The 72,089-nt window shown below is 40.9% G+C and overlaps 2 long non-coding RNA genes and 1 pseudogene across 2 annotated transcripts in view; 2 read left to right on the forward strand and 1 right to left on the reverse strand.

The window, feature by feature from the left end:
• Positions 1-939: 939 nt before the first annotated feature.
• LOC141577186 (large ribosomal subunit protein uL16-like) lies at positions 940-30,300 on the reverse strand (annotated as a pseudogene).
• A 434-nt stretch (positions 30,301-30,734) lies between these two features.
• Positions 30,735-39,048, forward strand: LOC141577190 (uncharacterized). The gene is made up of 3 exons (XR_012505892.1): positions 30,735-30,922; positions 37,305-37,849; positions 38,581-39,048. It is a non-coding gene; the product is annotated as an uncharacterized LOC141577190 (long non-coding RNA).
• Positions 39,049-49,501: 10,453 nt separating this feature from the next.
• The window catches only part of LOC141577194 (uncharacterized), a 25,371-nt gene continuing 2,783 nt past the window's right edge, over positions 49,502-72,089 (forward strand). Inside the window, exons 1-3 of the long non-coding RNA XR_012505896.1 lie at positions 49,502-49,590; positions 53,352-53,487; positions 66,988-67,045. This is a non-coding gene — a long non-coding RNA (uncharacterized LOC141577194). The remainder of the gene's footprint in view (positions 49,591-53,351; positions 53,488-66,987; positions 67,046-72,089) is intronic.

Below are 72,089 nucleotides of genomic sequence, written 5' to 3' on the forward strand. Positions count from 1 at the left end.
GTTACTGTTGACCCAGACGTTCATGGGGATAATAAAAAAATGACATGTGCTAGGGCAGATATTCAAGTTAAGTAACTTAAACTACCATTGCTTCTTGCTAAAGGAATGAGAAGATAAAGAGAAGCCAAGAAAATCAGAAAAAAATCTTATATAATTTCTGCCAACATTTTAATAATAGTTTTCAACTGGCTGCAGTATTACCCCCTTAATGACAGTTGAAGAGGCTTTGTGAGTCAGTAACTAAACACGACTGTAGCACAATGGCATCACAGTGGGGTAGGGGACCAGAAAAGCACGGGGCTCTCTCATCAATGGGTTGTCTTGTCCAAAACAATTACTAATGGCACCCTGACTGACACACACCCCTAGAGGAAGGTGGAGAAGTTGATCGCGGGCAACAGTGAAGAGTGATTTGTTACCACTGTCCCAGGTCAGTCTGAGAGGCCCAGATCTGCAGAAACTCCTGCTCAGGAAGGGCCAAGGGCTTGTCATCAGTCACACACCCCTGCAGGCAATCAGCTGTGACTTTAAACTGAGCTCTCCTGTGCTCCTTGAAGTACGAGGAGGGAAAATGTAAAGCAGAAGACTTTCCTAGCTACAGCAGGTAAGACACTTTTTCAGCACTCATGGGTGTGTAGCATGTACACCAAGATACTCACTGCAGCATTTTTTATACTAAAAAGCACTGGGAACAAGTTAAACATCCAGTAAGTAGGCTATAACATACCTCACCACTGTGCCAGGAGAGCTGGGGTAGGTTTAGCAGCTCTCTTGTTAGTAAACACTAAGTCACAGGCTGCAGATGTGCTGAATTTCTATCAGAACAAAGAATTTTCATCTCTAAAGGACTCACCTTTCAGATAAGGTTGTATGAGCATATCTGTAGCGCTCAGCTCCTGGAGGTACAGCTCCTGAGTCACAGGGCATCGGCACCTTATTTCAACAGATAATCCAAAAAAGGCTGCATAAATGTACAACTCCCAGCAATGGGGAGAGGGGAGTGAAGGAGCACAGAGAAAGACAGGTCCCTCCTGTCACTGGTCACGCCCAATAAGGGACGAGAGCACAACTACAGCTTTTGTAACTAAAACACATCAGGAAAGCTGTGAGCCTGCCCCAAGTTGGTGTTAAGGAGCAATTACAGAAAATACAAAACTGTGGGAGCACAAACTTGGGTTAACAAACTTTGATATTGTAATGATTGTTTAACGAAATCATATTCTCACCTTTATGTAAACACATAAGAAATGTATAATCAAAACCCATGCTTTCTGTGTTTGTCATTATACTGCTCCTTCAAAGCAAAATGTCCAAAAGCACAAAAGACTGAACTCTCAGTGCCAGTCACCGCCTTAACTGAGGGATTTCGCTCAGCTGCCTTGAAGCTGCTGTGCTAGCAGGGACCCGCTAACTGTCTCCTCGCCGTGAAAAGCAGAGACATGCTTTGCTCACTTTGCTTAGTTCAAGGTCACAGACTCAGGGCTGCTTCTGCTTATGGAAAACCATAGCTCATCCCTCGCCCTAACCGGCAGGACGTGCTTGGCTTACCAGGCGCAGGTGGATAGTGTAGGTCACTCCTGCTCACAGAAAACTGACCTAGCCCTCAGCTGGGGGCAGCTGGGCTGCTTCGCGTGCTTAGATGATTTCTGTTCATAGTATGGAGACTCTGTGGTGGCCTGGGGTTTCATTATCAATTATTCAGAAAACTGCAGCCTTGCTCATGATTGTTTGAGGCTTAAAATAACCATTTGTATTATCAATATTGTAACCTTCTAAGTATAAATTAAGATTATAATGTTTTTGTTTTTCATGAACTGAAACTGCTGACCGGCATCCCTGCACATACACCATATCCCTTACACATTCCTATGATGTATTTCACTGTGATTTATTTTTTGACTATTCTCAATAAATATGAGTTTTGGAACAGCTTGGGAGTTGGTCTCTGGCTCCCTCTCACTCTCTTTACCTGATAAAGTCTTGAGAAAATTCACTCTTCTACAGTGGGACTTTTGCTGGAGAAAACCCATGACAAACAGAACTCACACAAAAATATAGTGATCAAGAAAAAAATGAAATTTTCATGGCTGTACTCACTCAGTTCAGTCTAGTAAGAAATCTAACCTCACAAAGTCCTTTTATATTATCTTTTGTTTAATTTGTAAATTATTTTTATGTAAAGACTGAAGCAATGAACAGGTGTTGTTGTTGTTGTTTTGACAAATTAGAAATTTGTTGCAACGTAAGTCACCAAATCACTGGGGAGGGTACAGCTCAAGTAGTAGAGTGCAACCCCCAGTGCCGCCTCTAAAAATGAGGAAACCTAGTTACCTCTTCCCACCAAAATAAAAAATACTTCTGTAAACCAATAATAAATAAATAAATTTTTAAAAAATCATCATATCATCCATCTTCTCCCTCACCAATCTGAAATGCTGCCTGCGATAAATACCTATGTATATTGGGGTCTCTTTTTCAGCACTTTACTCAATTCATCCTAAAGTGTTGTTGTTGTTGTTGTTGTTGTTGTTGTTGTTGTTGTTTTGACAGGAAAGTAGGATTTATTGGTCGTTGTGTGGAAGGAGGGGACAGCACCAAGTCTCTCATGAGTGCAGGGCCTGCCATTTGTCCAGGGGGCCACGATTTGGGATGTAGTTGACCCCGCAGCCATCCGGGATGAGCCACTTTTCTGCCACCATGTTTTCAAATTCATTTGTGTTAAACTTGGTAAATCCCTACTTCTTTGAGATGTGGATCTTCTGGTGACCAGGGAACTTGAACTTGGCCCTGTGCACGGCCTCAATCACATGCTCCTTGTTCTGCAGCTTGGTGCCAATGGACATGATGACTTGGCCAATGTGGACCCTGGCCACCATGCCCTGGGGCTTTCCAAAGTCACCCCGCATACCTGTCTGGAGCATTCAGAGGAAAGCTGTTCATATTCATCTGACACCATTTGGCCACAGAGTGGAGCTCATCCACTTTTGCCTTCTTCCGCCCCAGGTCAAAGATGCGGATCTTAGCATCAGGGACACCTCGGCAGAAGCATGGCTTTGGGTGTGGCTTGTTCTTACAGCACTGGTAACACCAGGCGGGGTGGCGGCCCATGGTGACACCAGGATCTTCAGTGGCGCACAGAAGGGAAAGAGCTAAAGTGTTTTATTTACTATCATTTCATGATACTTTTTTATATCAGAAATAGTCCTTTTGAAGATTGAAAAGCACACCTAGAGGCTTCAGAATGCAAAGCTTCTTAAAGGGCTAATCCAGAAAATAAAGTCTGGAATTCTATTATTTCTGTTGAAAAAGAAGTTGGCATGATTTCTCTCTCCTTTTTTACATCAAATGCAACATGGATACAGCAGGGAGGCCAGGAGCTTGGAAACACCTAGATTAGCATCAGGACCCTGCTCTGGTTGCATGATCCTGGGCAATTACTTAAATTTTCTTATCTTCCATTGTTTTCACCTATAAACAAAGTCCAAACATCTGCACATTGTTTCCTTTTTCCCATTTATATCCCCTTCTCTCTTTTTCTAAGTATAGGTAATCACATTTCAAGTGGATACACATCTTAGAGAAATTATCCTGCAGGAAAAAAAAATGAGAATGTTCTCAATGTACTATTATGAAAAGATTTCTAAGATATACTGTAATTTTTTAAGTCTATATACTGTGTTCTATTTTTTCATATAATGGGAGAAAAATGCCACTGTACATTTATATCTGTGTGTGTGTATGCAAAAAATAGTCGGGAAATAATTTTTAAGTTTATATAAAAATATTTCCTTTTTAACAATTTCAGACATGTCAAAAGGGGAAAAAGATTGACTCTATCTGGATTTAAAAAAAAAACAAACAGAAAAACTGTGGCCCCAGAAAAAAATAACCGTGCTAACCAGAAAATGAATGGTTTGAATGAGTTCCACATATCAAAGGCTGACTCAAATGAGGTGCTTTTTCACATTATATGAAAATGAATGTCTCTGTTTGACATTATGGTCAAATCCAGAAAAGTTTTTTCTTTGTTTTTCTATAATGTTTCACTTTATTCTTTTCTAATTCTACAGACTAAATATCTACCTTCAATCTACTCTTTGGTTTGTAAATAAAGTCTTTATTCTTAAAAATTTAGATCATTTAAAAATGAATTAAATTGATGAAATTATATATATCATTTACATAATCTATATTCATATGTAGCACATATTTTAGAAATAACAAACTACAACACAATGGAAAAGAAGGGTGGAAAGGAAAGTAGCAAAGACTTTTAATGCGAACTAGGCATCTTCTATTTTGTTGTACAAGCAATAGGGAGCCCCTGAAAGTTTTGACAAGAATGGGACATAATATGAAGAAAGAAATGTTTTTGAAGAATGAATGTAATCACAAAAACTAGATTATTCATAATAGCCAAAAATTGGAGAAAATAAAAATGACCATCAACTGAAGAATGAATAAACAAAATGTGGTATCAGCATACAATGGAATATTACTCAGACCTAAAAGAATGAAGTACTGATACACAATACAACATAGAAGAATCTTGAACATTATGCTAAGTGAAAAAGGCCAAATATAAAAGGCCATATATTGTATGATTCCACTTATATGAAACGTCCAAAATAGGCAAATTCATAGAAATAGGAAGTAGATTTGTGGTTGCCATGGAACTGGGAAGAGGGGCGATGGGAAGGGACTGTTAATGGGCTTGGGGTTTCTTCCTGAGGTGATGAGAATGATAAAGCATTCAATAGTAGTGATGGGTGCAAAACTTCATGGATAAACTAAACCCCACTAAAATGTATACTCTGAAAGGGTAAATTTTCTGGCATGTGAATTATATCTCAACAACACAAAAAAGGTGTGTGCGTGTGTGTGTGTGTGTAAAATACTACAGGTAAGAAAAATAGAAAGCAACCATATTGGTTTAGCAATGAATACGTAAAGGCCATCAGGGCTTCTATTGTTAAGCCCATCTAGGGAGCACCATTCAGATAACCAGACTCCACAGAGGACCTCTCACAGGGTCCCCATGGTGGAATATAGCCTGGGACTCTGAATAAGTGTAAGCAAAGGGGCAAGAGGACTGTCAATAACAATAAATATATGAATATGAGGAGCAAGGAAATAAGACAAAATAAATCTCTTTTCTCTTTAATTGAAAATGAAACATTCACAAAGAGGAAATTCAACAGAATTCAATACTTGCCATCTTTGGATTAAGAAATAAAGGCAATCTGTAATCTCTTACCCAGACTTTTTCAAATTTTCAACACTAAGCTTACCTGTATAAGGAGGAAAATGTATAAAAATGAATTTGTCTTTATTAACAAAGTATTTTATATCTCAACCATAGAAACCATTCTGAAATACGCAAGACCTAACCTATTAGAGAGTCAAGCATTGTTAAAGCCAATTTCTTGTGGAATCCATACACTACTGTCTTAATGGGAAAGGTAAAGTTCATAACCTACATCTTCACTGTCCAATATACCAGCCAAAAGCTAGTAAGCACTTGACATGTGGCTAAGTCTACACTGAGACGTGGTGTAAGTATAAAATATACTCCAGATCTCGCAGTTAGTACTAGAAAAAGAATCTAAAATATCTCCTTAATAAGTTTTCATAGTTTCATATTGATTACATGTTGAAATAATAATATTGTGATATATTAAATAAAATATATTAAAAATTAATGTCACCTGTTTCTCTTTAGTTTTTTTCATATGGCTACTAGATATCCGGCTTGTATTATACTTCTATTGGACAATGTTGTGTTAAGTGGCAGCTAAAAGAGCTTTCTGAGAGCTTCATGAGTCCTCCCTTGGTTCCCTTTTTCTTGTGCTCCAGGAAGTAAGACTTTTCCCAGAGTGTTTCCTGCACTGGAAACCGCTGCACACAGCAAGCAACATGAAACAAGCAATAACCCTAAGATGTGACTAGGAGGGAAATCTCTTACAGTTCCTAAGATTCACACTGTACTATGAATCTGAACAAGAAAAATGGAGATTCTCTTGGGGGGTAAGACTGTCTTAAGTAACAGTAGAACAGCCTCAGAAAGCAATGATGTGAAATGTTTTAGGAGCTTGAAACTCCCAGCTGAAAGCCGCCACCGTTGCTGGGCCTCACACAGACAGCAAACAGAGCAGTGGGCCAGGGAGCCACGCACGCACATGTGTGGGGCAGGACAGCCAACTCCGAGAGGTGGTGAACAATGCCCAGGCAAAGTAGAAGCCAGCGGTAACCCACGGTAGTGGCCAGAAAGCTTCACGGAGAATCATTTTACCCCCACGCTGAAGGAATAAGCCTAAGACCTAAAAAGGAAATTATTTCTCTAAGAATGAGGAGGTCTGGAGAAAACCCCAAAATTAAGAATACTGTCCCCATAACCATTTATTCTCACTTAAATACCAGAAAATGCTAACTAATCTACAATGACAACAACAACAACAACAACAACATCTATAATTGCCCGGGGTGAAGGAACTGACTCTTTTGAGGCTGATGGAAATGTCTTCATTGTGGTAGCGTTTCCATGAATACAGTTGTCAAAACTTATCAAATGAAACCCTACATGGGTGCAGTTTACTGTATATATTATATCTCAATAAAGCTGATTGCAAATAAGTAGGAAACAAACAAAAGCAATCACCATTTGCCCTGTGGTGGTCACAATGTAGCTGTCATTCCCTGGGCATGTGCAAATTTGGTCACTGACAGTTTATATCATTGTAAGCTTTGCTGAATTATGTGTACTTTGTGTACACACATGTCACATTTATGACCCAATTTTTAATATCCTCTAAAAGATTACACTATGATTCAGCATTAAAAAAAAATTGATGCTTGCAAAAAAGCACAGAAAGGCAGCGGTGGGGACTAAGTTTGATATTCATGAAGCAAATATTTGTGATTAGATGAATGACCACAATTCTATTTTTGTTTTTTTTTTTATTTTTGGGGGGTTTTTTTGGACAAAGCAATATCCAGTACTTATAATGCACTCTATCATACTTTAAGCCAGCATTTTTCTTCCTTACTGACAAATAAAATAACAATTTGTCTTATAATTGATCATGTGGTGGGCAGAATTCTAAGATGGCTCCCAAGATTTTAACACCCTGTTTTACACACCTTCTCAAAGTTATTCAACCAAATAGTAATCTAAATTCTGCTGTGAAAGGATTCTATCAATGTAATTAAAATCTCTAATAAGCTGACTTTAAATTACTGAGATTACTGTAGGTTGGCCTGACCTGAAAAAATCAGTTCTTATGAGAACACTGTCCTTAAATAGCAAACAGCCATGCTGTGAACTGTGCATACAGAAGGCCATGTGGGAACCTAAGCGTGGCCTCCAGGAGCCTCTAGGGGAGTGTCTGTTACTCCCAGCCAGCAAGCAAACAGGAATGCCATTCCTACAAAGGCAAAGAATTGAATTCTGTGAACTACCAAGTGAGCCTTGGAGAGGACTGTGAGCCTCAGATTAGCTCGCAGCACTGGCTGACACTTTGATTTCTGTCTGCTAAGACTCAGAGGACAGGACCCTGCTAACCACGCCCAGACTCCTGATGGACAGTGACTGTGAGGTGAGCTGCTAAAGCAGCAATGCAAAACTAACACAGAAGGCTTCTTAGATTTGAGGAAATATGGTTTATATTATTTCTCTTAAAGGCTGCTGATATGCTCCATCATCAGTACAATTTCTCACACTTCACATTATTATGAGTGATGTGATTCAATTTCACAAGGCAGCAGGATGAGGTAATACTACTCTCAAAATTTTACAGGTAAAAAACTTTAGAACACATAATAATTTGTTTCCTCCAGCAACTGGGCATTCGATTTAGCATATTTGCCTCTGTCTTTCTAAACCAGTATCATTCCAAAAATAAATAAATAAGTAAAAATCTTAGTCCTTATCCATTTCAAAAGGAATGAAAATAAAGTTGAATGTGTGGTAAGAAAAGCTAATTTTGAGATCTAGCAAGGCCATATAATTTGAGGCAATCATCTAGTTTCTAAGAACTTCAGGGAACTCAGCTATTAAAAGAAGGACTAGTGGAAATTTAAATCAAGACTGGAGCCTAATTCATAGCAGAAAAATATACAGACATATATACAGACACAAATGGATAATGACATGCTCTGCCAACCTTATAGAGTGTATAATTAAATGCCATTGCAAATGGCCTGCACTTCAATAGCCCTTGTGTGCCAGACACTCATCTATAAATGATATATGAAGTGTACAGACAAGGACTACCATATAGAATAGTGGTGAGGGTTTCCAGCCACAGCCCCAGAATTCCTGGCTGCAGCCCCGGGCCCACCGCTGACTGAAGGCGAGGTCTTTGGCATGTCTAGCACCCCCTGTGCCAAACCTTCAGCTGTAAGACAGGGACATGGACAATATTTATCTCCGAGGGCTATGGTGAGGATTGAATGAGTTAATACATACAAAGCACACAGAAGAGCACATATTAAGCACTCAAATGCTGACATCAATATTGTTTACATAATAGTGCCATATTAATATTCACTTCTAAGAAAGGCAAACTGTGCATCTATGGAGGATACTAACGGACTGTCCCCCTGGGATGGCTTTTAATTTTATTGTATGAATTTGCCAGGGCACTGTTAAAATTTGTTACTGTGTTTTTTACCTTAGTGAAATGTTTATAGGTTCAAGTAATGTATCTATTTCTGTGTTAAAAATCTAATTGAAACATATGTGGAAACATTAGACACTGACATTCTAGGGCTTTGCTATGCAAAATAGAATTTTGAGGACCACCAATTCAGCATCCCCCAGCTGCTTGTTAAAAATGAACAATCCCAGAATACACAGTACATTTGGCCAATATACTTTATGTTTCTTTTCCATGGGAGGGATAGTTTCTCAGGCTTTTCTCTTCTTCTTTTAATACTCAGTACTTCCTTTTCTGTGCCTGTAAGGCTCCTGGATGCTATTCAGTCTATTTATAGAAGGTGCAACACTAGTTTTCAAAATTTTTCAAAAATCAAATAACATTATCTAGGCCATAGAAGCCTTTTACAAATGTACTTTTATGCAAATCAGATACTAGGAGACAATACTCAAATCCAAATAAATGTTGCTTTAAAGCTCATGTTGTTGCTTTATAGCACAAAACAGTGCAAGCCAAGAGGGAGGAGTAGGTAACCAATGCAACATGAAAAACTGATATCTAAGATTGGGTATTGCTAATTAAGGTTACAAGTTCAAAGCCTTAATCTTTATACACAAGTACTTGAATTTCTGAAATAAGTGGTTTGCGTCACCTCATTACTACAGTACATTGGTTCTCAAATTCTCGTCCCCTAATCATCAGTATCACTTGTGAACATGTAAGACTTATACTCCTGGGTTTCTCTCCAGACCTGCTGAATCAAATACCAGGTTTGGGGACCAGCATCTATGGTCCTACAAGCCCCCAGATGATCCTGATGATTGCTAAATTGTGGGAACTACTGGAATAGTGGTTTAGGCACAGTACATTTATGCCGAGTTTTTCATCACTAGTTTGAATTTAATTCTGCCTGGTCAAGTGTGAAAATGTATGAATGTTGGAATAGGACACAAAAATAAGGAAACCCAACATGTATGCCTGCAAATAAGTGCATCTATGACAAATTATAAAGAATTATGTGAATTAAAGCTGATGTAATTCAAAGTCACTGCACATTTACTTGATTGTCTACTATGTATGTTTGCAGAATTATTTATAAATTTTCTATAACCTTAAACTTTTTACAAAAATATAAGTATGCAAGCTTACAAGGTAGAAATAAAACCTGATTCGTTGACGGGGGTGGGGGGGAGAAAATAAAGATAGATAATGTGAAAAAACAGTAAGTTCCCAAAGACAGGATCCTTAGGTCTTGACAGGATTATCTGTCTCCCTCTACACCAACCATAAATTCCTATTTACCACAATTTATTTCATTCAGGCATTTTCTTCTTTTTTTTTTTTTAATTGAGTTATAGTTAGTTTACAATGTTGTGTCAATTTCCAATGTAGAGCACAATTTTTCAGTTATACATGAACATACATATATTCATTGTTGCATTCTTTTTCATTGTGAGTTATTCAAGTACTTTTAATCTTTAATAGACCATCATTCAGCACACTGCTTTTAGTGTCTGCATGTAACTTTTGATAAAATTTTACAAAGGCTTTGAATTATAATTCTGGAAGGAGCAAAGTTCAAGTGTATATAACTACAGTTAGAAATACAGTATTTAAAACACAACCAAGAAGAAAGAGAAAATCTTCTATAAGACATTTTTAAAGACCAATATCCAGGTTTAGCTCTTTTTAAGGTAACAAAATAAAATTCAAAACTATTTAAATCTCCTAATGAACAAATAAAAATAACAGGGCACAGACGTCAAAACTATGTTCTCACTATATTTATTAAATGTGAAACAACTATAAATAAACTAATTAAGGAATAGTCCCATACAAAGTATGGGGAAGAAGGAAAAATGAATTTTATTCTAATGACAAACACTATCTCAGCAAACAAAAATAGTTTAAAAAACCACATAATAAAAACACTCTGCTTGTACCCACTGACTTACTGTATATCTTAGAGACTAACAAGTGCTCCTTCCCAAATTTTCTGCTACCCCTTCCCAGCATGACAAACCGTACATTTCCAAATCTAAATAATATATTTCTGAGGCTTGTCCCGTAAATAAGAATCTCTTTCAAAAGATTTACCTCTAATGACAAAACACATTTTACACATAGAAAATAATTATTTATAAACATCACTTTGCTCCCTAAGCCTTTAGATTTGACCTAGACAGGCTTCTTCTACTGCTAAAGATGTATCTGGGATGCCTGTCCTGTTGATGATACCAAGGGCAAGACTGAATTTAATTTAACAAATGCAAATTACTGCAAGTTGGTTAAATTACAGGTTTAATTTCATAATTATTTCGTATAAGAAAATAAACGTGGAAAATGCTTTTCAAGAGTCTGTTTATCTTCTAATATCTGTATAGGATTAAATCTGATTATTTTCCCCTCCTATTTCCGTACTGCAATTTTCAATATAAAACTTTTCACTGAACGGGGAGGGCATAGCTCAGTGATAGAGTGTGTGCCTAGCATGCACATGTTCCTGGGTTCAATCCCCAGTACCTCCTTAAATAAATGAATAAATGAATAAATAAATAAATTTAATTATCTCCCCCAAAATAAATAAATACAAACACAAATTAAAAAAAAAACCCTCCTCCACTGAAACAAGAGGCAGCAGCACGGTGACTAAAAGCATAAACCACAGTCAGATGATCTGGATTTGAATCCTAGTTCTGTGAATTCAAATTCCTAGCTATACATTCTTAGAAAATTCTCTGAATCAGCTCTTCTCCCATAAAAAAGGCTTGTTAGTATCTATTTCATAGGGACTGCTGTGAGAAATAAATAACGTATGTATATATCCTTAGCAGAGGGTCTGATATATTGCAAACATTCAATAAGTGGTAACAATGATAATCAAAACAAATAAGGATCAAATTATTAATTTATCAAATGATCAAATCTACACTTTTATCCTGTAGATTCTCAGCCCTCTCCTAGTTAATTCTTTATAAATAACTAGGGGCAGCTCTGAGGTATAAAATCAATCATCAAAAGAAAGAGACGTAGCAGGCACCTTCCTCACCCTTGTTCTCTCCCATGTTTCAACAGCCTTAGTCATTATCCAAACTTGAGAATAAAGACCTGCTCACACTGGGCAGAGGAGATCAGAGGCCATATTTAACACCTGTACTTAATGATAGCTCACCCACGGTGTAAGGCTGATACCATATACTCATTTTTCCAACACATTCAACATGAGAATGGGGACTTAGGTGGAAAAGAAATCAACCAAAAGCATCTTTCAGGAAGTACCTGTTGGATCAAAAGTCTCATTGCTGAGTCAAGAAGAAGGTCACCTTAATGCATCACATGTACCAAAAGAATAGGCTGTTTTATACTTTCTAGAAATGAAGGGAAACGTTCACATGAAATCTCTATCAACTTTTGTGACTGTCTTCTAATTCATTTAATAAATATTTTTTGAACACCTTTGGACTGACACTACACTAAGCACTTGGATACAAAAGTGACAAGGTAATAATATTCTCCTCTTGCAGAGCCTATTAGAAAATCGTTCCCTTTTTTTTTCTCTCTCATTCATTGATTGACTTACTATATGCCACTATGTGGCAGCAAATGTTAGGCATTTAGGGGAGGAGAGATTCACTAAAAAGATAAATAAGATAGAACCACTGTCGTCAAAGAACTGACAGGCTAGTAGAAGAGAAAAATACAAATACCTATGTTAAGTGCTATGAAGCCACATAGATACTGTGCATAATCAGGAGGAAAAACAACTAACTCTACTCACATTAACCAGGAAAGTCTTTCTAAAGAAGATGGTATTTAAATAGAGTCTTAAGGGATAAATGTTTCACAGAAGAAAGGAAAACAGTACTCCAGACAGAGGAAATAGCCAGGTGCAGATACATACATGAAACTATATACATGCACACACACATACACACACACAAACTGCATTAAATATATACATGTTACATACAAATGGAGATACAGTCAGTTTTTAGATGGAAGCAGTCATTTGAATTACAACACAGAAAATGATGCAATTGCCTACTTTTCCAATTCTCCCAAAGATGGTACACAGCTAATAATATATATATAAGGGAAAAGTTAGTTCCTTCCAATTCCAGCCTTAGAGCATTAGCACTTAATTCTCTCCCTGAAATAAAGGGAGGTTTGAATGCTAGGTTAAATCTGGACTAGAAAAGGCTCTCCCTTAAGCAAAGCATCAATTCAGGTTGGAAAATAAAGGAAAATAGCAAGGGTATCAAATTAGAAGCTCCTTAAATGGACAGGGTTCAATTTTAAACAGTAGGAAAAAAATTAATTCCTCAGAGAGTAATAAAATTTGAAGGAAGAAAGGGAAATCAGACATGATGCAAGGTTTCTCCCAATGATCATTCTATTAACATTGATACTTGCTTTTTCCATTAGTGTGTACTTGACTTTACACATATTTACATATCATGGTACTCACATTCTGTAAGCCCCCTAACTCTTGCTATACATTCACGTGAATAGTTTGCCATTTAAAAAAATTAAATTCAGGCAGATGGGGTGAATAAATTTTTTTTAATTGTATAAAAATTAGTAAAATCTTCCTGGAAACCCTTCCTAGCTTCTGAATATTAAGTATAAATACTTTTACTTTTTGAGTAATTGCCTTATCATCTTAAAAAAAAATCATGAAATCTGTTAATTTTCCTTTATGTCTATGTTTTAAAATGTGGGTTAGAGGCTTATCCATGTCTATGCTTTATCTTTATCAATAATCAGTATTTACACACAATATAACTGGTAAAGTACCTTATACTACAAAGGAAGTAATCAAATGAGAAACGGAGAATTTAATGATGGAGCAAGGTTTCCCAAACTTGGTATATTTGACCTTTTGGACCAGATCATCCTTCATCATGGGGTGCTGTCCTGTACAAGTTTTACACCTGGCCCCTACCAACTAGACACCAGCAGCACCCTCACACACAACTCTCCCCTACTTGCGACCATCAGAAACATCTGCAGATGTTGCCAAATTCCCCCCTGCGGCCACTGCTGCATGCGGGCAGCGTGCTGCGCTTCTCAGTGGTTATCTCACTTCACCTAACATAGTGTCCATGAAATAGTTGTTATTTCCCCAGCTTAACAAATAAAGAAACTAAAGCCAAGAAAATTAAACAACTTGCCAAGAGTCACGTAACCAACAAGTGTGGCAGCCCGTACCGAACCCACACAACGGGGCTTCAGTCCCTGCTCTAGTCACCGTTCTGTTGTCTCTTAATACCTCAGCATTTTTCATGTGACACTTGAAAAATAATATTTTGAATCTTATCTGAAAATAAAAAAGTAAAATTATCCACACAAGAGGAATTTAAATTAAAAGACTCCCAACCTAAATTCAGGATAAACTAACAAGTATTTTTTAAGCACTGACTGTATGTATGCCCAGTACCAACTTTAGGAACTAGAGTGATTCAAAGAAAAAAAAACTACATTTATTAAGGATTTGGCTCAAGACCTTTTCCACACATTACCTCTCTGAAGTCTCACAACATCTCTGTGAGGTTGGTATTAATATCGTCGGTGGATGTAGACAGTGTACCAGGTTCTTGTCCCATCCCAGAAAGAATTCTGAGATAAGATGTAGTGTTTAAAAAAGGTAAAGTGAGAACTTATTAAGGGATGGATTGTACACTCTCAAGGGGAGAGCTAGCAGGCTCAGATGAGCAGCTGCCTTGTGTTTCTCTGGCAAGTTAGTTACATAGGTTGTAAAAGTGAATGGGTGGGTTATTCATTAGGGAAGGAAGGGTTTGGGGTCAGATTCCCTGATTGTCATCCCAAATCCACATTCCAAAAGAGAAAAGAGATTTTTGTCCTTATTTAGTCTGGATCAGAAGTGTCATGGCATCAGTGCATGATGGATACTTCTAATCTGCAAGGCTAATATTAATGAAATGAAGGCATAATGAGAAAAAGTTTCATTCAGACACTGGAAGTTCCTGCCTTTTCTCGCCTTTCTTTATTGGTCTCCAGGCCACTGATCACCCCTAAATGTGTGACCACTTATGAGCTTAAAGATTCCTGCTTTTCTTTCTCTGCCCATGGACCCCTGGTTCTTACATGATATGTGGTTTCCTGCATTTGGCCTGTGCCCCTCATTTCTGCCCAATTGCTGCCATTTGGTCTGTGTTCCCCTTTCTCTGCTTATATCTAGCTATCTGCCTGCTCTAACATTACTTTTTTCAAATGAGGAAGCTAAGGCTCAGAATAGAAAGGTAGTCCCTGACCTAAGAAGGCTTACAATTCAATTGAAGAGACACAAACACACAAAAAAATGTTTTTTTAAAGACAGAGAATAAGTTAAGTATCTCAGTTAACAACACAGAGGGTGAGAAATAAAAATGAGCTGAAGGAAAGTATGAAGGAGGATTAATAAAATGGCTCACTTAGGCTAACAGATTACTTATTCTTATGCTCACCCTTAAAATGGTCAACTGACCTGACTGACCGGTTGCTACTCATGGTTACAGGCCCATTGTTGAAACTGAAGCTGTTGATCTTACTGTTTCTAACTTATTCCAGTCATTGAAAGTCATCATCATGCTGGGTCTCTGAGTCCTTCTCCAAGAAGAAGGTCCAGTCACAGGACTGTCACCTTATAAAATACCCTGAATTACCAAGAAGACCACACCTTGAGATAAAGCAATCTAACCACTACCCTCCATAGAACTGATCACCTGAAGGCATCATAACACCATTCTGAGTTTTCTGATGAGAAAATGATTGTGTTGATGGTTGTCAATGCTTTATTGTTTGAGCTATGGCTCTAGAACCACCCTACCCACTCCATCCCCAAGGTGGGTACACAGTTTGGAAGGCACTAGCCTGCTGTGAATCCCCTTTGCCTGACAAAGCTATAAAGCTGCCTCTTTTATTCTAAGCTCCAAGACCCAGTCTCTGAATTCTTTGGCTTGTCAGGGAGCGGGGGCCAATATTTTGGCAACAAGCATACAGTTAGATTAGTCAGGGAATACTTCTTAAAAAGGGTTTCTAGTATCCTCTCTTAAGAAAGGAAATGCATGAGCAAAGTGTAAGAAACTGAGGAGGAGAAACACATCTGAAAACAACAAGAAACAGAAGCGTGGGGACTGAAATGTAAGCTTTGTGATAGCCAATGCAAGCAGCAACTCAGGGAAATGATGAGGAGTGATACGTGCCTTAAAATTCAGATGGAGCAGTAGCTGGAGATGAGACTAGCTCTGTGCTTTTAGGGCGCTCCTGCCACAAACACTCTAAGGCATAACTACAGGAATGAACAAAAAAGGGCTGAAGGTGAAGACTAATGGTTGGTAGTGGAAGCTTAGACATATGGAGTCAAACACCAAAATTCATAAGATGGGTGATGGGTCATCTACTTTGCTTTATGCATTTTGTCTCCCCAAGCAGAATGTAAGTTTCCAGAGGGCAGGGGGCTTTATGTCCTGTTCACTTAGATCAATGTCTGTCATAGTAGGCGCTCAGTAAATGTCTGCTGCTGAATAAAGGCAGTTTTCAAAACAGTTCACCTATTCAGAAACTAAGGCCACAAATGTATTCAGCGTTCAAAAAACAAAAAACAAACAAACAACAACAACAAAAAACCCAGCAAGCACACACACAGAAATAAGAAGACTATTGTCCTATTCAACTTTATTGCAACAACTAACATTTACTGGGCACTAACTCTGAGAAGACACTGTGATCCATTATCTCAATCCTCTTAGCTGCCCTGTGACAGAAGTAGGTAGTATTATTATGATCCCAGGTTTACAGGTTCACACAGAGAATAAATAACCTGGCCAAGGTCACAAAGCAGTGCAGCTGGAGGAAGCTGGGTCTGTCAACTCCAAGGCTTGCCTCTCAACTACTACATCACATACACAGAACTACAAGTATTCTTCTTAGGCAAAGCTATGGAAAAGTGGCCAATGAGGAATGAAAACAGCAAAACAAAACAAAACAAAATAGAAACTCCAATGTAGTCAAAAACCGTTGGTCCGCCCCTCTCCTATAGCGGCTACTGTGGAATCTCCCCACCTGGGTACCCTGACTACGCCATGCCCAGCACAACTTCAGTGGTTTAAACAATCCAGATACTGAAAAGCAGGAACTAGAGTCAAGCATCTAATCAACATTTCAAAGAGCGGTAGATAACAAGTGGTAATGCCCCAGGGCCACAGACCAAAGAAATGACGGCTGTGACCTCAGACTAAGGCTGACCTCAGACCTTCCCAAGCCCTTCTCCCCATGTCTGCCTCTTCCCTCCCTCCTATGCCCTGCGTGTCTCTCCCCACCTCTGCACCTCCTCTCTCCCACTATATGGCCTTCACAAACACTCTGAAAATTTTTGTTTCCTGCTCTAAATTTCTCATCTAGTAAGTTAAATTTGTAATATTTCTCTAATGAAAAGAAGTCTACCTGTAGACAGGTAGAAAAATGTTCTCTGCATGTTGCAGCATCAGTCCAAAGGGCACATTATCAAATTCACACAGTAGTCACTAAAGAGACCACCAATCAAACAAATTAAAACTGACATCCCACATATTTATTTATGTAGCCTTCTGGTGTTACCCAAATAGTAACTACACAGGAGGACATTAAACCCACTAGACAGACTCTGCTCTTCTCCCATCAGTCCAGTAACACATCCATGACTGCAAAGTTCTGAAAATCTCTAAAATGGAAAGAAGTGTAACTCCAGAAGCATGATTGCAATCGTTACCAACAAACAAAAATATTTAAAATATTGAATTTCCTTAAAAAACTAGAATATTCATTAAATTAACTACTTAGAGATGCACTAAAACATAAGCTAATTTAACTTCTGCACTTACACCAAAATCTAAAGCAAATGTGCCTTAAAAGCAGACAGACAGTAAGCCAGAAAGAGAAAGAAAAATACCATATGTGCTCTCTCATATGTGGAATCTTAAAAAACAAACAAAGTATAAATACAGAACAGAAATAGACTCATAGACATAGAATACAAACTTGTGGTTGTCAAAGGCGTGGGGGGTGGGAAGGGATAGATGGGATTTCAAAATTGTAGAATAGATAAACAAGACTATACTGTGTAACACAGGGAAATATATACAAGATCTTATGGTAGCTCACAGAGAAAAAATGTGACAATGAACGTATGTATGTTCAGGTCTAACTGAAAAAGTGTGCCCTACACTGGAATTTGACACAACATTGTAAAATTATTATAAATCAATAAAAAATGAAAAATGTTAAAAAAAAAAAGCAGTCAGAGAATGAGGACAAGAGTTGGCAAGATAAACAATACTAAGAAACATATCTCAGTCTTTTCTTTCTGCCTTTGGATATTTTTCATACACTTATCTTAAATATAGAACCCTATTAAATAAACAGACTATGAAAGCAAAGTCATATTGCTCTCAAAATAGAAATACTTCCCAAATACAAAAAAAAAAAAAAAAATCAAGAAGCATTTATTTCTTGAATTGGTCAGCTGAAAACTGATTATGCCAAACCTAAGGAAGGAAAGGAAAGTTATTTCTGAAAACGGATCCTGTATTTAATAAATATTAAGCATGAAAAGGGAATGTCCATGTCACCTTCACATCATTTTAGGAAAAGGAGAAAAATCAAAATTCAGTTACAACAAAATCACCTGAATAAAATTTCATCAATCATAGTTTGAGATGTAATGATACAAAATAAACTTATTAAACTTCATTTTTTGAAAGCTTTTCATTTCCAAGCATTAAACCAAAGGATGTTAAAAAACTTGATAACCCAATTACAGCCTGATATTTCCAAACGGACAATTTAAATCAAAGTCACTTTCAGAGCTAATCAATGAATTCATCAAAAAGCCTCCTTTCTGATCTAAGCATACTGAGGTCTTTGGAGATGAATTCAAACTCTAGTTATGTTCAAATCAGTCTTTCTTTTCTGTAAATAATAAGCACAGTAGTTCTGTCATTTCTCCACTTTTTAAGATTTTTAAATAATATGTTAATGAATCACACACTAGCACAGATGCTTTTGAAAACACTGCAGAATTACTTCAGTTTAATTTATCAAGCTCCAGGGCTGAGTTTAAGTGTTGGGCAACATAAAGCCTGACTTTAGCCTTCTGTCTGCGTCGCACTGTAAAAGACTTTTAACTCACATTAATAGTGCGGGGCCACGCTGTCCTATGCGCGGCGCTGGGAGAGCTCTGCATGTGCTTTATATTATCTCATTTAGTCCTAACAACCCTGGGAAGGACATGGTTTTTACATCCACATGTGATGAGGCCCATAGTGAAAAAGGGTAAGTAACTCATTTCAGGCCACATGGCTAAAAATGACACTGCCTTACTAATGAATCTTCTGCCTCCACAGTGTGAATATATTTTATGAGGGAAATGAGAAGTGAACTAGCAACACGGTGCTGGCTCCAGGTACGCATAGTGCTTCCAACCACGAGATTGTTGCAAATTACCCACTACTACTAGTGAGGCAAGTCCTTCTCAGGCATACAGGATGTCATGCAAAGGTCTATTATTAGACCCTTAACTGACCTAAAAAGCATGACATTTTAAAAGTCTCATAAGATAGATATATTCTTCCAAAAATAAACCAGCAATGTGTCTTGATACTTCACATTTGGCCCAAAATATTGATGCATTCAATGTATTATCATAGGGTGATCTGCTCAGAGGAAAGGCTAAGTGACAGGAAAATATTCTGCATCATTAATATTCCCTAATTTCATAGCCGTCATGCAGAAAGGAGCATTCAGCATGACTCAGGCTCCAACAGACACAAGCTCAGAACGTGCTGCCTCCTGCCAGAAGCCACCCAGGTCTCCAGTAGCCAAACTTCAGCTGGAAAAAAAGGCGGCAGAGGCCACACAGCAAAGCAACAGACACTTCATGCTATCTGACTGATCTGGCAGCTGTCCCTTAGGTGATAGGGGAAAAGCAAAATATAAGATACTCAAGCAGTAAGGACTCTTGTGCATTTGTATTATTTTTCAAAAGCCTGCATTGCAGGATAGCACAACACAAACATAGGATCTTGTATTTACTTGTATCAACTTACAATTTTAGAGAAATCAATTGTTACTCAAAACTTTTTAAGGGAATATTTTAGAAAAACTGTCATACATTGGTTTGTCTCTCAGGATCCAGATCAAGGACAGATGTTCCCTCATGATAATTCATAAATTCTGAAGGTAATGTAGGAGGAAATTTTAAATATATTTGTGGGTAAAAGTATAATTATTAGAAAATATATATCCCATAGTGTTCAGGAAATGTCATGTTGATTTAGGAAATACACTCTAAACACATGTGAAAGGGAGCATGAGAAAGTGCCCAGGAGGGGTCAGGACAAAGCAGGGAAAACCTACAACTACATGAAGGCATAAGACGGGCTGGGTTTCTACTTAGTGGGAAAAAGTCTCAATGGTGAAAGGTTTAGCAGCAAGAGTTCATTATTTGAAAACAACTTTACTCATCTGTTTGTAATGAAAATTCAACTACACTAAAAAGAAAAAATAAACCAATGTTCCACTCTTCCCTGGTCCACTGAAAGTGTCAACAATATGGAACATTTCTATTTGGGATATTTGCAGATATGAGAGAAACACCTTGTGTCTTTTAAATTGCCACCCATCCTTAAGCCTGAGAATGACAAATTACCTAAAAAGGCAAAAAAAAAAAAAAAAGAAAGAAAGCTTTTCAAAAAGAGCAAGGAAAGAATCATCTCCTAATGAATAGGAAAGTAACTTTACAGTGACCTTCTTTCTAAAAGGTATACTAAAAGTGTCAGTTTATATAAAACTGTCAGGCACCTTTCTTAAAGGAAGAAGAATTGAAGTATCTATTACATGTGTAGAAATACTATGTAAAGTAAAAGCAGGCTTGACAATAACTAACAAGTGTCACTATTGGAAGAGTAATCCTTTCCCCTGACGGAAACTTGGGAACCCAAAGATAAATAAGATTTATGAAACCAGGCAAAAATATACCATCATCCAACGTAGCTATTCGTTGACATATGAAAAAAGTGTTGTGGTGCTAGCTATGATGTAAAATTGACCAAAGTGAATTATCCTTTCTAAACAACACTTGTGAGATACAGTCACTTAGGAAATAAAGGCCCCGCGCTGCCGTCACCACAGGCTGTGGCAGGGCTCTAACGCGCACGCGCACACGCCGTGCGGGGTCGCCTAGGAAACAGCAGCCGCCGGTAGCAGGACGGCGGAGCGGGACTCCGCACGCCGCGCCGGGCGCTGCAGGAGGTCAAGGCTCTAAGACGCATAAGTATCAAACCTCAGTGTTCTTACAGTTTGATGAATAATCCCATCTGGTTCAAACAGACCATAAGCACTTCTAATTTCACATCTAAAGTAAGTGCTTTTTTACAACTTATTTTCAGAATCTTTCAAAATTATACCCAGAAGTTTCTTCAGATACTCCAAAGACACTTCTGGCCATGATGCACAGCCATTATATCACTATGTGGTACCTTTTATATTATGGTATCTTTGAACAAGCAATGCAAGTGTCCCTACTTTTTGGCTGCATCCCTTCATAGATGGCATTGCCCATGTTCCTCAGTCCATGGTTTTCATTACAACGGAGGCAAAAGTAACTTGAACAGTAGACTCTGTGGAGAATCATTTTAAGACAGCCCCCAAGGAACATATCTCACTTAGAAAACAGGCCACCTGAAATAGCCAATCTCAGCTTTGCAGTAGAGGGATGCTCAGACTGCATGCAGGTGGACTTGGCACTTGTCTACATCAGGGGTCCATAAACTATGAGCCAAACCCATACTACCTCCAGTTTTTATGCATAAGGTTTTATTAGAACACAGTCACCTTCATTCACCTACAGATTGTCTGTGGCTGCATTTGCACTACAAGAGCAGAAATGAATCATTGTGACAGGACCATGTGGTCCACAAAATCTAAAATATTTACTAACTGGTCCTTCACCAAAACAAAAAACAAAACAAAAAAAAAAACAGTTTGCCAACCCCTCCTCTACACAACGAGATGTCAGCGGCAGCACAAAACTTCTCCAAGTACCATCTCCAATCTACAAGCATTGGACTGATGCTAGCCTAGGCATGGGCTGCTAGCTCATCTGGTGTCAAACACACAAACAAAAATGCACACTTTTAAGTCTTTTTAATCATCTCATATCAATCCCAAAGTTGCCTGGGCAAAGCACATGACGTTACCATTTCGAACTACCAGAGTCCCACCATTCCCACTGCCTTTACTAGTAAACTATGTTAACCCAAAAAGACTGCCCTTTAAAGTTCATCAAACCATGATTTCACTTGCATAAAAATGTTGTGGAAGATAGCGGATGAGGAAGGAAGTTGCCCATATGGCATCTGTTCCAGAAACCACCTTAGATCTAACTCCCCATCTAAATTGATCTACCCTGGATGTTTTCCCATTGGAACAGTCACTCCTAAGAAGAGGCCAAAGAAGCTACAAAGGAATTGGTGAATTCAAACTAAGGAACACAAGACAGTGTGGCTATATAGAGTCCCTAAATCACAATCCTCAATCCTTGTTGGCATCAACAGTAAATTCCACACTTCACAACGAAAATTTTTAAATTGTTTTAAATTTTTAAAAAATCAGTCTTCCAGCATCTTATGCTTCAAAAATGTCAGGGTTTTTTGTGTCAAGTTGGTTATATTTGTTAGTTTTTTAATAAAAAGATTTTGTAAAGGCATTTTCAGCAATGCTGTGCCAGCAAAGTGCTGTCCCGTCCACTGTGTGGGACACAAAAACACACATCACCTACCAGCAGGAGAAGCAGCCTTCTTTGCCAAATATTTTAGCCCCACTTCATCATGTTGGGGACTAAACTCAGTATGATAATGAAAGGCACATTTTAAAAACATGAATTTGGTAAAACAGATCTGTCCTTTATGTATAAGTTCCTTAACAGTGAAATCCTACATATTCTTCTGAACTTAACCTCAAGAGACATACCCTACAAAAAGCTTGCCAGTAGTTTCAAAAATAATCATGTGTCCTGAGACTGGCTGTTCCTCCCTTTTCCACTTCAAGTTGTACTCACTTTAAGAACATCTATTTTAGGGAGAGTCTCATCCATCTCTGTTCTTACTATACCTTTGCTAACTTCAACAGATTCTCCTCTCCCAAGTAAAAATACCCATTTGTCAGCTCTTTGCTCTCCATCAGCACTCTTGAGAAACTTTAATACTTTGATAATGACTCCCAATTCTACATTTTCAGCATATTGCTCATAATTTTACTGTCTTGAGATTTCATCAGTATCCAACTTCAATTCGAAAATGTAATGTCCAAAACAAAGTCCACTGCCCCATTTCTGAATTACTTTGTATCAGAAACCACTAGCACCATGCTAATATATTGGGAGCACTTTTTCACTCCTCCATCTCTATCGCTTTTCAGTGACCATGGTATAAAAATGTTGGTTCCCTAGAAAAACAAAATCCGAATCCAGGTATAATGCCTTGGTTTAAAATACAATTTCTCCTCTATGGTTTAAAACTACCATCTCAGGAATATTGTTCTCAACTGATTCTTTGAGCTGTAAACACATACCCACACAAGCACAAACAGACCCTAAGCTACTCAACAACTTCCCTGTGATTTCCCATCAACCAACTTCCTAATTACTTTTGTTTCCCACATCCTCCAGTTCCAAAAGTCTTAACACTTCATCTCCACCTGCTCTTTTCTTCCACTGGCTCAGACACTCCAGTATGTTCTGTGTAGTCCAATATCAACATTTCCCCAATGAAAAATGTACACACTTACATCTATAATGTACCAATCACTTTCTGTCATATAGAGGTCACAGATTAAAAACTGGTCCATTTCCCTTTCCCTACAGTTTTGTGCAGTCTGTGTATCATTGTCTCTGCCATTCATAAGTAAAAGCATCTCAAAGGCAGGGACCCCCAATTACTTTGTTGTTTCTTTGCTCCTAAATAAATACGCAATAAAACACTGACATGAATTTTAGCCAATCTATAGTAAAAGCAATAAAAGTCTTAAATTTAGTAAGCAACTCTGATGGAGTAGAATTTACACTCAAACTATTTTGTTGGTTTGTCCTCCCTTCCTCCCTCCCAAAAGCAGCCTATGCAGGACTAGATTTCTCTTCCTATCTTTGTGAAACATGGGATACATGACTTCCTCATGGTCACAAAATAACAGATAAAGCAACAGGTGTCTTCGATCTCACATCTAATATTACAACCATTACACAATAATTTAATGTCAGTGTCTATTTAAAATAGACAGAATTTAAGGTTCATAACAAAGGCATAACAAGAACAAGGCATATAAATAAGGATAAAACAGCTGCAGAAGTTCCAGAGGAGGGCAAAGTGATTGTAAAACAGACAAAAAGAGTCAGGAAATATGATGGTAAAGAGGAACAGTGAAAATCTATAAAACCAGGAAAAGATGAACTCCAGCTCGTTCTAGCATTTCTCAAAACACACGCTCAGGATCTGTCCTGGAACTTTAAATAGACAGGTTTGGGATAAATAAATGAATTCCTAATAAAAATGAGGGCTAATAAACTTGTAGAATTTGTCACTTCAGAAGAAAAAAGTACAGGCTAAAAAGTGTTTGAGAAAGTTTTAAATAAGTTTGATCAAGGTCCTGAATGGAAAATTTAACACAGATGACCCAGGCTTACATTCACTCCACAGAGCCTCTCTCAGCAGTGGCTTCAGGACTAAGCCCACACAGCTGTCCAGGGGCCTGTGATCCTCAGTATGGTACTGTCTGCATTGTTATGTAAAATTCCACCTATGCCTAACCCTTAAAGTCTGCGTAAATATACAAAATATTCATTATCTTCCTGCACCTTAATTTGCCACTCTGAGAGGATACTTAAAATACAAATCAAAGATTCTATAGACTTCTCCTTTAAAGTAACAAAGGGGGATAAAAAATCATCCTCATTTGATAGAGAAGACAACTGAAATAAGTCACAAGTCATTCCACCAATTAAAAAATGCTGTCAATTAGGACATATGTTACCCAGGGGAAAAAAAATTGGCTAAGGAAAAATGAAATACCTTTTTAATAAACTGGTTAAAGTACTAAATGCTCTCCCCCAAATCAGTCATGATTCCTAAGAACCCCAAGTTTCCTGAGTAACTGATCTCTGTTACCACGTCCTGCTGATACGCAGGAACTGCACCCAGGAAATGAGAAGGTAAAAAGTTCCTGTGCCGAAATGAAAACTCTCAAGGAAGAATGCAGAAAAGAAAATAAATTTTAATTTCAGGGCCTCACAGAGTCAGAGGCTTCCATTTGGGAACCCAAATAAGAGTTGCCCAGAAACAAAACCTAGAGCGCTGTTTCCCACCCGATGTACCAGGAAAAGCTACATACACAGAGATGTCCTCTGTGCGCACATATGCTCTGGCTTCCTCAGTTTCCTTTTACCAATTAATGGCCAGAAACATGCAAGTGTCCACTCTGCAGAAAGACAGAACTCCACAAAAAGAAACCTGCAGGCTTGCGTATCACACACACAGAGAACTAAAATGTTACAAAACACGGGACTGCCTGATACCTTCTGCCCACAGTGAGGACTCAGGTACCCCGCTCATCTATATGCTCCCAACACTCCAGGAAAACATCTGCAAAACACCGCAGGATGCACAGGCACCCTCGCCCTCCCCATCCCTCAACTCCCCTTCCTAGAGCCACTCACACTTTACAGAAGAGCCAGAGCTCTGTAGGTGGGCTGGTTCCCTTCCTCCTCGGGATGGAGGCGGCAGCTGCGGCAGGGCCCGCGCCTTACTGAGGAAGAAGCGGGGCAGCCACCCAGGTCTTTTCAACACCAACAGAGCAGAGGAGGCAGCGGCCCCACTTCCCTCCTCTTCTCTTTCTGGGCCTCTTCAGGCTGGGTCTTCTGCCGGGCCTGGTCCACTTGTACCTGGACAGTCAGGTTTGGGATGCTCTGTATTTTGATTTTAATAAAGTTCCCTCTGGGCGAAGGCTGCAGTCGGCCCTCCAGGTCCCCCCAAACCCGCCGCCCTCGGGGCTGGGGGGGGTGGGGCCCTAAGACGTCCTCCCGGAGTCCTGCCGAGGAGCCAGGGTCCAGTGACTGGTTGAGGGAGAAGACCCCCAAGGGGGCAGAAGGGAGGGCGAGAGAAGGAAAGGATGGCGGCGCCGGTCCTGCTGATCCCGCTGCCCGGGCCACTACTTCATATTGAGGTCCCCGCCCACACCCCTGGCTGGGGGGTGGTGGCCGAACTTGGGGTCCCGGCTCATATACTCAGGGTGGAGATGCTATAGACGCAGAAGGGTGGCGGAGATGGCACTGAGGTGGGGGATCCAGCCAGCTCCGCTCGGCGCCACCCTGGCTTCCGGCTCCCACAGGTGTCGCTGAGGCTGGGACCCCCTCCCTCCACCATGGGGGTCCCTTGCCCCAGGCCCCAGGATGAGACAGAAGCTCCAGCCGCATCTCAGCGCCCTCTCACCGCGGAGCCGCTGACGAGCCCCGCCCGAGGTAGCCGCCTCCCGGCCCCCCGGCCGCCGGCTCGGGCTCCGGCGTGTGCAGCTGCCGCTGCCGGCGGGGAGGGGAGTGGGGAGACGGGAGGCCGTGGCTCCCGCTGGCCCCAGGTTGGGCGCAGGTCTCGGCTGGGCCAGCGCACAGGGGCTGGGTCCCTCGGGTGCTCCCTCGCTCTCATGCTGGCGGTGGTGGCAGCAGCTCCAGAATCTCAGCTCGCAGTATTGCTCGCTCAGTGCCTGGGTCTGGCCTCACTCCAGAGAGAGGGGAGGAGGGAAAGCGGTGCAGACTGATGACAATTATAAGGACACTAATCCCATTCGGGAGGGTTCCACCTTCACGACCTCGTCTAATCCTAATCACCTTCCGAAGGCCTCACCTCTTAGTACATCTGAGCATCTCATAGGGATGAAAAGGAAGGGGGGTGGAGGGGCAGAATAGAATTTCAACGTGTGAACATTCAGTCCATAACGCCCTTAAAGATGTTTTTCTTAAGAAGCCGGTCTACCCCAGAGATGAATTGCCAGTGTTATAAACCATAGACATTTCTACCATAGTTTTTGTTTTAAATAGCAATTTAAAACAAATTTGGTATGCAAATATTGGTAACATGTAGAGTTTTCTTTTTGGCTTCTTAAAGTTTAAAACTTCTAGCTATGTAATTCCAGGATCATTTTTAATAAATTAATTTGTGATCTCTAGATGACTGGATTTTAATTTCTTACATTATCATTGCAAAACACATCATATTAGTGACATTTTAAGCTCTTTTTTTAGACCCATGTGTAAGAATGATGATTAATTTCCCTTTTACAACCACAAATTATTTTTATTTAGTTTAAAACAATCTGAAACTTACAGAAAACTGCAACTAGAATATAAAGAACTATTTTTTAATCTTGAACGCCCATTTGGGATTGAGTTACCAACCTGACTATAGTTCCCTGAGGCAGCTCCAACACTAGCTCCCTTTCTCAGAGGTGGGAGGTGTGGAGACGTGGACTATACCTCGCCCGATCTGCACAATAACTCCTCACCCACCCCACAACCCCCATCATTTGCATTTCTGTTGTTCTGGGTGGGGGCAGTTAAGGTCTTGGCCCCAAATTCTGGGCCAAAGGCAGAACTCATGCAAACTGTCCCCTGCCCCAGAAAGTGCAGTTTCTCAATTCGGAGGGAGGAAAAAGGCACACCCACAGCAGAGCAGGGGCAGCAGATGGGAGTGACCCCAAATTTAAAGCCCTGAGGAGCGGGTCTGAGAACAGTCTTGGCCCTGCTGTCCCGAGCAAGAAGCGAGCATCCAGGCCTCACCTACATTTGCCTCTGAATTTCGTGCTTTCCCAGAAGGTCTAAGGGGTGGACTTCAGCCCCCAGGCTGTCACATGACCCACTATGGTCACATGATTCACGGACACCGGGGACAGTGGTTAGTGTCTTTTCACCTCTCTGAGCACAGGTTGGAGTGGCCGTGGTTTCCCAGGGCAACCTGGCGGGTAGGAGCAGTCGCCGCTGCCCTGGTGGAGGCTCTGTGGCCTTCTCCTCTGTGCTCCTGGGAGTAGTGCAGTGACAACAAGGTCACCAGAGCCAAAGCAGGAGTGACAGGTGTGGTGGGCCCACCCATGGCTTCCTGGGAAGTGCAGGTTAGCTCCCCTAAACCTTGTATTTCCTCACTTCTCATCTCTCCCTAACCTTCTCCTCTAATGTCCTTTCAGCTTTCTGCCTTACAAGGGGAAGCCTGGGGAAAAAAAGTAACTTATTGGATGATTTCCAATTTGCACTTTCCACGTGTAAAGCCCAGTGTGGGCTTTGTGAGAGAAACGCAAACCTGTGAGAAAGAACTCTGTTGTTAGGATAAGGGACTGTGATCCACCATCTAGTGGACAAGAAATTGAAAATACACAAGCAGGTTTTCCTTTTCCCTTGTCTAGAAAAACAAGTGTCCCAGAAGCGCACAGCCTAGGCCTAGGCTCCAGCCTTCGGCAGTGAGTAACCAAAAGCTATGACTGGAGCCCAGACTAGGTCTTTACCTCCTGGATGTGCTTCCTGGTCCTTCTGCTGCAGCTCGCTAAGGGTTCATAATACTCCCAGTCGTGGGTTTCCGTGAAGAATTCTTGGGAGAGGATCTTCCATCCGCAGGTGTCCAGGTCGTGGCCCAAGTAGACCTGAAGTCGACGATGTTAGGTAGTTAGATAGAAATGAGCACTGGGCAGGGGGAGAGGAAGGGGGAAGGAACAATCCAGTAAATAACAGTATGTATGCATTCAGGATAAGGGACTCCGAAATTTTCGCTTTCTCTAAATGAGGGCCAGCAAAAGAAGCCACTTAAAATCAAAATGCTGCAGCTGCATATAAGAGAAGGACCCGGTGTAACTTGAATCAATGCTCATTGTAACGTAATTAACATTACAGTCTGAGCCCCCTCCCATTGGTTTGTCTATGTGCTTCATGGGTAAAAACCTGCCCAAAAGGGGATGGGCATGCCAGAGCACAAGGAACCTGAGCTGTCAATCAACCAGAGCAAAAGGAACTTGAGTCGTCAATCAGCTTGTTAACTCAAAGAACCTGAGCCATTAATCAATCAATCACACACACACACACACACACACACACACACACACACACACACACACACACACACACACACACACACACACACACACACACACACACACACACACACACACACACACACACACACACACACACACACACACACACACACACACACACACACACACACACACACACACACACACACACACACACACACACACACACGCCCCTAAGACAGGATATAAGACAGAAAAACAAAGGAGCAGCGCCATTTTTCCTCTCTTGGATTGGCCAGCTCCCAATTCTTGGGAAAGTACTATTTTTTACTACCTTTTCATTTTACTAATAAAAATCTGACATATCACACTTTCTTTCTCTCGTTAAAAATTCTTTCTTTGAGGGATGACTAAGAAACGAGGTAATTCTTATTTCCCTTTTCCCAGTAACAGTAACAGTGGCGATCTCCTGCTCAGTCACCTCCGGGACGCCCCCAAACAGCACTGTCCACATGCCCAAGATCTCCTCGGGGAATATCAGCAAGCACGGCTCCAGCTGCGAGTTCACAGGGCTTGGCTGCTGGTGCACTGAGCGCAGATCCTGGAAGAAGCGCCCGGACCAGCTTCACGCCCTGGCGGAGACTCCAGCTCCACAGCGGGCGTCCGCTGCTCCGTGACTGTGAGTCCCGGGTATGCCGGATCCGCCTCATCCTCCCTCAACATTTCTAGCACCTCAATCTAGGTGACCACTCTGCAGGCGCTCACTATCCACACTGAGGACACCTGGGCCTCCATAGGCGCCAAGGGGGCTGCCACAGAGGCACATCTCTACCTGCAGATGTGCTCAGGATCGGGCTGGACTTGGCCCACACTGGGATCCAGAGAGGGCTTCCCACCTCTTTTCCAGACAAACTTCAGGGCAGCAGGTCCCCTCGAAGGCTGCACATGCTCCATGGAAAGCCACCCTCGGTCCAGGACGGGAGCTTCTGGGGCCCAGGGCTTCTGCCCTGGGTCACTGAGGCAGTGGCCCCAGGCCAACCCCTGCCTGCTGGGCTGCACAGCCTGCAGGTCCTGTTGGACATGGGTGTGCCAGGCTTGGCGCCCCATCCCGCACCCACCTGACCGCTGGTGCCGCTCCTCTGCCTCTGGGCCATCCGGTTTTAGCAGGTTATGGCAAACTTGCCCTCAATCTCATTCCAGGAGATGATGAAGATGAACTTGTGCTTCTTCCGCTTGTAGAACACATGCAGCCTCCAGGCCACCCAGTCCAACTGGAGTCTCTCCTTGAGCGCCAAAAACATGGTGGCTCCAGGGCCAGGCCCCGGGGAAAGGGTCACCAGCCCTGCCCGCCAACGGGCTCAGCCGCTGGCTGTGCCGTGCCCAACAGCACCCCCGCCCCCCACCGCTTACCCTCGCCAGGCGCCTTCGGCCATCCTAAAACGCTGAGGGGCTCTCCCTGCTTGCTCGCCCGCCTCTCTGCCTTCCGACCGCCCCGCTTCTTTGTGGCGCAGCTCGCGGGAAAGAGAACACGCCCCCAGGAGCATGTAGTTCACACGGTCACGTGCAAGGGGTATCTGTTTACAAGCCCCGAGCTGCCGCAGCGCCTGGCGCCAGCCCTAGCCACCCCCTGGGGCGAGGCCGCGGTGCTGCACCTGCGGGGCTCCGGAGGTGAGGCGCGGTTCCGTGGGGCCAGGCATGTGGTCGGGAACCGTGTGTGTGTCTCCACCGCTAGTACCAAGGCTGAACTCCCCGCCCCCCCCTCCTCTTCCCGGCAGCCAGGAGCTGGCTTGACGGAGGGTCGCGTCTCCTAAACTTTGTGCCTCAGTATTGTCACAATGTCGCCAGTCGGCTGCTGACATAGGCTCCACTTGGACGTAAACACGGACACGTGCCGCACTCCGGTGCCGCGGTAGCGGCGGCAGCGCGCACAGCCGCCCGCGCCCGTTGGCCCCGCCCCCAGCACCCCCGCCCCGCCCCGCCCACTGGCAGCTGAGAGCCCCTCCCTTCTTCCTTCCGCGGAGCCGCCTGCGGGCTGGAGCCGCCGGTTGGCCGGCGGTGAGAGTGGCAGGTGCGCCCTGCGGTAGAGGTGGCCTCCGAACCCAGGAAAAGAGGAACAAAGACGGAGGGACTGAGAAGTTTTGAACTCCATTTATTCAAAGGGACCCTCAAGTGTAAGTTTTCCTCCATTCACCCGGGGGGATAATTTCTAAATTCAGAAAGTACTCCGTATCATATGAACTATGTGCTTTATTTTATTGAGACCCCCTAGGCTGTTGAATTCTCTCCTAACATCCTTATGATACAATTTTTAAGATATGAAAGGAAGGTGTCTGAAGACAACTCAGTAGAACTCCGAAACAAAATAAAATTAAGTGAAAGTTAAAAAAAAAAGAAACAAACAAACAAATAGTGGAAGGAAGGGAGGAAGGAAGAAAGGAAGAAAGAAAATACAGACACCCCAAGCCCTACTACCTCACAGCACCTCTATGGTTTCCCACTACCTCTCCTTTTCCTCCATTCTACAGTGGCATCTTACAATTATTTTCTTGGATTTTTATTTTACTTTTGCCATTGCTTCCTCTAAAAAAATAAGAACTTAATACACACTGGAGTTTCAGAGGACAGCATTTAGGATACTGAAAGGAAAATTGACAGCAGTTGAAATCAGTGTTGGCAGACGTAGTTAAGGACCTTATCATGTCTGTCCTGAACTTTTCATTCAGCAAGTGTTTACTGAGATACAAATATGTACATGCCAGGAACTGTGCCGTATGATAAAGATGTGAAAAATAATGGAGCTTTTTTAAACCTACTATTTACTGAACACTTAAATTGCGAGGAGCTGTACACACATTACTTCACTTAACCCTTACAATCTACAAGAGAGTTCAATGAAATTTATAAACTTTTTCCAATATGTGCTAAATGGGCTAGGACAGTCATAATCCCTGCCCCAGTAAAGTGTTTGGTCTTAGTGGAGCAGATAGATAAGTGATCTGACAATTGCAATTCTGTATGACAACAGCTACTGTAGGAGAGGTACATGTGGCTGAAAGACATTGGAGGCCACCTCAACCCCTGGGAGGACGGAGAAAGCTTCCTAGAGGAAACAAAGGCTAAATTTGACCTAAAGCACCTAAAGGATGAGGCAGCAAAGGTTGATGAAGAGAAACCGGCCACTTTCAGTGAGAAAAACCCAAAGTTGCACAATGTCTCTGTTATCCCCCCATATTACAGACAGATAAAGTGAAGCACAGAAATTAAGTAACTTGCTCAAAGACATGGTGGCTGAACCAGAATTCAAAGTTTGTTTTCACTTCCTTGCTTATCCAACTTCCATTCTCTCATCCTCCCAGTGGTCTTTTGTCAATACTCTGAACTCTTGAACAACAGGGGTTGAACTGTGAAGGTCTATATATACACAGATTTTTCCCCAGTAAATACATGGTGAGCAGATTCCTAACATCAACTGTCACAATGCAAAACCCAGGGTCTGCACCCAATTTCTGGATGTATTTAATTTGAACAGACCCAGATAACATTGGCTAAAATGGAGGGTGAGTGCCCGTGAGAAAGGACTCTTTAATGACATAAGAATAATTATAAACATTCTACCTACCCTTCTACAAAGGGCCTTATGAGAAAAGTGTACCAAACACTTATTGGACTTAAATGATGCCCAGATAAATAAAAAGGTCTTCAGGAGGCCAAGGCTGTTGTGCAAGTTTCCTGGAATCTCAGGCCATGTGAACCAGCAGATCTGATGGTAGCTAGAAATAGCTGTGCTGATTAAAGAGAAAAAAAAAAAAATATTGGCCTGGTTCACATGTGGGTTAAGTGGCAAACTGATGGCAGCCATAAGTGAACAGTTGTCACACTACAGCTGCACTCAGAGCTCGCCCTAAAGGAACGCATCCCTAAAGGGACATCCTCCCAGTGGGAAGAGCTCCAAACAGAACAATTCATACATTACATTATATGGAGGCAGAAGTGGCCTGAGCTATGGATATGCATAGACTACTGGGAAGTAGCAAATGACTTTTTGTCAGGGGCTTTGGTAAAGCAAGAAAAAAAAAAAAAAAGAAAACAGAGACAAGGAAATCTGGGGAAAGAGGCAAGTGGATGGATCTCTGGGGGCAGATATATAGCATGCAGACCATTGTCTCGTGTTAGTGCCCACCAAAGAGCACTCTCTGAATAGAAGACTCTCAGCAATCAACTGGACAGCTTAGTTTGCTCTGTGAGTGTGAACTATACTCCATCCTTAACCTTTAGCGGTCCCCTGTTTGGACGATTGGTGCATGAACAGATATGACACCATGGCTGGGAAGAGCCGTGGGTACAGCAGACTGGGATCCCTCTCCCTAATGCAGATCTAGACCCTGCTCCTTTCTGAGTGCCCAGCTTGTCAACAGTAGAGCCTGGTCCTGAGTCTGTGATATATTATCCTTCAAGGAGACCAGCCAGCCATTTGCTGTCAGATTAACTTTATTGGATCCCTTCCACTCTAGAGATGGCAACAGTTCATCCCTGCTAGAATTTAAACCTACAATGGTAATGCATTTTAATTCTCTGCCAGCAAAGCCTCCACCAGCACCATGAATTTGGGGCTTACAAAATGCCTTATTTATTGGCACAACATCCTCTACAACACTGTGTTTGAGGGATTAATTTATGACAAAAGTTGTGAAACCAGGGGTGCATGAGCACAGATTCCACTGGGATTACCATCTGTCTCATCACCTAGAAGGAGTTGATCTGATATAGTGGTTGGATGAGCTGTTGATGGCTCAGCTCAAGTTTCAGGTTGGGGAAAGTGTGTGCTATGTGTGCTGTATCGATGGCTGACATATGGTGCTGTCCTGTCAGGAACCAAGAGGTGAGAGTACAAATGGCCCCATTTACCATTACTCCTAGTGACTCAATTTCAAAGTTTATGCTTCCTGTGTCTGAAGCTTTAGGCTCTACTGGATTGGAGATCTTGGTTTCCAAGAAGGAAAACACTTCCACCAGAGGACAACATAAGCATTCCACAGGAACTGACTATCATCTAGCCACTTTGGGCTCCTGATTCCAGTGATTGGCCTTCTCATTCCTGGATCATCAGACAAAAGAGAATTAATATGTTAATATATTTTCAAGATTAACTTGCCCTTAGTAACGTGAAGAACCTGGGTCACTGCTGTATAGTGGAGGCAGGAAGGAATAGTCACAAACTTCACTGATGCATCACCTGGTGTTTTGTGACAAGTGATAATGGTATCTTGGCATTTACAGCAACAATGTCCTCATGGAGGTAAAGCAAATCAAACCTAGATGAAGAAGGTCTGGCTCACTCTACCAGGCAGGCAACCTTAGATCAGCTGAGACACTGGTCAAAGATGAGAGAAATTTAGAATTAGTGGTGGGGAGGAGAGATGCTGACTCTCAGCAAGGCTTTGGGAGCAGCTGTAGCCACCAGGATATTCCACAAACCCTCTTATAGAGATTGCAGCTGGCCAGCACCTGGAAGGAGACTCAGGGGCAGATTAGAGTTAAGGGAGAGAAAAGGTGGGTCTGAGGAGTCCTAAGGCTCTAGTGCACCAGCACCCACTCTGAGCATCACTTAGCACCCTCCTGGCCCCGTGTCCTACTGCAGGCACCTGTCCTACTACCAGTTCTTGGAGACTTTGACCAGCTTCCTGCAGGTGCAACTGGGGAGTCCCTTACTCTGGCTAAGGCGTGAGCCTCTCCTTTCCTTTCCTGGAAGCTTTCTGACAAGAAATGCAGGATGCGGAATGTGCAGCCTACAAGTGCTTATGTGATAGTCAAAGTCCAAGGGCCACTAAATCCATGGCAGGTGGAAGCCTGTGGGAAAAGCCTTCTCTTCATTTCCTGGCTTTCATGAGGCCTCCCAGAAAGCCTGTGGACTCCAGCACAGGTCGACCATGGTCATTGTGATAACATATCCATACTTCAGCATTTCCTTCTTCCCTGTTTTCACCGCCTTGTTCATTATTCCTACTCTATGGGTCACATTCCCAGATAAATTCCCTTTGAGGAGGCCTTTTTGGGAGGAATTCATGTCAAGACAGTAGTCTTATTAACTAAGTTGAAGTAATGAATTCAAATAATTCAGATCTTAATATACAATTTTGCTGCCTTATTCATATGTACAGGATTTAGGAAAAATGATGGTTTTGTAAATTAAAATAATTGTTTCAACTTAGCCAAACTTTATTCAATTTCCATTTGAAAGTTAGTAGTTGCAGGAGTAAGTTGTTATATCAATAAAATGTTCATTTTACTGTATGTAATGTGCACACATACACTTTGAGATTTATACACTGTGAATAAGAGGGAATTCTTATGCTTCGAAGTAGTATGAAATTGTCCAACACTCTTTCTATATTGTTGAATAATTAATACCGTTACATTCTCAAGGTAAATAAATATGAAAAGAAGGGAAATGATCTTCAGTAACAAGGTAAATGGAATTTGTGGCATTATTTCTGTTGATATTTGTAATGTCAATTTACATTTCCACCATCAGAGGTCATGAAAGAAAAATGGTGAAAAGAAAATTTGAGCTTTGTTGAAAAAGCTGAAGTTTGAAATCTGAACTGTAACATTCTTAGTTTTTTTTTGGTTTTTTTGTTTGTTTGTTTGTTTGTTTTTTACAAAGGAAGAGCCACAGTCTACTTAATTTTATATGTAAAGGAAGAAAAATAATTTTTAATAATAAACTTAACTGATAGATTACAAAAACATGAGGTTCTTATTTGACTTTGGTTCTTTCAAATTTTAGTTTAAGAATAAAATTGTAAATGCAAAATGGTGACTGATTGTCTTGGGAATATATAATATTTATTTCAGCTGGGTTTGTGGGTCTGTAATTGATGGAAATTATCCCACTTATTAAAAAAGAAAGGAAATAAATACAATTAATACTTAGAAATATTTAGGAATACACTTCTTTGTGAAAATAATATCCACTTCATAAAGCATAATAAAGTGTGTCTCAAAGTTTTCATTTGAGAAACTGACAATGCAAAGTGTATCAAATATCTTATTGATAATAAATTTTAATATAAGTGTCTAGTATTGATATATATTTTGTTATTGGTACCATGTGTTGATTTAAAACCTTTCTTGCTCTAAGTAAATGATTAGAAATTAAAAAATAACAGTGAGTTAAAATCATTATTTGAGTTTAAAAAAAGCACAGAAGTCATCACTTGTCATGACACTTTTTGGGAGATAGTAATAATTTTAAAAACCTTCTTATAAAATGAAAATAATATGTTTGCATTATCATAGTTTCATATGTTTTCAAAAACTCTGTGACACATTAAATAAGGAAGTCACAAGAAGACAACTGCTGTGTGAATTTACTTGTATGAGGTATCTGGAGTAGACAGAGTCATAGAGACAGAAAGGAAAATGGTGGGTCTGTGCATTATTTACTGGGTATTGGATTTCAGTTTTGCAAGGTTTGAAAAGAGTTCTGAAGATTCTACAACAATGTACTTGTTCTTAACATTGCTAATCTGTACACCTAAAATGGTTAAGATAGTGAATTTTATGTTATGAGTATTTTACCACTATTTTTTTAAATGGGAGATAAAAAATACTGTGCATATAAATTGACATCAGACAATCAAAATCCTGGTAGGGGGAAATTGTATTTGACTTACACAAGAAATTTAGATTAAAATGTGACACCATCTACCCAAGATTCCTCATTGATCCAACAAGTGTAACAAAAGAATCCACACCATATTGTCATGAGGAATAAATGAATTAAAACATTTAAAACTGCTCATCGGTGACTGTACATCACAATGCTCAGTGCCCGTTAGCTCTCGTGTTGTTGTTGTGAAACACTTCCTCGTATGCTGCGCCTAGTACCCAGATTTAATACCTATTATTATCATCATTATTAGTTGTTCTATTTTCCAATCTAGTGTATAAAAAGACACTTTTCGTATGTATCTTGGAAGCCCAGGGACGTCACAACCATCAAAAAGCCTTAAAAGTAATAAAAACAGAAGTCTTTATCTCAAAGAAGAATTCATTTTTGTGGGCTATTTGTTTAAACAGCCAAAACTTAGTCTTCACTAATGTCCGTACAGGTGTCCCTCCCCTTGCTTGTCCTCTTTTATTGAATCAGTTCTATCTTATTGGGTTTAAATAAAGTTCTGGCAGCACCCATACTGCTTACATGTGCAGCCTGCTTCTGTCTGAAGTTGTTCTCCGTGTTACAGGCAATGACCGTGGGGGTGCAGTGGATGAGGAGGCCGATTAGCATCTGGGACTTCAGAAATTTTCACCACAGATTTCACTTTAATTCATGCTCCTTTCTTGATAAGAGTCACTATTCTAAAGTCATTCTTTGTTGTTGTTGTTGTTGTTGTTTTAATTTTACTTTTAGATTTTTTTGTTTCTCTCACTTGTTTATTTCTTTAGTAAATTTAAGGTCCATCAATTTTAACATAAAAACAGATTCTGCTACTTCTGTGAATACTGATGTGTTCTGTTAGTTGAGAAATATTTTATCTTGGTTTGTTTTAGGTTATAAAATCAATTTCAAGAGGAAAAATATAAATTAATATTTGATATGAATTGGGAGAAAACTTTATTTTCTTGAAGTCCTTCTTTGAAGACTCCATTATCCAGAAAGTCAAAGCACACATGGCATTTTCTACTCTCCACATAAATCTCACTGATGGGAAACAAGATTTCTTTGAAAGAAGAAGACAGTATAAAGAGACTGTTTCTACAATTCCACCAAAACTTTCACCAATGCTTCCCAAAAACTTCCAAAAGTAATTTCAGCTCCCTCCCCTCCCTTGTTTGCCCTCTGCAGGATGTTTTAATGAGCAGTGAGCTGGTTCTCATGGTGAAAGACAAAGGAAGAAAAATCCTGAATAGCCTGCCATCTGCATTGTTCCACATTCGATAATTAGGGACATTAAGAGTAGCGTTAGTACTGTAACACCACTGCCTTATGGAAGGAATCCATTTACATTTGGGAAAACTACAGAAGGGACAAAAGAACATCCAATTCAACTTTATTTCATGCTCATATCCCCAAGCCTTCAGTGCCTTCTTATGCTGTAAGTTGGAAATGCCAGCTCTTCTTTGTTTCTTTTTCTAGTAGAGAATTCATTTTTTCAGTATTTATGTATTTACTTACATGCTTACTTACTTGTTGAATACCTGCTCTTTCTCTTTCTCCTACTAGATCATAAATTCTTTCAGGGTGGGTGTTGTGTTATCAGTTTTCTGTGTAAGACCCATGTTTTGCACTAGTCAGTGTTACATAGCTAGTTGTTGAAACCATTGGCTTTAATGTTTCAGTTACACTTTATTATCTCATGGTTTAAGTTATAAGTTAAAACATTTCTTAAATGATTGTTCTATGCATGGGGTAATGGTGTCCCACTCCCCCACTAACCTACCACTATGTATTGGGGAGAGAGTCCTTTGGCCTGAGCCTGGGAAGCCACATTATTTCTAGGTGGGAAGAATCACAATCACAATCTAAATGCGGTGATGATCCATTATGACTTTCTCTAACTTCAGAGAGAGCCATGAAAACCAAATGTCTAGGGGGAGCACAGTGAGACATGTGGGAACTGTAGCATCATTTCCATCAGCTCAGCAGCTACTCAGAGTCAACCCACATTTCTCCGCCATCCCAGGGTCTAGTAAATGGATGGATGAGTATCTTCTCATTATGGATAAATATCGCACCAAAGGGAAATTGTTCTCATTTTATGTCTTAATTCTCAAAGGTTCAGAATAAATTAATAATATTGACTAATTGCTTACTATTTCACAATAGGGTTCCTTCTCTAGAATCAGAAAGACCATTGGTGATGACCTATGTGATAAGGTACCTGTCCCAATATCTTTGAGAAGTCTGAAGAAGATTTGCAATTTTCACCACATTTTTTTTTATAAATTAAATTAACAAGGTAAAGAAACTGTCTTCAGGAGTTTAATTTCCTACTTCTTATAAAAAATAAACACATTTAGGCTGTTCACCCACTCTGAAAAGCTATTTTTTAAACATAAGTAAACATTCAGGATTAATGCTCCCCTCCCCGTGTCCCCACTGGGAAGAAAGGAGATAATGATTTATTTTGCTTAAAAAAAGAGAATAAAACCCATGAGATTATGACCGCCATATTTCAAGGTTGTTTCCGATCTCTTGATACTATTATAAAAGAGATATATTTGAGTTAATTTTAATTGAAATTGAGTCTTTTATCTAAAAATATGTAACATGGAGACTGCAAGAAATAAAGAAGTAAAGTCATATATTAACAAAAATGTACATTTAGTGTAAATCTAAGAAGAAACCTTAGGCTTATAAGGGGGACTTTCATGGCAGACCCAGCTATGACTTTAAGCGTGGCGGTAGACCCTATATAGAGCTTGGAAACGCCACCATCACAAATATACTTTGAACCCAAACATCAAGGAATATGGCAATTGAATGGCCAGAGATGTCTGTCATCCTGGAGGAGAAATTTGGATGGTCTGAGAACTCCCAGTCCTGTGCAGCAGAGCCACAGGTAAGTGAATCACAAGACTGGGGAGGCAGAGCTGGCAGGGTCAGCAGGCAATTGAATGGAAAGCAACTTGGGGGAAGGCTACTGAAAAGGTAGCATCTGACATTAAAAGAGAATTATATATTTTTGGCTCAGATCAGCAGTCTTTTTTTTTTTTTTTTTTTTTGGTAGAATCTTTTTTTATTCAGGAAAAATACACAAAAAAACAAAAAAGTTATCCAACCACACAAAGGAAGGGTATGAGAAGAGGGAGGTGTCCATCCAGCCCTGGCCTCTGACCATGTGGTTTGGGCAGCAAAAAGGGGTGTGGGGTAATGGTCCCAAAAATAAAAATGGTGTATGTGGGGGGGAAGGAGAGGGGTGCAAAATCAGTGGGGAGCAGTAGGGGAAGGGACAGATGAAGTCAGTACTGGGAACACCACAGGAGGGAGCCATTTTATAACATTTCTCGTTGATCATACCACCGTGGGCACCTTCTTTGCCCATCAGCAGGACTAGCGTCTTGGCAGTCACGGTGACCATGATGTTGAAGGTGAGTGCGCCACCTGTGATCTTGGTACAAAGATCCATGGGAAATTCCCCATCCTGCAGCAGTGAGTCCCGGATCACAGAACATTTCTGGCCCCCAAGCCTTAGCCCACTCATGAAAAATCTTGACCAGTCTTTGCCAATCAGGACACCAACCTCAGCTGGTGTGATGCTAGCAAAGGTTTTCCTGGGGTGGCGGCCCAGTTGTGGGGCGAGTCCTTAGAGCCCACCATGGCCGCATCCTGACAGGTCCCGTCCACGAGCAGGTTGTGGATGTAGGTGTTCCCCGGCGCTGCTGCTGGGGCCGCAGGCGGGGCTCGGGAGGCCTCGGGCTGGCGGGCGGGGGGAGGCGGATAGCTCGGGGCACGGGCTGCCCACTGGACGGCGGCTCTGCGAACTGTCCCAACGGTCTTCTAAGGTCTGGATCATATAACCAGAATATACTGCAAAACTGGAGTTTACATTTTGAGTTCTGGCAACTCTTCAAGAACAAAAGGCTATTTTATTTTTGGTTTCTTTTCTATTTTGAAAAGCTCTCTAGTCTTTAAAGATTGAAACCTCTGGGTTATATATATATATACATATAATCCCCAAAAAACAGTCTGCAGTCTCAGGTGCACACTTTGGTCAGCGGTGGACACAGGAGGGGGTTGGGGGTTTCTCAAGGCCTGGAGGGCATCTGCATGGACTTTACTGGGGTCAGGTGGACCAGAAACACTAGGGAGTAGCTGGATAAGAGCTGGGCAGGTTCCAGGAGGTCATTTCTGGGAGAAAGAATGGGCGCCCTTCGTGGTCTTTTGATGGCCCAGCCCTGCCACCGGTCCTCTCTGGTCCATGGAAGGACAAGAAAGGAGGGGGAGAGGCTGATGTTTGGTAAGTGAGAAAGTTCCTGAAGACCGAGGCAGGTTTTGTCAGCTCAGGCCTCGGCTGCCCCATCCGGTGGTGACTGTGTCACTGGAGGGGCAGCCCAGAGCCACAAAACTGTCTTCCCCGCAGAGCCCTGAGGAGGGCTGATGTTCCCCTGCCTTCGGTGAGGGCCTAGTGGCTGGGCTTGATTACAAAGTTGCTGCAGATTGGATAATCTCTGGTTCCTTTGTGTGAATGTGCCCGACCCTCCTAATCGGGAAAAGCACGGTGCACTTCAAAAGATACTGACGGTGTTCACACCAGTATAAGAAATCTGTTGCTATTAAATGGAACCAAAAGGAACAGGCAAACTGTAGCAGAAGAAGCCTTTCCAAATACAGTTATTAGAAAGGAAGAAGGAAAGGAGGAGGGGAAGGAGGGCGGGACGAGGGCTTCTTCCTGACCTGAGCAGAAGCCCCGCTGCTGGCTCACCCACATCTCCCGGGTCCGGGTCTCCGCCTCAGGCTCTACTTCTGTGAGGCCGTGCAGTCATTGTCCTGCTGAGTTTCTTCTTAAAAGTTTTCCCACTTGACACCTTAAAATAAATGACAAATTTAATGATGAGATGGAATTTACTGTGAGTCAGTGAAGCCTTGTGGCTGCCACTGGTCAGCCCGCTGGGCTCCCCGCATGGCCCCAGGGAAGAGGGAGACACGGGCTTGTGCCCTATGTGTGTGTGATGTGTGTCTGCATGTTCATGTTTGTGTGTGGGGTGTATGTGGTGTGTGTGTGTATGTGGTGTGTGTGTTTATGTAGGGTGTGTATGTGGTGTGTGCCATGTGTGTGTTTGTGTAGCACCCAGGGGCCTGAGTCTGCAGGGTGACCCTTGCAGAAGTGAAGGGCCAAGTCCCTGCTTCCTCTGGAGGAGCACAGGCCAAACACATGCCCCCACATGTGGAGACCCCAGGGACAGCGCCTTGGACCCCCATGGGTCAGGTGGCCTTTGGCCTGTGTTACTTGAGGATTGGGCACAGACAGACCCGGGGTGGCACCTGATGTTTGGATCCCAGCTTTGGTACCCAGGACACCTCCCTATGAGGGAGCTCCCATCATTTCCAGGCTCCTGGGAAGAAGGGGCCACCCCCAAGTGAAGGCCTGTGGGACAGTCATGAGGATCCTCAGAGAGGCTGAGCCAAAGATTCCAGCCCAGTTCATGTGGATTGGGGTAAAGGGGGTCTGCCTGGGTTGTCCTGGAGGGAAAGGAGGCCATAGGGCCGCCCCCTGCAGCTTCATCTGCTCTGCCCCATCAGTCCTGCCCCTCAGTGCATCACCCCCCTTTCCTGGGCATCCTGGCCAGCCTCTAGTCCCAACCCCGTGGGCTCCAGCTCACGGAGCGCCCGCCCAGCACCAGGCCGTGCCCCAGGAGGGAGGCGGCTCCTCACTCCCGCCCTGCAGTCGGGAGACCACTGGGAGAGGTGACCCTATTTACCCAGAGTCACAGAGCTGGCAGCTGGTGGAGGCTGCATTCCCAACATCAGGGTTTTAACTCTTCTATTTCCTCTGTGATCACAGAGTCTAGTATTTACATGTACATGTGTTTGTGAGTTTCAGTTTCCACATTTTTACATCTAAAATAATTATTAAATACTGTGTAAACCCAACATGATTATAATTTTAAAAGGGGATATACAAATTATTGTATATAAAATAGATAAGCAACCAGGATTTACTGTGCATCATGGGGAATTAAACCCGATATTTGTAATAAAGTATAATGGAGTATAATCTGCAAAAACACCAATTCATTATGCTGTACACCTGAAACTAACACAATATTGTAAATAGCTATACTTCAATAAAAATAGAATACAAAGAATACATATTACCTTGTTAATTAAGATATTAGGAAAGTTTCAAATGGGACAGCAGAAGCTAAAGTGCTTTAAAACAAAGGTGCTGTGGCAGTGGAGAGGTGGGGGCTGTATTCATTGCTCCTCTTAGTATTTTATTGTATTTACATGATTCTTTCATTGGAGGAAATGGGATTAATGAAAAGCCACAGGTCTTTGGTCTGGTGACACAGAGGGTGGCTGGTGACTGGAGACTGAGGTAACCTCCAGCCCTAGGAAAGTGAGCACCTTGGGTGGAGATGTCTGAGGGGGGCCCTCCTGGAAGGGGAGGCTGGGTGGCAAATGGGATGGTTTCCATTTTTCTGTGTCCATCATTTCAGAACGTGGGGGCAATGAAGACAGTGCCCTGATCCATGGACAGCCACAGTGCCCCTAGGGAAAGTTATTTGACAGGTGCTAAAAATGGAACACTGTATTCAGGAGGAACTCTCCAAGGGGTGACATGGCTGGGGGAACCAGGCCCAAGTCCAACTTCGGCCTAGGCCAGTGGGGGTTACAGCCCAGGAACAGGGTAGGGTCATGGATGAAGACTCACTGAGAGGAAACATCCATGGTCTGGGCTCTGGCTGGCCCTTAAGGGGTTCCTGCTGCAGGCAGGCCAGATGGTCAGATTTCTTTGGGTGGTCATATCCCAGCCCTGGCTAAGCTGACTCAGCAGGGGACTTTCCTGGGTGACATGGGCCCAGCAGGATGATTCTGAAGGTCAGATGATGGAGGTCGAGTCTGGAGGAGCCACGGTTTGGTCAGGGAAGGGTCGTGTGCCTCGTGGAGGATTTGTTTGTCCAGGGGGAAGTGCTCTCAGACTCAGACCCTGGAAGCAGGTGCTTCACACACTGCATGTATCCAGAGATGTCCAGAGGCTGTGAGTTAGAGTCTGCACTGGTGGGGGCTTTGTAAGTGGATAAGAAATCAAACTAAGTTTAGAGGCCTGGAAATTCAAGGCTCAGAGAGGGCAAGTAACTCTTCCAAGGCTTCACAGTGAATGTGTATTGCTTCTTTATACTGAAGACAAGTCTCCCATCCTCATCTCCCCTGTGAGGCGTTCCCACTACTGCTGCCCCGAAAGTCCTAGCCCAACACACTCAAAGGACTCCCCACGGTCAGCATGTCAAAGAGCAGAACTCTTTATGTTTGCCAAGGACCTTGTTAATTTGAACAATACAGAAAACTACAAAAACGGAAAACAAGTTTCCCATAAATAGGCATGTCACTATTAGTAATATTTGTGTTGTTCCTTATGTTTAACTGCCGGAACGTGAGCTTGTATATATTCGCCATCATTATGCGTACATTATGATATGCTCACTGAGGTCATTGTAGGGTTTTAACATGAAAAATAAGATAAATAATTTAGAAGAAATCAATCATTTAATTTAAATGTAAATTACATCACATTGTGAAATTGTTGCAAATTCCCTCTCTGTTGCAATGTGTAAATTGTTTATATTTTATAGAGTAGCAAATTTCTTAAAAGTTCAAAACAGCAAATACTTTTTGAACACCTGCATACACACTAGGTATATGCTATGTATGATTTATACATAATAGAATGTCTATGTGTCAATATTCATGTATATAACTGCATAGACTTAAGTGTAGATTTCTCACACTGTTCCTTGGGCTTACTTCCTACATGTAACCAGTGTTGAAGTTTGGTGCAAATCCTATTCGGTTTGTTTTGTTGTTGTTGTTGTTTTTAAGTAGAGCTGAAATTATAATCCTGGTCAATGTGCTCCAAATTCCGTGTTCTTTCTATGAAATGAGATAATGCACATAAAATAGAAGGAATGCCTGGTATGTAGCAAGACTCAGCATTAGCTGTCATCCTGTTTCATTTCTATCAATATTGTTAAATGGAATTAGCTGCTTAGTCAGTGAATACTTGGTGCACACGTTGTTCTCAGCACCACAGTAAGTACAGAAGGTATCTGAGAGGGTTTCAGTGACAAAGGCTATGCAATGTCATTTTCATTTTAATATATGCCTACAGTTAAGCATAGCATAGAGGCCATTGTAATATATCAGGTTATAAATTAGATCCCAAAGGCCACATTGATCTTAAAGTTTACAGATTGCCTTCATTCTCCAAATATTACCATTGCCCCTCCCTTGATATTGATAAAGACAGGTTGTAGGAGTGTGGCAATTTCTGTGTGGGTCTTTGCTGCAGTGTGTGTAACCAGCAGCACACAGATACACCTGGCTTTGTGGCCCACCTTTCCAGAAATATATGATTTCAAATCTGGCTGCTCTCCTGTTCAGATCAACCTCTATACCAGCCCACTTGGGATGAGGAACTGTCTCCTGAGGTGGCTCAGATAGCTCTGATTGCTAGAAAGTTCCATGTGGTGGCCTTTAAATTTAATTTGGCCCGAGTAAAATCTCACTAATTTGAGCCTTCAGACAGAGATGGCACACTTGATCTTTGTTTACACAGACCTGACGCCAGCAAATTTTCAGGATTCTCATCCAATAAAGGTCATTCAGGTTAATGTTACTAGCTTCCTCCACAGAGGGCTCAGTACACGGAAGTTTCTTTAATCATGTGCTTCTAGATGCAGAGATGGGCTCTTAGGTGTAAGGGTTGTAATTCTGTGACACTGTGTTGTGAAAGGTGCACTTCTTATGAACTTTAATAAAAGCATGAGTTAATTTAATTAATAAAACTCATAAATGAGTGAATGACTAAGGTCACATTCCTAGAACTCCTGAAAACTGCTCAGAATTTCCGAATGCCTGAAGCTCTGGGACAGTCACCTGCCCCCACCCCTTGCATCAGGAACTGTGCTTTGTGTGGGTGGCCTTCCCTGCTGTGTTCTGGAAATAATGCGAAATGTTGTTTAAGTATTCTGGAATTTAGCTTTTTGATTTAGACAGCCTGGCCTTGTTCCAGATAAGATGGCCTGGATATGCAAGGGGTTACAGTTTAATTTACAAAGGAGATGTTCAAAGCACAGGAATGCGGACATGCAGACCTAAAAGATGCCAGTGATCTGGGCACAGGTCCCTGTGCTGTGTTTGGGAGAATCAAGGGATCCACATTATTTGTTGAAGTGTTCTGAGTTGGTTTCCCATGTTTTGTTTGTAGTGACATTGAGGGGGCTGTGTTTGGATCCTGGCTTTGTTTTGTAACCTCAACTTTATGGTTTTTGACTCATCAATGTTTGTTCTTGCAGTGGATTTATTTTGACAGTAGCCCTGTGCCCGGGGTACAGGCTCATCCTGTGTTGGCAGTACCTGCCCCAGCTATTGCCATGTGTACACTCAGGGTTTCCATTCCTGAACTCTCCCCAGCCCAAGCATATTTGACCTGCTTTGAAAAGGTGTGCATATATACATTTTTAACATTCTTCAGTATCCCGATTAAGAAGGAGGACTTTAATTTCTACTAGGTAGAATGTTCTTTTTTCTTCATATTTTTTTCTTTTGCAGTGGTCCTGCGTGCCTGCACAACGTGAGTGTGTCCTGCCACGCTGCTTCACGCAACCCCACGCCCCACTGTACCACCGGTAGAGTGCTCCTTAGTTCGTGCTCTGTGATTTTACATCTGTTTTTAATATTGATGTCAGGTGGATCCAGAGGTCCTGGTGATTGTCTGTGTTTATCTCATGACCTTATTGTTGCAGAAAGAATGGCCCCTGTCCCTGACAAGCCAAATAACACAGAGACAAGGTCTTAGAGTTTAGAAGAAAAGAGGAAGCTTTATTAATTTGCCAGGCAAAGCAGACCCACAGCAGGCTAGTGCCTTCAAAACTAAGAAGCCATCTTGGGGATGGAGCAGGGTGAATAGCCATAGCTTAAACAATGAAGCATTTATAACAACCAATAGGATCATTTTTTCATCAGAAGACTTAGAATGGCATCATAATGCCTTCAGGTGACCAATTCTATAGAAGCTAGTGGTTACATCTCTTTATCTTGTAAACACTTAAGATGTGTTCTTGGTTATTTGGGCTACTTTGTAAGGTTACAGTCCCGTGACTTTCTCCCTGGAGAAGGACTCGGAGACCAAGCATGATTATGACTTTAGATTACTGGAATAAAATAGAAACAGTAAGATCAATGGCTGTAGTTTTAACACTGGGCCTGGAACTGTGGGTAGCAACTGGTCGGTCATGTTCATTAACCATTCTAAGGGCAAGCATCAGAATAAGCAGTCTTTTTACCTAAGTGCGACCATTTGATTATTCCTCTTTCATCATGACTCATTGAGAATGGAAAGTGGGGACTTCTGGGCTTCTTGCCACACTCTTGCTTTCCACCCGACATTTAAAATTTAGCTTATCCCACCCATCTCCTTGGCTCCTCCCAGGCCCTAACCCTAACCCTGCAGCCACTGAGTCTGTCCTTGGGGCCCTTGCAGGCCTCTCCCAAAGACAAACTCAGAGTCTCTACATTTTCAAGTTTTGCTGCTAATCACTTCTGAAAAAAAAAAAAAAGAAAGTACATTTAATTTTTTTCCAGGGTAGTAAAGTTATAAAGCTCAAGAAAATATTTATAGAAGCCTAAATTTCAGAATTCTTTTTATAAAATGTATTTTTAAATTCCTCAGGTAATACATATTTTGTGTGAAAACATAAGCAATACTGAAATATATGGAGTAAAAGTTTCTCTGTAGACCTTAGTTTGCTGGTTGGAGGGTTTGCACATTAAAAATTTGATAGATAATAACAAATGGATGCTTTCCAAAGGTGTCATACCATTTAAAGCCCACCACCACCGGCAGCCTTTGAAGGCTTCCCAGCAGGTTTCCCAACACTGGGAAAGTCTTTGCAAGTGTTTACCAGTTTGATAGGTTGGAAAACAGCATTTCACGTTTGATTATATTTCTCTGATTATAATAGAGTTGAGTATCTTTTACTATGTAATTGTTTGGCTCTTTTCTGAGACAGGAAATAAAAGTACTGGGAAGGTGTGAGGTGCTGTTACTGAGTCTAAACATGTTCTGCTCACCATATGACAGACCAATAAATGGGGAGACGAGGTGTTGGAGCAAGGAATAGCGACTTTATTTGGAAAGCCGGCCAATTGACAAGATAGCAGACTAATATCCTGGAAAACCATATTCCCCAGTCAGAATTCAGGCTCCTTTTATACTAGAAAGTGTGGGTTCTATCCAGCAGTAGTCCCAATGAGATGGAATGTATTACTCAGGACTCTGTGGAAAGTCAAGAGAGTGAGAAGGAATCAGGGACGAACTCAATTGAGCCTCTCAAATGCTCTCACTTTTATTGTGTAGCATGAAAGAAAAAATCGCCGACAACTGTGTGAAGGATGCAGGAACTTTGCTCTTGAGCCTTGGGCTCCTAAGAAGGACATGTTCAAAGCTCCCGTCCCCCTTCCCTCTGCCCCCAGATGAATGAACACAGTCCCTGAACCCACCTGGGCTGAGCCCAGGCCATGCACACAGCCAACCGCCTGCTGTCCATCCCCAGGCTTGGCCGCATCCTCCCCTTGACAGGTCCATGTACCCATCACCTCTGCCCTTGGGGTCTGGTTCACCATCCACACCATCAGCCTGGGACCACCCTGGCGCACAGCCAGGGACACCCTGAGCCTCTGGCTCAGAGGAGGTACAGGGCACAGGGGGAAGGGCCCCTGGGCAGGAATTTGACCTGCCTCCAACCTTGCCTGCCGAGCCCCAGAGCCTGGACACAGGGCTGTTTGTCCACACACTGCACCAGATCTCTGACTGGTGGCTGTCACCATGGTGACTGGAGAGTGGACCGCCCCAGCACACATGGGGTGAAGGGTGAGGGGGTCAGCTTGGGGTAGGGGAGAGACAGGATGGAAAGGGGCAGGCGCAGCCATTCAAGGAATGCTACAGCAATTAACATTAAGATGGTGAGTCAACCCCCAGTAGGCCTTGAGGCTCAGGATAATGAGGGATTAAACTTCAAGTAGATCTTGACCTTCATTATACTCTCGGTGTAATAAACTAACATGGTAAATAACACGCCCACAGGCACCATGGAAGTCCAAAGGCCAGCCACAAAAGGTCAAAGAGTGGGAAATGGCCAAATTCCCAGGAATCCCAGCCCCGTCCCCTGGCTACTTAGACCGGTCCTTCCACTTATCAGTATATGAAATCACCAAGCCCATAAAAAACAGCAACAGGGCATCTCACGACCGCCTCTCTCTCTCTCTTTGGAGACAGCCCACATTCTGTCTATGGAATGTGTCCCTACTTTTAATCTGAGCACCCAACCCCCACACCTCGTGACCTTTCTCTGGCCTTTCTCTTGCCTTTAAATGTATCTTTCTGAATAAACTACCTTCACTCAACTGTGGCTTTCTCTTGAATGCTTTCCTGCATGTAGCCAAGGACCCACACTTGGCGGGGCACATTCCAGGGACTCAACTGACACCAGGGACATTGCCCTCCTCACGCCCCACATCTGTTTTCCTGCATCAGGGGTGCACTCAGAGTGAGGGGATATCCTGCAGTGGGGGAAACATGCTGAGGGTTGGGCCCCTCAGAGTGGAAGTGACCCGGCTGAGGGTTAAGTCTGCAATCCCGGGGTGAGGGGACAATCTTGGAATGGGGGGCCTGGGGTGAGGTATGACGTGTCAGCTTGGGGTGCAGGGGTCTTAGATTAGGACATAGTGGGGCAGAATGTGGCGGCGGGGACCTCAGTATAATAAGGTGTTTCACCTTGGGGGTCCTGTCAGGGACCAGGCCTGGCCTGGGGTGGGGGTTCAGTGACAGGGGTTTTGACAAGCAGGAGTGTGGTTGGGGGTGTGGCCTGGCTCAGGGCTGGTTTTGGTGGTTCTGCTTGGGCTCCAGGACCTGGTCTGTGGCAGGGTGGGGCTTTGGGAACGGGCCTCGCCCAGCCCAGCTCGCCTCGTGCTGTGCTGCAGGAGACGCTGCCCGCCCAGAGCTCGCGGAAGTTGTGCAGGAGCTGGGCTCTCCTGGACCAGCCCGCCCCCCGAGGAGGAACACGGCCTTGGATCTGGGCAGCCGCCTGCCGTCCCCTTCGCTGGCGCCTCTGGGTAGGTGAAGGGATGCTGGTGGGGGCACGCAGGTTGGGGAGCCGGCGGGGGAGGCGCACAGGTGGGAATGCAGAGGTGAGGCTGGGGCCGCGTGGCTCGTTAGGACCCCGAGGCCGGTCTGGGGCCACCGCCATGGTTCATTGTGCCCCCCCAAATTAGTAGCCACTGAACCCCGCACCTTCACCGCCACTCATAAGCGGGTTTGGGAAAGCGGTCGCAGCCCCAGGAGGTGGGAGGGCGCCGGCCGTGCCCGGAGCACCTCCGACTGACACTCAGGCCAGGGTCCCCTGGCGCAGGTGGGCCTGTCTGATGAGTGGTGGCTGCCCCCGACCCTTCAAGGTGCAGGCGACCTGGGGCGGAATAATGGGCGAGGCCCAGGTCTTTGGGAGCTTGTCAGCCTGCCTGAGATCAAAAGCCTTTGACAAGTCTACTTTTAGTCTTTTGAGGAATCTCCATACTGTTTTCCACAATGGCTGCACCAAACCACTTTCCCACCGGCAGTGTAGGAGGGTTCCTTTTCTCCACAGCCACTCCAGCATTTGTCATTTGTGGACTTTTGCATGATGGCCATTCTGACTGGTGTGAGGTGAGACCTCATTGTAGTTTTGATTTGCATTTCTTTGATAATTAATGATATTGAGCATTTTTTCATATGCCTATTGTGCATTTGCATGAATTCATTAGAGAATTGCTTGTTTAGTTCTACCCACTTTTGGATTGGATTGATTTTTTGTTATTCAGTTGTATGAGCTGTTTATATATTCTGGAAATTAAGCCCTTTTCAGTTTCATCTTTTGCAAATATTTTTTCTCATTTCATACATTGTCTTTTTGTTTTGCTTATGGTTTCCTTTGCTGTGCAAAAGCTTATAAGTTCATTTGGGTCCCATTTGTTTATTTTTGCTTTTATTTCTATTGCTTGGGTAGACTGCCCTAGGAGAATATTTATGAGGTATATGTCAAATAACATTTTGTCTATGCTTTCTTCTAAGAGGTTTATAGTGTTTTGTCTTATATTTAAGTCTTTAAGTCATTTTGAATTTATTTTTGTGTATGATGTGAGGAAGAAGTCTAACTTCATTGATTTACATGCAGCTGTCCAGTTTTTGCTACATCATTTGCTGAAGAGACTGTCTTTTCTCCATTGTATGTTCTTGCCTCCTTTGTCAAAGATTAACTGACCAAAAATTTGTGAGTTTATTTCTGAGCTCCCGATTCTGTTCCATTGATCCATATGCCTGTTTTTGTACCAATACCTTGGATGACTCTAGCTCTGTAGTATTGTGTGAAATCTGGGAGGGTTATTCCTCCAGCTTCGTTCTTTTTCTCCAGTAATCCTTTGGTAATTCTGGGTCTTTTTTGATTCCATATAAATTTTAGGATTATTTGTTGTAGTTTTGTGAAAAAAAAAATCCTGGGTGATTTGAGAGGTTTTGCATTAAATCTGTTGATTGCTTTGGGTAGTATGGCCATTTTAACAATATTAATTCTTCCAGTCCAAGAACTTGGGATATCTTTCCATTTCTTTAAGTCCTCTCTAATTTCCTTAGTCAGTGTTTTGTAGTTCTCTACATATAAGTCTTTTGCTTTCTTGGTCAGATATATTCTTAATTATTTTATTTATTGGATGCAATTTTAAAAGGTATTATTAGTTTCATGTAAAGAAATGCCACTGTTTTCTGTATGTTGATGTACCCTGCTACCTTGCTGAATTCTTTTATTAGCTCTAGTAGTTTTTGTGTGGCGTCTTTAGGGTTCTCTATATGTAGTATCATCTCATCTACATATAATGACAATTTTACCTCTTCTCTTCTAATTTGGATCCTATTTATTTCTTTTTGTTGTCTGATTGCTATGGCTAGGAATGCTAATACTATATTGAATAGAAGTGATGAGAGTGGGCATCCTTGTCGTGTTCCAGATTTTAGCAAAAAGGCTTTCAGCTCCTCGTGGCAGAGTATTATAATAATATGTGGGGGCACACTCAGGGGTTAATAGGTTGTAAGGCTGCGATGCAAAAAACTGCTGCTCTGTGTCTTGCTGAAAACAGTGAGACAAACCTTGCTTATATTCGGTGTAGCTTGTTATCAATAAGGCTGCTTCTGCTTCTTGGGAAACCATCGCATCATTCCCTTGCTGAAAACAGCAGGGCATTCTTCTCTTCTCTAGTTAGATCTTGAACTTTATGGGGTCTTTGTGCCTGCCTGGTTTCCGTTATCAGTTGTACACTCCCTGAACCTTGTAAACTTCTCCCTGAAAATGTAGATTAAGACGAGTGTTTCTATTTTTCACAAAACTGCTGACCTGCATTCTTGCACACGCCCTGCCCCTTGCACATCCCTGTGCCGTGCTTTGTCTTAATACTTTGTTTGACTATTCTCAATAAATACGAGAGTTGCAGAGGGGCCCTGGGAGTTGGAGTTGATCTCTGGCTCCCTCTTACTCTCTTGACTTGCTGAAGTGTTGAGTAATTCATTCTTCTGCGGTGGGTCTTTCCCGGACAAAGCCCACAAGCGGTGACCCCGACGTGACAGTCTTGAGCAGCAGAACCAACACGCTGAGGGAGGAGAAAGCATTTTGGGCTGAAAACTGCCTCCCGGTAAGGGACAGCAGCCCCCGCCTGGAGCAGCTGCCACAGTGGCCAGCATTCAGTGCGAGCTGTCTTTCTCTTTTCTCACTTCCTCTTTTAAGATGGACCAGCAAGTGACTAAAGAACAACTTCTTTACCTCAGGATATTACAGCAACTCTTAAAAGCGGCCCAGTGTTCCGTTCCTGAGGAACAACTAGTTAAACTACTGCAAGTCGTATGGGATTTCTGTCCTTGTTTCCTGCCCAGGGAACAATCGATTTAAAATTATGGGAGCAAGTAGGGAAAAACTTAAAAAGAAAATATGAACAAGGAGAAAGTGTGCCCGCATTTGTTCTTGTCACCTGGAGCTCAGTCCGAGCGGCATTGTGCCTTGAGGGAACAAGATGATGCCCCCCTGCCGCGTCTGCCCCCTCGGCCTGCCTTTTACAGACGGTGAGCCTGCCTTTCCGCCGCCGCCTGAGAACTCTCAGAAGTGTGTGGGCCCAGAAAAGCCCTGTCATACAGCAGTGTCTTAGAGAGGGCTTAGCCCTTGGAGAACCACATGCTGTCCCTGTCACCCCTGTGCAAGGGCCACCCCCCAGACACGATGCTCTTCTTTTTCAAGTTTTCAAAGAACTGCAGCACAGTATCGAAGGGAACGGGCTACAGTGCCCTGTACTAAGGGCATCACTGGGTTAATAGGGTGTGAACGAAATTACTGCAATGTGAGTGAAAATACTGCAACCATATCAGTAAACAAAGAATGCTGAAACCAGGTTATCAGTGGCTGCCGCCAACCCCCAATGGGGACGGGCCTGCAGCCCAGCCTCTGCAGCCACTCACAATGGTACCTTCTGAGTGGACTCAGAATAACAAAGGATTGGACACTGGCCCTGGATAGCTAGGTGCTTGTCAAAGGAATGAATTCAGTGAGCCCAAATGTTTGCTTCCTCCCATACATAGAAAAGCACTAAGTTCTTTAACTTGAGATGCCTGGCTTTCTTTAGATAACAAGTAATCTTTTATTGTTCCTACTACCTGGTCTTTCTTGTAAAGCTCCTATATATCCTAGCTCCTTCCCAACCTCTTCGGAGCAGTCCCTCAGAGCGATCTGACAGGCTGTCATCCCGGCTCGAGTCCTCCCGCCAAATAAAACATAACTCTTAACTTTTAGGCTGTGCATTTATTTCAGTCGACAGTTTTGGTGACCACAAAGGGACCCAGAGCAGACTTCTCCTTCCCCTGAGCTCTACAAGGAGCTGGAGCCTTGGTAAAAGCAGTGGCCCTTTGTGCCCACCCGTCTCCTCGGGGAGTCTAGATGAATTTGGGTGAGTCTCTCCTGGTTCTCAGATCTCCCATATTGGTTCATGATCCTGAGTTTTATTTGGTGGTGTATCCAGGTTCCTGGCCCTCCAGTTGAAAGATACTGGGGGGAAATACCTACCCAGTGGAGATGTCCCGGGTGGGGTCCGGTTGAATGATACTGGGGTCTGGACTGAGTGGTTAGGTAAGAGGCTGGTCTAATGCTTTCCTCAATTTGGCTACCTCCGTTGAATTTGTCAGGATAAAAGTAAAATCTTATGAGGAAACTTTCAACTCCAAAAATGGGACCCTCCTCCTTGCTGGCAACAGCTTTCTCAGGTGACTGAGAAACTTGCAGGAGTGGTAGAGGCAAAGACCTCATGCCGTGCAGTTGTCCCTGCGGGAAAACCTACTAGCGATTTTATTCTGACAATCAGACCTTAGAAAGGGAAATAAAACTTTCAAAACAAAAGAAAAAGAAATGACAGATTGTCAGCCTCCAACTAATACCCCAGCCAGGTTTATGTACGTACAAAACTTACAACTTTAATTGAGAATTAAAAAAAAAATCTCACTCTGAAAATAACTAGCCAGGCCTGATAAAAACATTTTTTTTTTTTAAATTCTGACCTTATAAAAATAAAAGCCCCTTTAGAGGGAACTTGGATTTCTCTTACTGTGTCCTTGAAATGTAAATGTTTCATCTTTCTCTGGGTGTTTTATGTGTATGTATGTATATATATGTGTTTCCTTTTTTTTTTTTTTAAGGAAAACTTGGACTCTGTCATGCAAAGTTACAAGTATTATGTAAACATGGCGGCCAAGCAAATAAATTGGGATTCTTAACAATCCTTTGATTGTACCAATTCTCAGGCATTTTGCCAACTTAACCTTTGTTGCATCAGCCTAGACCACAAAGGCCTTTACTTTTTGGGGAGTAAAATTTTGAATTTTATTTAGGCAACACCCCCTCTTATGTCGAAAAGCCTCTTCATCTTATTGGTTTAAAATCACTATATATATATATATAATATATATATTAATATATATATATAATATATATTAATATATATATTAATTGATGGCCATATGACGGATCCTTTAATTTAGAAAAACTTCTAACTTGGTGAAAGTTAAGAGAGTTCTCATTATAAACATCTGTTTTATTGGTACCTATTAAAATCAATCAAGTTTAAAGATGGGAAAATATATCTAATGGTTAACCTAAGAATTTAGTTAAAAAAAAAAAACAGTTTATAAAGCTACATTTGTGTTTTCCCTTTCCCTTCAATGGGTTTTAGGGATGCTAATAAAAACATTAGAATAATTCATGTTAATTAGGTTGAGTAACTGAAAAAAGGAATGCAAAAATGTCAAAAATTTTTTTCTTAACAAGAAAAAAAAAATAAGGGACTTATCCCAAATGAATAAATGTTTTTAAATGGTTATTTTGAATGGGATAAATAAAATGGACATTTTTGGATTTAGATACAAGGTTTTGATATTACGCTATGTAAAGTTAATTAAAGGCCAAGGGGATGACCTACTGGTCCCCAACATTAAAGTGCAAACAAGTCCGCTTTATTTACCCCAGTGTAAAATATATATACTTATAGGGGTGGAAAAAATTATATATAGACTGAGATATTAGATTAATGATTGGGGCAACACACCAATTAATCAAATTAAAAATTCATAAGGGCCTAAGTCCTTTGGCTCAAACTTGGGGTTCCCAGAGACTTTTATATAAAATTAGATAAAGTGGACAAGAAATTAAAGAAAAAGGCTTCTGGCACTCCTTCTAAAATTAAAATTATTGATTAAGCCTAATGAATATTAAAATTCAAGTTATAAGAGTTAATAAAATTAAGATAAAATTTGTAAAATTGGTATATTTAAATGGGCTTTATATAAACTTCTTTTGCTTAATTATGTTGTGGAATAGATATGTTTCAATGGAAAAATGCTTCGCCTCTTGGTATTATAAGGCTTGGCACATATCTGTCCCTCAGAAAATATTAATTAAACAAACTAAAGGAAACCAATAGTTAACCTGAGCCATCCAATATAAAGTAAAACTAAAAACTGATATTCAGGGGATAATATAAATAAATAAATGAATGAATGAATGAATGAATGAATGAATGAATAAATGAATAAATGAATGAATGAATGATTAACCCCGGGGTTTAACTTATAACTCAAGGAAAAGAGATATTACTAAGTGCCTTAAGCATTTGCTTTAACATGGAACAATTTGTTTGGAGCAAATTAAGGAGATACAATTGGACCTAGGTGACAGACCAGTTCTTTGGGGAACTGGAAGCAACTGTCTTTGTCTTGCAGATCAGAAATGTAAATATAGCAGACAATGACCTGAGACTGAGCCTAATTAGCTCAATGAGGTAAAATTTAAGGTGAAAGAAATTTTTGGCATTTTAGAACCCAGAACTCTGATGGGTCCTTCAGACTGTCAAGGACAAATAGGAATCTTTAAAGTCTTTTTCATAAATAGTAAGCCTTACTGATTTGAACAAATTCAGCTTATTCCAACTGTTATTTATAAGCAATAAATTTATAAATACCCAACTCATAACTAAGTTTTAAAGTGAAGCTATGAGATATCTAGATTTGTCTGTTCATAAGTCTGTGTACACACTATAGATATGAGATATCTCTACTGCTAAAAAATTTCCAAAATTAAATTTATAAAAGAGCTCTGTTTAATTCCAGCAGTGTAACATAATGTGCTTAAAAATTAAATGTTTCTAAAATAAAAACTGAACAAACTGACTTTCAGGTTTACATGAACTGGAAAATATTCAATATTAAGTTAAAACCTGGTATTAAGTTCAGTTTAAGTTTGTTCTACTTAGTATAGATGTCTTTAGAGTCATCAATATTAAGTATAATATCTTTACTGTACCTAGGTTTAATGAAACTCAAATACGATCTTGTTATATCTGTTGCAGATTTGTCAAAAAAATAAAAAATAAATAAATGTAATTTGGTGTGATAAAATTCTAAGTAAATTAAATGCAAATGAGATAAGCGCTTTCAGGTAAATACTTTTAAATATATTTTTAGACATGTATGCTTAAGATAATCTCTATAAATATTTGGTATCTTAAAATTCTAGAGTTGTGCTAAATTAAGTTAAATAATGGGAGTTTATTAAATGTTATGCCATTTTGATATAAAATAAGATTGAAACATTAATTACTTAACACTCACTTCCTCTTACAGAGAAATTAAATGTGTTTAGATATATTAATAAATTGTTGGTGCAGAATTCTTTTGACCTCCAGCTAAATCTGGGATGCTTCATAGGGCCCCAAAACATCCCAAAGAGAGATTTTCATACTGACATAATTTTATCTGACCAAGTGTTTTGAAATTTAACAAGCTTCCCAAATATCAAATTTTAATCAGAATTCTTTTGATTTCCAACTAAATCTGGAATGATTCAGAGGGCCCCTGAAACATCCCAAAGAGAGATTTTAAACTAGTAAGTTTCATATGGTATGTTAAATAACATGGGAAATATTGCCCAATTAATAATAAATCTTCCTAGGTTATACTGTATGAGCAAACATGATTAATATAGATAATCTAGAAGTTATATGGAATCCCTAAAAATCTGGTATGTCTGAAATGTTATTAGTCATAGTTCTGGTCATTGTGACCCGATCTCTTTATTGATTGCAGAGTAACTAGGTGTTTAACCATGCTATTAAGTATTTTGTTATTTATAGATAGTTATGGTTTTATTCTGATGTTTTTGCAAAATGCTTTCTCTTCAAGGAGATTTACTGGTTTCTAATAAATTAATTTCAAACTATAGCACTGATCTAAACTGGGTAAGAAATTTTAAAGATCTGATGAAAACTCTGATTTCATAAAAATGTTAACAACAAAAAAAAAGGATTATTTACATGGGACTAAGTAAACTGTTGAGTACGGTTATAATTTTTGGTTTTGTCTAAAATATTACTGGCTTTTAATCTGTGTTCCCCAGATATAAACAAACCCTTGTCCTTAAGCTAATTATGACTCAGCAATTCGGTAAATTATACCTATGTAAGCAGACTTGGAACAGTTATCTTTCCTCTATCTGATCCCTCCAGAGACTAGAAACTCTTAGGTCCCCAGTGGCTCTATCACATAAATCAGGAAAATCACCTCCTAATAGGTATAGGAATCTCAAGGCATTTTGAGGACCTTAAAGAGAAGAGAATTCACCTAAATCTGTAAGGCAAAAATATATGACAAGACCTTGATGTGGCTTTCCTGGCCTTAGAAAACCTTATTAAAATTCTAGCCTGAAAGTCCTTATTAAAATTTCCAACACAGCCAAATTAAAAGAGCTTACATGATCAAATAATCAGACAACTTATAAACAAATTAATCTTGATTTGGCTATATTTTATAAAATGAGGGAACTTTAGAGGGAAAAAGATTATATTTTAGTGGGTATTAAACTCTAGTTTGTTGATTGAGGTCTATATTTTACTAAGGCTCAATTCCCAGGTCATTCCTTGCTGTTATGTTACATTGCCGCAATGTTTAATTGAATTATTAAAAGGGCACTCTAGGTTTGTTTCCTAAGCTCAGTAATCTATTCTTCGCTGAATATCCGATGTCCCATGACCTGCAACCAGGGGATTACACATACAGGAATAGACATAACTTATAGAACTGTCTCAAACCTGAATGGAAGGACACTTTATCAGGTACTCTTAACTAGACCATGCACAGTGAAAGCTAAAGGAAATTGACTTTTGGATAAATTTTCAATCAGAAAGAGCCATTGCATTGAACTGACCTATAGAGTAGTGCTCACCTCAAATCAATGCTCAAATGGAGAAGAAGCTACCAGGCCAGGATGAGAAGAAGATGACATCTGAGGTAGACAGCTGACCTGAGACCCCATACCAGGCCTGTTTATCAATTACTCTGATAATTGCTCTTACCTTTGATTATGAACTAATCCAATTGTAGGTTTATGGTCAATTACCTATATCTTGTACTTTTGTGTTATCTTGACAGGTTTCCCTACTCCAAGGTTCTAACTAGATAGCCCTCAGAAATGTATTTTAAAAGAGAAATTATAATTCTACTTAGGCCACTATTGACATTACAATTTGGGAGACCTCACCTGGCCAATTAATACCTGCTCTGAGCCTGACCATAAGTATGAATTTTCTTATAAGATCACTGAAGCTCAATCAAGACAACAAGCAAGATTTCCACCAAAGAATATAACCTCCTTTAAATATGAAAAGGACTTATATAGTTAACACCAGGATATGGACATTTAAGTTTAAAGGCTCTCTTATGTTGGAAAAATTAAACTGTACTAAAGATAACCAACCTAATAACACTATGGAATTTGGCTGGGAGACTTATGAACAATGCCTGTATAACATCTTCCTTAAAGATAAGGATTGGTACAGAACAGACTAAGTCAGATGACCTGAGGATATACTGAGCTGCATCTAATGGAAGTTTTTCAATTAAATTCTTATGACTTTAGTAACACTGCTAACTATTTGTGTTTTGTCTGTTTTACAAAATTGTTTATGCATTACCAAATGTGTAACTAGGCCTCCAACAAGACTGATGATGGCTAAACATCTTGAATAAATAGATAAAATTTATAACTCTGCATAGAATAATTGTAATAGTGTGATTCTAGGTATGTTTATCAATTACTTTGATAATTGCTCTTACAATGAGGGGTAACAATTTCCTGGATCATAATAGACTAGTAAGACAGATGATCCAGAGAATTTTTGAGTATCAACAGGGCCAGATCCAAAAATTAACACTTGAGTGACATGTCAACACTATCTTCGGCCTGATCTAGGAATGAGTCTTCCTAGCACCATGGGACAAAATTGGTCATGAAATGTCTCCCAAAATATTGGTTAAATTTAGGACCCATGGTGAGCACTGTGAATGAAAAACACTGCAAACCCTATCAGTAAACAAAGAATGCTGAAGCCATGAAGTCATCAGTGGCTGCCACCACCCTCCAGTGAAGAAAAGCCTGCAGCCCAGCCTCTGCAGCCACTCACAATGGTGCACTCTGAGGGGACTAAGAATAATAAAGGACAGGATACTGGCCCTAGATAGCTAGATGCTTGTCAAAGGAATGAATTCAATGAACCCAAATATTTGCTTCCTCCTGTACATAGAAAAGCACTAAATTCTTTAACTTGAGATGCCCGATTCTCTTTAGATAACAAGTAATCTTTTATTGTTCCAAATACCTGATCTTTGTTGTAAACCTCCTATGTATCCTAGCTCCTCCCCTACCTCTTCAGAACAACCCCACAGAGTGTTCTGAGAGGCTGTCATCTGGGCTCCAGTCCTCCCACCAAATAAAACATAACTCAATGTTTAGGCTGCACATTTATTTCAGTCAGCATAGGAAAATTTAATTCCATGAGGAAGGGATTGTATTCCCACAAATTCTCAATTTTGATCATAATGGATAAATTTATGTCTTGCTAAAGGCCTCAGGACTATACATGATTCCATCTGGAACCCAAATAGCACTAACTCAGAAAGTTATTCTAAGGCTGATGCTGACAAAACTTCTTTAAGATGGCACAAGGCTGCCCTTTACTGGACACAAATTTTAAATTCACAAAAACCCTTATTGACTGTTTCCATAAAACAAAAAATTATTCCATGGCCTTGTAGACACAGGAGCAGAAGTTTCTGTAATAGCCCTAAATGAGTGGCCTGAAAAATGGGTAAAAGTGACTAGTCATATGTCTGTGACAGGAGGAGGAGGCACTCACAAGCCGATGCAAAGTAAAAAAAACAAAAACAAACTCTAAAATGTATTGGCCCAGAAGGACAAGCTGGGCATATTCAGCCATTTATTCTCCCTATTCCAGTCTCTCTGTGGGGCGGAGACCTGTTACAACAGTGGAAAGTCACAATTCAATCTTTGGGACCAGGCCACTGTTAACATACCTCCCCTTCCATTAGTCTGGAAATCTTCCACTTCTATTTGGGTCAAACAGTGGGGAAACTTATTAAGCTAAGCATTTAGTCCAGCAAGAGGCTGGACACAGTGAGCCACCTGCTCGTCCCTGGAACACTTCTGTCCTTACTACCCCACAAAGGCCAGGCGAGCGCGTTGCATGACCTCAGGGCTGTAAGTGCTATAATCCCACCCCTGGGAGCCCGGCAGCCAGGCCCCCCAGCCCTGCTGTTACTCCTGCAGATTGGCATGTCGTGGCTGTCGATCTTTAAGATTGCTCTTTCACTAGTCCGCTGGCAAAATCAGAGCGAGAGCGTTTTGCTTTCTCTTTCCCTTCACCTGACAATCGGGCCCCTTTGTCTCACTGTCAGTGGCGAGTTCTGCCTCAGGGAATGACTAACAGCCCTGCTACTTGCGAGCTATGTGTTCATCAGGCCCTGCTGCCTGTGCACTCTGCTTTTCCCTCCTGCCTGGTTTATCATTATGTGGATGATGTTTTACTTGCAGCCCCTACACAATCCCAGCTTCTAACTAACTATCGATTTATGACGGATCCCCTTTCCAAACAAGCACTCCAGATAGCACATGAAAAACTTCAGCTTCAAAGACCGTGGAATTATCAAGGTTACATCTTTTTTAATTGAACTATTCGATCTCAATCAGGAATCTTAGATACTACTCGCCTTCCTACTTTAAATGATTTTCAGAAATTTGGGGGAGATATAAATTATGTTCGACTCATTTTAGGCATTACTATGGGACAACTTTCTAATTTATTCAACATCCTTAGGGGAGATTCACCCTTAGAGCCCCCCTGAAAATGAACTCCAGAAGCTAAACAGGAAATAGCACTCATTAAAAGGGCATCCAAGACAGACAATTAGGTAGGAGACAATTGGACCACCCAATTGATTTGTTCTTACCCCCCAACTTTTGGACCCGGACAGGATTATTGGGACAGCTTATTAGCGAAATTCAATGTATAAAATAGATATTAATTTCTCATTTCTTTAAAACAAACAAAAAATCTTCTCTCCTATGCTCAGCAGCTTATCAATTTGTTATATAAGGGCCGATATCACAGTCAGCAATTGACTGGCTATGATCCAGACATGATTTATCCAAAAATATCCTTACGGTTTCCAACAATTAGTCTCTTGATTTCTAATCTGCCATAGCTGACTTTACGGGGAAATTTGTTTATTCTCTACCCTCTGATAAGTTGTTACAACAGCTAGCCCTTATCAATGTCATTTTGCCTCACAAGATTGTGACCACTCCTATTCACAAAGCTGTCACTATCTTTATTGATGGCTCCGGAAAAACAACTAAGTCTGCATTTCCTGGACAAGGAAGGTCATAGATTGTTTCCTGCAGGGCAACCTCATCACAAAGAGCAGAACTTAAAGCTCCCATTATGGCATTGCAACAGCCTGTTAACTTGCTGATTCACAATACATGGTTTATGTCATACAAAATATAAAACAATCATCAATTAAGAAATGAACAGACTCCTCTCTCCTTTCTCTGTTTCTTACTTTGCAATCTCTAATAGATAAATGTAAACATCCCCTTTTTGTCATACACGTAGGGTCCCATACCAATCTACCTGGTCCCTTGACAGCCAGCAATGTTATGGCAGATCACTTTGTTGGTTTCAGCTTGGCTTTCAAAACAGCACAACAATCGCATAAATTCTTTCATCAAAACTATAAGTCTCTGGTTAAACAGTTTCACCCAACAATCCCTCAAGCAAAACAGATTATTTCAGCTTGTCCTGATTGCCAATTATTGGCTGGAGGACAGAAATCTTGGGGTGCCAATCCTCGGGGCTTAGAACCCAATCAAATATGGTAAACAGATATGACTCACTATCCTTTTGGTCGCTAAAAGTATGTCCACGTTTCCATCGATGCCTTTTCTAACTATATCTCTGCTTTCACATACATTGGTGAAAAAACAAAACACGTTGTCACCTTCTTCATGCCTTTGCACACCTGGGCAAGCCACAACAAATAAAAACTGACAATGGACCCAGCTATACCTCTGCTAAATTTAAACTCTTGTCAAAACTGGGAATTACAACAAGTTACAGAAATTCCTCTTAATCCCACTGGACAAGCCATTATAAAAGGTACTCATTCCACATTAAAGTCTATGATTAAAAACCAAAATGGGAGTGGGGATACTCCCAGTAGGATCTTCACAGATAGGTTACACAAAGCAGTATAAACTAAATTTTTTAAACTGTGATGTTCAAGGCCTCACAGCAGCAGTTCACCATTTTGCTAAAACAGCTCTGTAAGAGCAGACGTTCTGGTAAAAAATATTACAGAGGAAAATGATTCATGGGAAGGGACTTTTAAATTAGTCACCCTGGGGTGAGGATCTGCTTGTATTCTTTTACCCACAGGGCTAGTTTGGCTACATGCCCGTCATGTCAAACTTCACCGCAGACTGGAAGAACATACCCTATGACCCCAACTTCCAGGAGGACAATCCTGTCCCTCAGATGGCCAGCCTTTCCCTACTAGACCCCCGACCAGAGACCTGCCCAAACACCCTTAAGGCGCCAGGTGTGACCTTGGGGCAATTTAAGAAACTCGATCAACAGACCAATGAAGTTATGCAATGTGTTGGAGTTCCCCCAATCCAGAAAACTGGTTTTTAGCATGTCTGGTTGTGGTTTCTCAAAACTCAGTGAAGGTAATACCTCTCCTGCTTTTGCTTCTCTTCCTCCCTGTCACACAAGCGCCCCTATACTGGGCTCATATTGTAGATCCCTCTCTTTTCAGACCTATCTCCTGGTGGGGCGCCAATCCTCCTTTCAGCAGTAGTGACACCCCGTGGACTGGAAGAACCTGGCTCCCACCTCAAGGACCTCTACTAGATCAGCGAGACTGGCTCAACTTAAATGAATCCATCTCCTTTGTCTCCCCTTTCCACCAGCCTGTTTTGTTAACATAGCCACACTCGATTGTCTTACTGTCAAGCCTCATGCTTACTTACATTACACTCCTAAAGACGGATTTCATAAGATTAATTTGACTTTCATATTTACTGCAGCCATTGATGCTGGAAGTCTCCCTGATCAGAATTGCCCTCCACCGTTGGAATGCTGTCATATGACAGAAGCCTGGACCCCAGAAAGTCAAAACTGTTTCTGGAAACCATGTCCCTCTCATTAAGCTACCATGAAAACTCTTTGCTAATTTCTCCCTTTTTGTTTGGGGTCCACAAAGTTATTTATCATCTGAACATTTGTCCACTGTCTTTTAATGAAACCAGTAATTCTAGCATCTCCTGGACTTATGAGGCTTTTCTGGCCTTATTCTAAGCATTCCCAGTGCTCACAGACACAGCCCCAGCACAGTAATCTACGCCATGTGGCTCTACACTTTGTGCCTCAACATATCTCATGGGAAGTACACACTCAAAAATGGCATATATAAAGTTAACCTTACTTCTCATGTTTCTGATCACATTCTTTCTTGTACTCCACATCCTTATATTTTTACTATGTCTTAACAAAAAATCAATATTACTCTTCAAAAGAGATTTTACTTACTTCAAGTTCATACCCCTGTCTGGTATACCTCCTTCATTAGAACAATGAATATTACACATTAAGGTCTCTCACATGTGATTGTCCTGAAGGGACAGCCACAGGTCTGTTTCCAGTCAGTCTCACACGTCCCTGGGAAGGGGCTAGCGGCTTTACTAAACTAGCACAAACTATCTCTAAATGGAGACCTAAATGCTTTATTGGATGGCCCATAGCGTTCATCACCTCTGCCGCCGTCACTACCGCTGCAGCTTCTGTAGTGACTGTAAGCTGCTATGGGCGCGCGCCGTCTGTTCCACCCAATAGCCCATTGGGCAAGGTTTTGAATGGATGGTCTAATCATAGATAGCCACCTATGACTAAGAAAAAGATGGTATTTTACTGTAATACTGCTTGAGTAATGTACGCCTTAGGCTCGAGGGAACACTGGCCTGAAAATGGGTTATTAAATTACTACATCATTCTCCAGTTAGAGCTGTTTTGCCAGAGAAAAGGTAAATGGGAAGAAGTACCATATATACAAGCCTTTATGAAAGTCCATAATGAGGAAGGAAGGGAGCCAGGTACTAGATTGCTGGTTCAAAGACAAGTAGAGAAAGAATTTAAAATTGAACAGAGAAAGGTTACCAGACAAGTGAGGGAAGAAAGAAAACATCAACAACAAGCACCTTCCAATGTCATGGTCACCCAAGGTATCATAGACGAGGAAGATAATGACTGACGGGGCCCGGGGCTCTCAGCCATGTTAAAGACCCCCTGTAACAATTGCCACCCAAGAGCCTTGGGTACAGCTGACAGTGGGGTCTCAACTAGTGGGCTTTCTAGCAGATACTGGCAGAAACTTCTGTCCCAGTACCAACGACTCAACTGCTGTTACGACCTGTGGAATGCAAATTTTGAGAAAGGGAGTAAGTAACTTGGAAACAAATAGAAATCTTAAATGTCTTCTATAGAAGTCAGTAAAAATGTTTAGCTATCCAGTCAGGCAGCTTTGATTTGTTCCACCTGCCAAAAACTCAATTTGTATCCAACCTCTTCTAACTGATGAGTCTTACATCGTTGTACCTAATTCATGGCTAAAGGTTTAAAATGGGAATTATGAGGTCTCTGTGTTTGTGTGTTTGTACGTACCTATATGTGTGCTGTATATATGTGGCATGGCCAAAATTAATTCATTAAAGAGCTCTATCCAATTGGCTTAAAGGAAATTAAATGCTTATATAAATACTCAGGAATATAAAAGAAACTGGCCAGAATGAAAATTGGGTTTATGTGATCTAAAAAATATTCCATACTGAATTAATACCTGGTTATTGAAGCTACCTTAAGCTTATTGGTTTGATAAATATAGACATGTCTCAAGATTCATTAATGTTAAGCATAAAACTTTATTGAACTTAGGTTTAATAGAAACACATAAGAACTTGTCATATCTGTTAAAATTTGTCAGCAAGAAAAACAACTCGGTATAATATATTTGTAAGTAACTTAAATACAAATGAGAAAGAGCTTTTCGGTAAACTGTTTAGGAATGAATATTTCAGGAATGTCTATTCAAATTGTTAGAGCAGGCAGATAGCTAAATACCAGCAGAGAAAGGGGGACACAGACCAAATGGCAGGAATTAGGCAGAAAGGAGGGGCACAGGCCAAATGCAGGAAACCACACGTCATGTGAGCAGCAGGGATCCTTGGGAAGAGAAAGAAAAGCTGGAAACTTTGGGCTGATAATGGACCACAGATTTTGGCTTGGAGACCAACAAAGAAAGGTCAGAAAAGGCAGGAATTTCCAGTGCCCCAATGTAACCTTTTACTCATTATACCCTCATTTCAATAAAATTAGCCTTGCAGATCAGAAGTACCCATCATACACCGACGCCATGACGCTTTCGATCCAGACTAAATAAGGACAAAAATCCTTCCTCCCTTTGGGAAGCTGGAGTTGGGATGATAATCAGGGAATACGACCCCAAACCCTTCCCTCCCCAATGAATATTCCGTCCATTCATTTTTTCACCCTATGTAACTAACTTGCCAAAGAAACTCAGGGCAGCTGCTCACCTGGGCCTGCCCGCTCTCCCCTGAGGGTGTACTATCCATCCTTTAATAAATCCTCACTGTACCTTTTTAACCTCTAAGTCTTGCCTCTGAATTCTTTCTGGGACGGGACAAGAACCTGGAACACCAGTTGCACCTATCGGCGACAAAATGATCTCCCCATATATTTGGTAACTTTAAATTATATAATGGTGCTAAATTAAGTTAAATGATGGAAGTTTATTAAATAGCCACTTCATTTTCAGATAAAATAAGACATTGAAAGATTTATTGCTGAATATTGACTTCCTCTTACAGAGAAACCATAGATATTTAGCAATAAATATTAATAAATATGTGGTGCCACCCTGAAATATTCTCTACTACTAAGGGAAATATCTCAGTATACTAGGAAAGTAAGATGAATGTTTTCATTAAAAGAAGATATAAGAAATGGAATTATGTTTTGTTAATAAAAAAAGTGACTTTGTCCTAAAGCTACTTGATTCTGAATGGAAAAGAAAATACGGAACAAAGTAATATGGATAGAGAAATTTGTGGAAGGTTTGTGAAAGAGGAAACATGAGAAAATGGTTTTATACATGGTCTGGATTGGCTAAGTTTAAAATGAATTTAGTCCAGAAAATTAATACTAAAAGTAAGTGGGTACAAGGCTAGATTTAGTTCGCTTTCTCTCTGTTGAGAGAACAATGTTATCTTAAAATGTTAATCTGCTTTTAGTAACAGATTTTAAAGTTTCTTTTATCCCTTAAGTGATCTGTTCTGTATTTATCTTTGAAATATTTTATTGTTAATGAATAAGTAATGTTTCAAAGTGACCTATATTTTTATTTGACCAAGCGTTTTGAAACTATAACAAGCTTCCCAAATATCAAATTTTAATCAGACTTCTTTTGACCTCCAGCTAAATCTGGGATGCTTCAGAGGGCCCCTGAAACATCCGAAAGAGAGATTTTAAACTAGTAAGTTTCATGTGGTATGTTAAATAACATGGGAAGTATTGACCAATGAATAATAAGTCTTCCTAGTTTATATTGTATGAGAAAATATTAATATAGGTATTATAAAAATTATATGGAATCCCTAAAAATCTGGTATGTCTGAAATGTTACTAATCATAATTCTGATTATTGTGACCAGGTCTGTTTACCAATTACAGTGTAAATAATTGTTTAACCATGCTATTAAGTGTTCTGTCACTTATAGACAGTTATGGTTTTATTCTGATGCTTTTGCAAAATTGCTTTCTCTTCAAGGAGATTTACTGGTTTCTAATAAATTTCAAACTATAATACTGAACTAAACTGGGTAAGAAATTTTAAAATTCTGATGGAAACTCTGATTTCATAAAGCTGTTAACAACAACAAAAAGATTAGTTACATGGGGCTGAGTAAACTGATGAATATGTTTATAATTTTTGGTTTTGTCTAAAATATTACTGGCTCTTTAATCTGTGTTTTCCAGATATAAATAAACCCTTCTCCTTAATTAATTATGACACAGCAATTTGATAACTTATACCTATGTAAGCAGACTTGGAACAGTTATCTTTTCTCTCTATCTGGTCCCTCCAGAGACATGAAACTTTTAAATTCCCAGTGGTTCTATCAGATAAATTAGGAAGATTACCTCCTAACAGGTATAGGAATCTCAAGGCATTTTGAGGACCTTAAAGAGAAAATACTTCACTTAAATCTATAAGGCAAAATCTGTGACAAGCCCTTGACATGACTTTCCTGGCCTTAGGAGACCTTATTAAAATTCCAGCCACAGAATCCTTATTAAAAGTTCTGGCACAGCCAATTTAAAAGAGCCTATATGATTAAATAATCAGAGTTAATTTGTGGGCAAATTTTTCTTGATTTGGCTATATATGATAAAGTTGAGGGTAACTTTAGAGAGAAAATGATTAGATTTTAGTGAATATTAAATTCTAGTTTTGTTAATTGAGGTCTATATTTACTAATACTCACTTCCCAGACCATTCCTTGCTGTTATGTTACATTGCTGCAGAGTTTAATTGAATTATTAAAAGAACACTCTAGGTTTGTTTGTGAGGCTCAGTAATTTATCCTTGGATGAAGATCCAATGCGTCATGACCTGCAAACAGGGGATTATACACACTGGAACAGACATGATTTAAAGAACTATCTTCAGCCTGAATGGAAGGACCCTTTATCAGGTACTCTTAACTAACACAGCAAAAGCTAAAGGAAATTGACTTTTGGATTAATTTCCAGTCCAAAAGAGCCCTTGCACTGGAGTGGCCTATAGAGTAGTGCTAACCTTAAGTCAATGCTCAATTGGAGAAGCTAGCAGACCAGAAAGAGAAGAAGATGTCATCTGAGGTAGACAGCTGACCGAAGACACCGGACCAGGCCTATATACCAATTATTTTGATAATTGCTCTTACCTTTGATTATGAACTAATCCAATTGTTAGGTTTATGGTCAATTACCTATATCTTGTACTTTTGTGTTATCTTGACAGGTTTCCCTACTCCAAGGCTCTAACTAGATAGTCCTTAGAAAATTTAATCTAGGAAAAATAAAAGAAGAAATTATAGTTCTATGTAGGCCACTATTGACATTACAAAGTTGGAGCCCTCTCCTGGCTACTTAATAATACCTGATCTGAGCCTGGCCATACATATGAATTGTCTTATAATATCACTCAAGCTCAATCAAGGCAACAAACAAAATTCAGCCAAAGAATATAACTTTCCTCAATTATGGAAAAGACTTGTATGGTTAATATCAGGATATGTACATGTAAGCTTAAAGGTTCTCTTATGTTTGGAAAAAATTTTAAAAATTGAACTATAGTATGGATAAGCAACCTAATAACACTAGGAAATTTGTCTAGGAGTCTTATGAACAATGCCTGTATAACATCTTCCCTAAAGATATGTATTGGTACAGAACAGATTAAGTCAGTTGACCTGGAGATACACTGAGCTGCACCTAATGAAAGTTCTTGTTTTAAATTCTTACTTATGACCTTACTAATGTTGCTATCTATATTATTTGTATTTTGCCTGTTTTACAAAATTGTTGTTTCTTGCATTACCAAATGTGTCAAAAGTGTGACTGAGCCTCTGATAAAACAATAAGGCAGCTTGAAACAGTAGACCAGATATATGTTTCTGCATGACACCAATGATTGTAATGGTGTGACCCTAGATATGGGAAAAAGCAACAAGAGGGAATATTCTCCTGGACCATAACAGACTAGTAAGACAGGTGGTCCGGATAATTTTTGCTACTGTTAATAAGGCCTAGTCCTGTAATAGCACTATGAGTGGCCTATCAACATAATCCGTGCATGGCATAGGAATAAGCAGTCCAAGCTCCGTGGGATGAAATGGTTGTGCCAAGCCATGGTCAAATGTATGATCATGCGGGCACTTGCCATCAGCCTCTACAAGGATTGGGTCACGTTGGCACTTGCCTTCTAACTCTGCTTGGATTAAATCATGAGCCACTGCAGCTGCTGACCTCCAACACACCCTTAAAGGAGTTCAGGGTTAAGGTCAGGAATGAGGCACTCTGTGCTCTGGGAAAACTGGCTGAACAGACCTTCAAATAGCTAGATTTTTTTCAGGAAAAGATCTTATGGGCCCAAATTCTTGCATCTCCTCATATCCAGAAAAGCACTAAAATCATTAATGGTGACATCTGCTTTGTCCACTAAGAAGAGAAATGCATTTGAAAATCAAAATGAAATAACTATAGTTCAGACATTCAACATAAAACTAGGTAAACATTGTAGATGTGATTTCAGACAAGTTTCTGTATTGCTGAGAACTTGAGTTTTCTGAGCGATGTCAAAATTGGGATGCCACCGCCATTCTCAAAGCAGTGTCTGCTGGCAACTTGTAGCTACAACCTAATGGGCTTAACTTCTCCTCTTGTAATTATTGAGTTCCTAGATCCATACTGAATGTCATGCTTTCACACCAGATGAGTCCAGGAGCATCACAACTGCCCTAGAGGACGTGAAGCAACAAATACATAATGTAGGGGATTCAGATGCATATGTGGGAGAAGTTACATCTCAAGTTAACACCTGATTTTCTGGCCTCTTTTCATGGACTTCAAGGTCTCAAATGCATTCTTTCGGGAATTTTACAGTTTCTGTTTTCACTTCTGTTAATAAAAGTTTATATATATATATATATATTTATACTAACAGTTTTCTGATGTCTAATGTGCAGGAAACAAACAGCTAAGGCTCTTTCTGAATCCCCAGCCATATGGCAAGATCAGGCTGGCTTGTTCCATTTCAAGGACCCCCCCCCAAAAACACCCCCATTCAGCAGGAAGCAGCCAGATGAACGCGACGTCCATCTCCCTATTTCCATAGAAATGGAATGAGAAACTTACAGTGGGGATTTTGAAGTAGAATTAATAAAATGGCCACACTTAGGCTAACAGATTGCTTCTTCTCATACACACCCTTAAAACGGTCAACTGACCTGATGAACTGGTTGCTACTCACGGTTCCAGGCCTATTGTTAAAACTGAAGCTATTGATTTTACACTTTCTACTTTATTTCGGTAATCAAAATCTATAATAACGCTTGGTCTCCAGGGAGAAGGTCACAGGACTTAACCTTATAAAATAGCCTGAGTTACCAAGAAGACCACAACTTGGGTGCTTCTAATGAAGAAATGGAAAGAGTGACAAATACTGGTGGAAAATGAGCTTTTGTATATTTTCCATCATTATGTTTACATTTTGATATAGTCACTGAGGTCATTGTAGTGTTTTAACATGAAAAATGAGGTAAATAAATTAGAAGAAATCAATCATTTGATTTAAATTTAAATTAAATCACATTGTGAAATTGTTGCAAATTCCTTCTCTATTGCAATGTGTAAATTGTTTATATTTTATAGAGTAGCAAATTTCTTAAAATTTCAAAACAACAAATACTTTTTGAACAACTACATACACACTAGATATAAGATATATATGACTTATACATAATATGACATCTACGTGTGTCAACATTCATATATATAACTGCATAAAACAACGTGGAGTTTTCTCACCCTGTTCCTCAGGTTTATACCCTGCAGGTAACCAGAATTGGTGTATGGTGCAAATCCTTTTGGGTTTTTTTTTTTTCAAACAGAACTAAAATTGTAATACAGGTCAATGTGCTCCAAATTCTGTTATATCAAGTTATAAAGTAGATTTTCAAGGTCACATTGATCTTAAAGTTTACAGATTGTCCCTGTTCTCCACATGTTACCAAAGTACTTCCTTCGATTTCAATAAAGACAGATTGCAGGAATGTGGCAGTTCTGTGTGAGTCTTTGCTGAAGCGGGTGTAACCAGCAGCACACAGATACTCCTGGTGTCATGGCCCACGTCTCCAGAATAACCTGATATCAAGCCAAGATGCCCTCCCTGTTCAGATCAGCCTCTGTGCCATTCCCCCATGATGAGGAACTGTCTCCTGAGGCAGCTCAGACAGCTCTGATTGCTAGAAAGTTCCATGCGTTGCCCTTTAAATTTAACTTGTCCGGAGTAAAACTCACTAATTTGAGCTTTCAGAAAGGGACAGCTCACTTGATCTTTGTTAACAAAGAACTTACACCAGCAAATTGTCAGGACTCTCAGCCAATAAAGGCCATTCAGGCTAATGTTACTAGCTTCCTTCAAAGAGGGCTCAGTACACGGAAGTTTCTTTAACCATGTGCTTCTAGATGCAGAGATGGGCTCCTAGGTGTAAGGGTTGTAATTCTGTGACACTGTGTTGTGAAAGGTGCACCTCTTATGGACTTTAACAACAGAATGAGTTAATTTTATAAAACTCATAAATGAGTGAATGACTAAGGTCACATTCCTAGAACTCCTGAAAATTGCTGGGAAGTCCAGAATGCCTGAAGCTCTGGGACAGTCATCTGCCCCCACCCATTGCCTCAGGCACTGTGCTTTGGGTGGGTGGCCTTCCCTGCTGTGTTCTAGAAATAATGCAAAATGTTGTTTAAAT

This window comes from Camelus bactrianus, chromosome 3 (genome assembly GCF_048773025.1).
Source record: "Camelus bactrianus isolate YW-2024 breed Bactrian camel chromosome 3, ASM4877302v1, whole genome shotgun sequence".
Lineage (NCBI taxonomy): Eukaryota > Metazoa > Chordata > Mammalia > Artiodactyla > Camelidae > Camelus > Camelus bactrianus.